The 72089-nt window shown below is 43.0% G+C and overlaps 3 protein-coding genes across 7 annotated transcripts in view; 1 reads left to right on the top strand and 2 right to left on the bottom strand.

Annotated features, from left to right (window-relative positions):
* Window positions 1-1594: 1594 nt before the first annotated feature.
* Window positions 1595-5720, bottom strand: si:ch211-214p13.9 (cell surface glycoprotein CD200 receptor 1-A). 2 transcript variants are annotated; one of them, XM_021597799.2, is made up of 7 exons: window positions 4875-5720; window positions 3637-3717; window positions 2958-3263; window positions 2509-2796; window positions 2014-2122; window positions 1874-1907; window positions 1595-1779 (listed from the first exon to the last, which is right to left on the bottom strand). In XM_021597799.2, exons 1-7 carry the CDS (start codon window positions 4990-4992, stop codon window positions 1687-1689), a joined length of 1029 nt encoding a protein of 342 aa, XP_021453474.1. In that variant the 5' UTR covers window positions 4993-5720; the 3' UTR covers window positions 1595-1686. The 2 variants fall into 2 exon arrangements, with proteins under 2 accessions (XP_021453474.1, XP_021453475.1); XM_021597800.2 differs by lacking the exon at window positions 3637-3717.
* A 25882-nt stretch (window positions 5721-31602) lies between these two features.
* nr1i2 (nuclear receptor subfamily 1, group I, member 2) lies at window positions 31603-53765 on the top strand. 3 transcript variants are annotated; one of them, XM_036963368.1, is made up of 9 exons: window positions 31603-31837; window positions 34598-34770; window positions 39285-39415; window positions 42274-42440; window positions 42567-42952; window positions 43037-43182; window positions 49880-49996; window positions 50642-50747; window positions 50881-53765. In XM_036963368.1, exons 2-9 carry the CDS (start codon window positions 34604-34606, stop codon window positions 51026-51028), a joined length of 1368 nt encoding a protein of 455 aa, XP_036819263.1. In that variant the 5' UTR covers window positions 31603-31837; window positions 34598-34603; the 3' UTR covers window positions 51029-53765.
* Window positions 53766-64690: 10925 nt separating this feature from the next.
* LOC110504531 (glycogen synthase kinase-3 beta) overlaps window positions 64691-72089 on the bottom strand; it is a 56563-nt gene continuing 49164 nt past the window's right edge. For both annotated transcript variants that reach the window (XM_036975017.1, XM_036975018.1), the window contains exons 9-11: window positions 68667-68853; window positions 68345-68443; window positions 64691-68175 (exon numbers count right to left, since the gene is read on the bottom strand). In XM_036975017.1, coding sequence (XP_036830912.1) covers window positions 68105-68175; window positions 68345-68443; window positions 68667-68853 — 357 coding nt within the window. In that variant the 3' untranslated portion in view covers window positions 64691-68104. The remainder of the gene's footprint in view (window positions 68176-68344; window positions 68444-68666; window positions 68854-72089) is intronic.

The raw sequence follows: 72089 nt of genomic DNA, 5'->3' as shown, positions 1-72089 counted from the left end.
AAACACATGCAGTATTAAGCCATGGAATGTGTTGATTGTCCAGTGAGTGTCCAAGCCCTCATCACACTTACAACTTGTTTATTCATCAAAAGTCAGACCTTTTGCACCACCTCCAGCTATTGCGCTCATGATTATGGCTGTGAAAATGGCCCCAAAAAATTTCTGACACATCCCTGGAACTGTAGCACTACCAATAGCACTACAGATGTCTCCTTCCACAAATCAAATGGCGTGAGCACAGTGCACTGTTTGGATTCTGGAATTTTGGAGGATGAACGTGGGCAAGTAGCTTACTTTTGGAAGTGATTTGTTTGACAAACAGACGACAACATGGTTGTTGTGTTCATGCCACATTAAAATGTAATACATTTTTACTATTAGTCTTTTAGTCTATACTATTAGTCTTTTAGTCTATTAGTCTATACGTCTTTACTATTAGGCCCAGGACAATTTTAAATAGAGGCTCCACCGAATGTCACAGTATAATTGGCACTCTGCAACAAGCATACACATTTTCTAAATCGAAAGCAACTGACTCAATTAAAAAGCTTAGTTGTAAAGTTAGTTCTCAGATTCAAACTATTCTCTCCTGAATCAAACCACAGAGAATGTGGTGTGTGCTTCACGTCCTTTTCCCATCAGCTCAGGGTGTAAGTTTCTAATGTAAATAATCTGTTGTTATTATAAAGAAATATAATAAACATGATATTTAAATTCAATCATAAATATTAACTAAACAAAAACAATGTAATCATGCTTCAGTGTAATATACATTTTGATTTTGATTAAACATCTCAAAATTGCACTCTTGCCCACGAGTAGCAGATGATACACAGGCGTGTGGGAACAGTCAAACGTGTGTGTTATGAGAGCTGTGGTATACAGACTGCACACAGACTACACACAGTCATAGTTCTCAGTGTGCAAATTAGGAAACTGGAAAGATCATCTCTGATCTGCCCACATGTCACTTTGGTTGTAGAAATCTCTGTAGAACTGTCTAATCTTTGGCCATCTTCTCACGTCTCCAGGATGTCATTATTATATAGTTATCTGTAAGGAAAGTTTAGGAGTTGTGAGGCAAGTTCTCAAGGTTATCATTGAGACAGAGGCCTGTGGTTCGGTAGAGATGCAGGGGGAGTGGGGGCTGTGTCTGCAGTGGTGCCACACGTCTGCTGGGTGGAATCCCTTTTTCATCTGCCTCCACAGGCCGGCGTGATCTGTGAGGGTTTCCTCTCCTACCTGAAGCTCTGCGTCATGTCCTCCATTATCTACCTGTGTCATTTACTGGCTCATTGTGGCTTTCCTCAGTTTCATCAACCTCCAACTTTGTAAAGAGTGGTGTACAGAGGTTTGTCTGTCTGTCTGTCTGTCTGTCTGTCTGTCTGTCTGTCTGCCTGCCTGCCTGCCTGCCTGCCTGCCTGCCTGCCTGCCTGTCTGTCTGTCTGTCTGTCTGTCTGTCTGTCTGTCTGTCTGTCTGTCTGTCTGTCTGTCTGTCTGTCTGTCTGTCTGCCTGCCTGCCTGCCTGCCTGCCTGCCTGCCTGTCTGTCTGTCTGTCTGTCTGTCTGTCTGTCTGTCTGTCTGTCTGTCTGTCTGTCTGTCTGCCTGTCTGTCTGTCTGTCTGTCTGTCTGTCTGTCTGTCTGTCTGCCTGTCTGTGTGTGTGTGTGTGTGTGTGTGTGTGGGTGTTATGTAAACAGGTCTGCAGAGGAGTTGTAGATGGAGTTGACACGCTGCACGTAGCTGGCATAGGGCTCTACTTCCTCCACATAGTCCTGTGACTGAGAGAGAAACACACACAATCATCACCATTTACAGTAAACTGCCAGCTAAGACATGAAACATAATGCAGGATATGGTGTATACTCTACATACATGAGGAGCCTTGGACTCAGATGGTGTGGCGGGGCTGTGAATACACAGATAAAGCTCTTTATTACACAAGCAATGATATTGAAAAAAACATTTGTATTCATTAATGATGTAAAAAAAAACGGAATAATTTGTATTCATACCTAATTCTGCAGAGGTGTTTTTGTGTGAAGTATAAACCACCCAGAGTAGCCATAATGACACTGATGGTTACCACGGAGATGATGACATGTAGCCAGGGTATTGAGGCCCCTGAAAGGGAGATACAATTATAAATAATAATAGTCATAATAAACCTATTATCATCCCATTGTATTTCATTTACATTCAATCTGATAAACATTGAGATTTCACTTCTAAGTCATGTTCACAGTGAAATTCACAATGCATTAATTTCAAATAATATGCCAATGCAGTAACGTCCTCTAATAGACATTTGAGAATTGGGGTTAATTATCTCTCCCAACTTCCATACTTCATAATGCCTCATAATAATAATCTGATAATTCTGACAAAAAAAAGCTATGATGTTCACTCCTATTCTAAAATACTGATATATTAGTCATACAGTAAGTATCCTTCCGCCCAACCTGCATTTTATAGACCCAAACAATGTGGTTCACAATAGCAGTCTCTACCTTCAGGGATCGGTAGTGTCACAGTATGCACCTCAACCCAGGAGGGATGTCTGACATCACAGGTCAGGTTGCCCATAGGGATGACATCAGGCAGGACCAACCGTCTCTCCACAGAGTAGGAGCCGTCTTGGTTCTGTATGGTCTTTATAGTGCCGGCTGTGGTTGAAGTAGAGTTCCATGTGTTCCTCCAGGAGATGGAGGCAGCTGGTTTCCCCCCTTCAGCTAAACACACAGCCACCCTCTTACTGCCCTCCCACTCCAGCGAGGCAGACAGTGTGGGAGGAGCTACTGTTCACACAGGGGGTAGGAAGGCGGGAAGAATCAGCCCTACTGTATAGTCCAACACTACACAACACAGGCTGCTCTAACTTGGAATAAAAATATGACATACATCACATAATCCTAAAATCTAGGCTACAGATTAATGCATAGAAAAATCAGTTTCTTACCTATAACTGATACCTTAATGTTTGCAGAGTTGCTCCCTCCTCTGTATACTGACTCACAGTAATAGAATCCCTCATCACTGATTGAGAACTCAGGAATGCGTAGGTAAGATTCACCACTGGTTGTGTTTAGCATGACTTTTCCATCATTGCATGAGTCAAGAGGTTGGTCATTAACACCTGATGATATTTGACACACCGTTCCACCTCGGTCTATTTTCCAGATGGTGTAGATCATTTCATTCCAAGTCTTATTGCAGCACGTTAAGATGACCTCATGGCCTAGATGAAAATTTTCACTTCTGGTAACTGGGGAAATATGATGTTAAAAGACTTAATATTGAATACAAAATCAATAAAAATATGACTAAATGCATGAATGCAAATGAATTCTATGGTATCTGAAAATCATATTTTGATACCACTGTAAAAATGTACAAGACTGGTCTACAGTATATTGAGAAGCTTGATTGGGCTATGCCGGTCTAAAAGCCTTATCTCTGAGAGTCATGCAGACTAACCGGTCTCGTCCCAGGAACAGGAAACTAATACAGATCATTTCCTTTTTCTACTCTTCTGAAAATAAAGTTCCATTCTTCTCTTAACATGAATGTGACCCCATGCAAGTTTAGGCTAATAGAGTGGCTCCAGTGAAGGTTTGGTTAGACATAATGGTTTTTACCATGCAGTCGAAGTTCTGTAGATGTAATTGAAGTGGAAGGAGGGGTAGTGTGAGAGGTCACAGAAATGTGGTTGTTATGTCCTGAGAGACGGAACAATGTGCATGTTAGTGGTATACAGTAGCATGTCAGAAAAATGTTGTGGCAGTCATTAGCATACACAGTTAGTGATTTCATCAAGTGCACGAACAATCAACAATCCAGCAATCATTGAAGCATGGGACTGATAGAAGAGTGAATCAAAACAGTTGATTATAAGGCTCAGCATCAGAAAAAGTGTTGAGTAAGGGAAGTAGGTTGACTTAATTATTGACTTTACATAAATGTCCAGTGATATTATTTCAGCCATTATTGAAAAGTTCATTAGTTTGTTAGTAAAAGTATTTTAGATTTTTGTTTTTGTGAGGAAATAAAATATTACATACAGTATCTAGCTTCCAAGACCTATACTGTAGGTATGCTTATAACCATACTTTCCACTTCTTAAACAACCCCCCGTGTCATACCTAAGACATGATATCATGGAAGGTTGACTGTTAGGTTACTGAACTTTCTGAAGTGTTTTTTTTTCTGGGTCACAGCGTGCTCCTTTATTATTGCCTATGTTTACTTTCGACAGGTGCAACCTCTATGGTGGTTACAGAAAGCCACACGACCCCCATACAGTGCCTGACTAGTAATATCACTTCCTCCTCAGAGTCCCCCCATCATGGAGAAAAGCTGTATCATTGTCTCAATCTCCTCTCAAACACAGGAGAAAACATGTGTTCCTTCCTCTGTAAAGCATGCCACCACCCACATATTCTAGTCTTTACTATGTGGCACTCTGCATTTTCCTTCCATTGGTAGAATCAAATGGAACTATTTTTTTAAAGGTTCCATTAGATTTTTTTATAATCATTCAAATCTGTTCCACTGACTTGGTTTTTAGTTTGACCTCAAAATAACAATCAGAGCAGAATTCTCAATTCATGTCACAGTAATCGTCAGCCCTCGGAGATTCAACAAGCAGCCCACACAGTCTACAATTTAAAGCAAGGGTCTCCCTAGTCAGAGCATAGTTTTGAGCTATATAATTCAGTCATTAAATACAGATTTTGACTGTATGATATTTCATCAAATCATATTAAAGCTATAGCAATGCTTTGAATGTTTTATGAATAATTTAACTCTTAACGCGGTAGTCAACAGAAACCAAAACCAGACGGATAAACAAAATGAAGTAATGAGATGCCCAAACCGGTTTCCAAACTCCAGGTAGCAGAAATAGCCAGGAGAGAGATGAATCCTATAATCCATGTGTTCCCCATCTCTGTGGTTGTTCGTTCTATGACTCCTGACAGCAATGCTGTACTCATCAAGAGACTGCTGCTCGTTCCACCTGTCCCCACCCCCCAAAAAACTAAAATAAACCCTAAACTCTCCCCCTGGTCCCTATACCCTTATCCCTGAACCCCAAAGTGGCCTCTAGTAGTGTTCAATTCGGTCTCCTCGTCTCAATGTGTTATAACTGTACGGTTTGTCATGCCTTGCCTCGGTACCCCAAACTCTAAATCTGACTTGATCTCTCTGCTCTCATAAAACCTGTCTGTCTCTGTCCTGATCTACACCTTTCATCCCTTTACTGACGTTACTCTACTGTAACAAGCCCCTAAATCAACTAAATAATCCTTCCCTCTGTCCCCCTTTCTCCTCTGTACATCTCTCTTTCTGACAATCTCCCACACAGGGGTGACGCCTGTTTCCCCTCGTGCCTGTCACATGACCACAGAGTACAACACAGCCTCTAAACTCTATGAAACAGCAATAACTGTTGTGTGGGAGATTCAAATCAAATCCTAGTTCTTACTGTCATTCTGTTCCAAGTCATTGAATTTCATTTGTTCAATGGGCCCTAACATGTAAACTCTTTCTCTAAGTTATTATTACCTTCGTAATGAAATACTATTATGCATGTCATATAAATATCAGATTGGAAACTCAAAAGTGGCAGACCAGCCAATAGGTCATTGAGGTCCTTACATTACTTGACTTGTTACTTTAAGTCAAAGTCATGTCATTTTCCTAATGTCATGTTGGCAGCTCAGAGTGAACACTGTCATTACCAGCTAATAGATGTGAAGCTGGCCTATGCTATATGTGCATAAGTGTTTGTGTTGAACAAACACTCTCCGTACACTGCAAACAATGTAAATGTTACCTAGATTTTTTTTGTATTGTAAAATAATTGCTTTTTTGAGTTGATCCCACTCACCAAGAAAATGCATTTACTTGTTTTGAGTTGACTTAGCTAATCCAGAATATGCATCTAGATTATTTTTATTGTTTTAAAATATTCTGACTTGTTTCGAGCCTTGTTTAGGTTAAAGTAGGAAAAATGAGCTGCCAGTGCACTAAGATCATTTGTCTTGGTAAGATGTCTTATTAAGATCAAATAACTTGAAGATAGTGTATCTTAAACAAAGCAATATTATCTGCCAGAGCACTAAGATAATTTACCTTAGTAAGATAAGTCAATGCATTCTAATGGTAAGAGATATCTAGCTAAAAATCTAACTAAGATTTTTTTTAAATTGCAGTTTACGACTGTTATCTCACTCTGCAGAGATGATGTAACACTTACTGCGGTGTGTTAACAAAAGAGGGAAGATGTTGATGACTATCACATAGAGCTTTTCAGATGGGGAGATTAGCGAACATGAACAAACATTTAGCTTGTGCGGTTTTGTTAGAGACATGCTGTTTTACAGGATGTGGTAACAAATACCCCTAATTAACATTCAACAGATATTAACACCATCAACAGATAGGATATAGTCTAGCAGAACAACAACCCATAACCTTTTACTTGATTGTGTGCAAGCTGGCAAAAAAAAAAAAAGCTGATGATTATGAATCTGATGCCAAGTCTAAAACGTATGCCCTGGCCACAACCAAAATAACTTTTGGCCTTGTCCGTGTCACGCCCTGACCTTAGAGATCCTTTTTTCTCTATGTTTGTAAGGTCAGGGTGTGACTCGGGTGGGAAGTCTATGCTTTCTATTTCTTTGTTTTGGCCGGGAATGATTCTCAATCAGGAACAGCTGTCTATCGTTGTCTCTGATTGGGAATCATACTTAGGCAGTCCTTTTCCCCTCTTTCATTTGTGGGATCTTATTTCTGCATTGGTTGTTATTTTGCCCTGCAGAACGTCACGTTCGTATTTGTTTTGTTGTTGTCGGTGTTCATTAAATAAATAAATAGAATGAACACGTACCACGCTGCGCTTTGGTCCACTTCTTCCCATGACGATTGTGACAGTCCAGTAATATCTTGTATGTGAACTGATGTTCAGTAACTCCTTGTGTTCTAACTAAGGATGGGTATAGGTACGATTAGAGTAGAATATTAAAATATGCCTTGTGGTTCAGTGTTAAGAAATTGTGCGAAACTGTTCTATAAATAAATCCATGTGTACATTATTTACATTTAGTATATTATTACATTTGGATTTGATCTGGTCTCACAGTGTAATATCAAACCCCAGTCAAAGCAATTCACAAAACGTCATGCTTTCTTTCTACCTGGCAGCCACATTTTGAAAGACCTACTGCATTGGTTAATCAGAAAGCCTGGTGGAATTGCCTTAGTGTGCCTTGCTCATAGGCTGAAGTTAATTGTTGAATGACATTCCGCACGCTTTCTAATAGTAAAGGAAGTGGAATGACGTGACGCTAGGCTGATGAGGTACAATTATGACACTACCATATAAATATCTGATATGCCTGAGGTAAAGTTATAATAATTACAATATAATAACTGATATGCTAATGAGGTAACATCATAAACACTACCCTATAAATACTGGCTATACTGATGAGGTAACATTATAGACACTACCTTGTAAATACCTGCTATGCTGATGAGTGAGTTTGATGAGTTTACTAGATGAATGAAAAGTGAAGATCCATTTTGACCAGCCTAACTGATTGATCTTCCGTAACTACATTTAATTGAGTACACGGTTAATGAATGACAAAAGCAGAATACAATACGGAATTGTATTGAATAGTTTGGGGTAGGCCTCATCTCTGAGGAAAGCTCCTCAGAACCAGATGCGGATGACAGGTTGCCCTATGCTGGGCAGCTGGCATCAAATCCCCCTAAAAATAGTTCAGTTACTCACTTAGGAGGAGGGACACAGCAGAGCAAAGGTTGGATATAAAGATTGAAGATAAATAGATGTAAAAGAGATGCATGTGAAGAATAGAACAAAAGCGAAATTATGCTTTAATGGAAAGTATCATATGGAATGTTTATTATTGCAATCGCGCTGAGCGCAGGATGAAAATCGTGTCATGTATTTTGTTGAAATGAGATGTCTGTGTATAAGTCTACCCAGCTATGCATGCTGTAAGAGTGGGGCAAAAAAGTATTTAGTCAGCCACCAATTGTGCATGTTCTCCCACTTAAAAAGACGAGAGAGGCCTGTAATTTTCATCATAGGGAGGTACACTTCAACTATGACAGACAAAATGAGAAGAAAAAAATCCAGAAAATCACATCTGGTATAATAGTATTTTTAATGAATTCATTTGCAAATTATGGTGGAAAAAATGGTGGCTGATTAAGTACTTTTTTGCCCTACTCTATCTATGAATGGGGCGGCAGGGTAGCCTAGTGGTTAGAGCGTTGGACTAGTAACTGAAAGGTTGCAAGTTCGAATCGCCGAGCTGACAAGGTACAAATCTGTCATTCTGCCACTGAACAGGCAGTTCCAGCAGAACAGACTGTTCCTAGGCTGTCATTGAAAATAAGAATTTGTTCTTAACTGACTTGCCTAGTAAAATTAAAATAAATGAATAAGAAGAAATGTTAACCGAGTGTTGATCCCAACAGTGCATGCCATAATGCTAGTGGTCTGGTCTTCCATTTCCTTTTGCTCCCACAGTTGATTTCTTCAAACCAAGCTGCTTACTTACCTATTGCAGATTCAGTCTTCCCAGCCTGGTGCAGGTCTACAATTTTGTTTCTGGTGTCCTTTGACAGCTCTTGGCCATAGTGGAGTTTGGAGTGTGACTGTTTGAGGTTGTGGACAGGTGTCTTTTATACTGATAACAAGTTCAAACAGGTGTCATTAATACAGGTAACGAGTGGAGGACAGAGGAGCCTCTTAAAGAAGAAGTTACAGGTCTGTGAGAGCCAGAAATCTTGCTTGTTTGTAGGTGACCAAATACTTATTTTCCACCATAATTTGCAAATAAATTCATTACAAATCCTACAATGTGATTTTCTGGATTTTCTTTTCTCATTTTGTCTGTCATAGTTGAAGTGTACCTATGATGAAAATTACAGGCCTCTCCCATCTTTTTAAGTGGGAGAACTTGCACAATTGGTGGCTGACTAAATACTTTTTTCCCCCACTGTATATTATTATTTGTTTCCTGGTCCTATAAGAGCTCTTTGTCACTTCCCACGAGCCGGGTTGTGACAAAAACACTCATTCTTATGTTTAATACATGTATCGTATAGTGTTTGTGTGGCAGGCTTACAATGATGGTAAAAAAACAACATGTGAGAATGAGCTGACCCTGGTGCTTGAGGGGGTATGCAGCTGGAGGTTAAATGTTTAATGGGGTACAGGACTATAAAAAGTTTGGGAACCACTGCTCCATAGGAATGAAAGGATTTCTACAGTATTTCAATTCAATGTTTCTAGGACAAAATGACATGTATTTCCGTATTTTTGTTGTTGTTGTTGTAGTGGGGACAGTAACATTAGTCATCTCTAAAAAAAATAGTTTCAAGAAAAAGAATGACACAATATAATTTAAAAGTATGCATAAAGGTCTTTGTAATAGAGTAAATGTGGGAACAACTAATGTAGACATAATAAATGAATTTCTTTAGCGTCCGACATATTTTACAAGGGAGTGCCAAGATGGAGGCGGTGGCTCAAAATGTCTTGCATTCATTTGCATACATGTGTGTGCGGAGACTCTCTGTTTCTCTGATATAGCTTGGCAGTTTCCTGTGCAGAGTCACAGTCTATTCTCAGAACTGACACAATGCCATGAGTCTGCCATGATAATCACAAAAGCCACAGGGACAATACAACTGCATGGACATGAGGAGAGTCCCCAAGGAGCTAACATGGAGGCTTGATATCAGCTATCACAAGCACCTATAACTTCTGAAAATGAAAATAAGATTCAGCAAAACATCAAAAAGATTACTTCCAACCGTGGCCTTGTGTACAGACTTAGACTTAAGACATGTGCAAACTTTACCCTGATGTCCCTGACTTTACCCTGATGTTCCTGACACGATGTGTTGTCATTTATAGTAACTGCATAGCGTTTGTTGGTAGAGTGTGGTTGGAAATAATTTGCGTGTGGGTGGGTGTGTTATTCTTTTCAAAGACATGATCCACATAGGCCCTACTATGTGATGTTGCAGAGATGCGTAACCACTAATTAGTCATGTTTCCATTTGGTTGACACTGTGCCCTCCTTTCCTTTGAACACAGCTTTTCGTTCTTGATTACTTCAGCCAAACTGTAGGAAAGACACAGGCATCCCTGACCCAAATACAACAGGCAAGAGCAGTTTTTCTATGTGAAGGAAAAAAATGCAAGTTAGGATGTTTAATTTGTTTCTTTTAGTCTTCATATGGAATTTTTCATATAATCTCAGCAAAAAAAAAGAAATGTCCCTTTTTCAGGACCCTGTCTTTCAAAGATAATTTGTAAAAATCCAAATAACTTCATAAACCTTTATTGTAAAGGGTTTAAACACTGTTTCCCATGCTTGTTTCCCATGGTTGAACCAAAAACAATTAATGACCATGCACCGGTGGAACGGTCGTTATTACACTAACAGCTTAAAGAGGGTAGGCAATAAAGGTCACAGTTTTGAAAACTTAGAACACTGAAGATGTCTTTCTACTGACTCTGAAAAACACCAAAAGAAAGATACCCAGGGTCCCTGCTCATCTGTGTGAACGTGCCTTAGGCATGCTGCAAGGAGACATGAGGACTGCAGATAAAATGCAATGTACTTTACTGTGAGACGCCTAAGACAGCTCTACAGGGAGATAGGATGGACAGCTGATCGTCCTCGCAGTTGCAGACCACATGCAACAACACCTGCACAGGATCGGTACATCCGAACATCACACCTGCAGGACAGGTACAGGATGGCAACAACTGCCTGAGCTACACCAGGAATGCAGAATCCCTCCATCAGTGCTCAGACTGTCTGCAATAGGCTGAGAGAGGCTGGACTGAGGGTGTGTAGGCCTGTTGTAAGGCAGGGCCTCACCAGACATCTCTGGCAACAACGTCGCTATGGGCACAAACCCACCGTCGCTGGACCAGACAGGACTGGCAAAAAGTGCTCTTCACTGACGAGTCACTGTTTCTTCTCACCAGGGGTGATGGTCGGATTAGCGTTTATCGTTGAAGGAATGAGAGTTACACCGAGGCCTGTACTCTGGAGCGGGATCAATTTGGAGGTGGAGGGGCCTTCATGGTCTGGGGCGGTGTGTCACAGCATCATCGGACTGAGCTTGTTGTCATTGCAGGCAATCACAACATTGTGCGTTACAGGGAAGACATCCTCCTCCCTCATGAGGTACCCTTCCTGCAGGCTCATCCTGACATGACCCTCCAGCATGACAATGCCACCAGCCATACTGCTCGTTCTGTCCGTGATTTCCTGCAAGACGATAATGTCAGTGTTCTGCCATGGCCAGCGAACAGCCCGGATCTCTAGCCCATTGAGCACGTCTGGGACCTGTTGGATATGAGGGTGAGGGCTAGGGCTAGGGCCATTCCCCCCAGAAATGTCCGGGAACTTGCAGGTGCCTTGGTGGAAGAGTGGGGAAAGAGTGGGGTATCTTATAGCAAGAACTGGCAAATCTGGTGCAGTCCATAAGGAGGAGACGCACTGCAGTACTTAATGCAGCTGGTGGCCTCACCAGATACTGACTGTTACTATTGATTTTGACCCCCCCTTGTTCAGGGACACATTATTCAATTTCTGTTAGTCACATGTCTGTGGAACTTGTTCAGTTTCTGTCTCATTTGTTGAATCTTGTTATGTTCATACAAATATTTACATATTTACACAGTACAATAGACCAACATAGCTACTGTAGTGGGTCAACACTGTGTGCTGGAAAGCCTTGGTAGAGCATTGGTGGAGTAGGCATTGTGGTGCTCATGTCAATTTCCTTTCTTTTATGGCTTCAGACCATTGCTTACTTCTCACTTAAAACATTGTTTTTTGTTTTTAATTTGAAATTAAGATTGTGCTCAAAAGTGATACAAATGTGGCCGAAACGTAGTACTTATACTCCAAGTCGATATTCATATAATTCACATAATAATAAGGAATTCCCCTCTACCACCCCAGTTGGGGGAAAAAAGTTACTTCCAACTGACCCCCAATGTAAAAGAGACAACTTCATCTTAGATTTTTTGTTATACAGAAATAACAAAGCATGTTGAAAAGCTGCTATGTTGTTGTAGATGTATGTAGATGTAACCAGGTAAAGAGTCCCCACCCACGGGTTTACAATGGTCCCACATAGGGAAATAGAACCTACGAGAAGAACACTGCTGCTTCAGGCTATTCAGTGTGGGAGAGTGGGAAATGTTGGGACCCGGTGTCCAAGTAGGCAACATGTACAGTGCCTTGCGAAAGTATTCGGCCCCTTTGAACTTTGCGACCTTTTGCCACATTTCAGGCTTCAAACATAAAGATATAAAACTGTATTTTTTTGTGAAGAATCAACAACAAGTGGGACACAATCATTAAGTGGAACGACATTTATTGGATATTTCAAACTTTTTTAACAAATCAAAAACTAAAAAATTGGGCGTGCAAAATTATTCAGCCCCTTTACTTTCAGTGCAGCAAACTCTCTCCAGAAGTTCAGTGAGGATCTCTGAATGATCCAATGTTGACCTAAATGACTAATGATGATAAATACAATCCACCTGTGTGTAATCAAGTCTCCGTATAAATGCACCTGCACTGTGATAGTCTCAGAGGTCCGTTAAAAGCGCAGAGAGCATCATGAAGAACAAGGAACACACCAGGCAGGTTCGAGATACTGTTGTGAAGAAGTTTAAAGCCGGATTTGGATACAAAAAGATTTCCCAAGCTTTAAACATCCCAAGGAGCACTGTGCAAGCGATAATATTGAAATGGAAGGAGTATCAGAGCACTGCAAATCTACCAAGACCTGGCCGTCCATCTAAACTTTCTGCTCATACAAGGAGAAGACTGATCAGAGATGCAGCCAAGAGGCCCATGATCACTCTGGATGAACTGCAGAGATCTACAGCTGAGGTGGGAGACTCTGTCCATAGGACAACAATCAGTCGTATATTGCACAAATCTGGCCTTTATGGAAGAGTGGCAAGAAGAAAGCCATTTCTTAAAGATATCCATAAAAAGTGTCGTTTAAAGTTTGCCACAAGCCACCTGGGAGACACACCAAACATGTGGAAGAAGGTGCTCTGGTCAGATGAAACCAAAATTGAACTTTTTGGCAACAATGCAAAACGTTATGTTTGGTTAAATGGTTAAAATTGATGGGGAGATGGATGGAGCCAAATACAGGACCATTCTGGAAGAAAACCTGATGGAGTCTGCAAAAGACCTGAGACTGGGACGGAAATTTGTCTTCCAACAAGACAATGATCCAAAACATAAAGCAAAATCTACAATGGAATGGTTCAAAAATAAACATATCCAGGTGTTAGAATGGCCAAGTCAAAGTCCAGACCTAAATCCAATCGAGAATCTGTGGAAAGAACTGAAAACTGCTGTTCACAAATGCTCTCCATCCAACCTCACTGAGCTCGAGCTGTTTTGCAAGGAGGAATGGGGAAAAATGTCAGTCTCTCGATGTGCAAAACTGATAGAGACATACCCCAAGCGACTTACAGCTGTAATCGCAGCAAAAGGTGGCGCTACAAAGTATTAACTTAAGGGGGCTGAATAATTTTGCACACCCAATTTTTCAGTTTTTGATTTGTTAAAAAAGTTTGAAATATCCAATAAATGTCGTTCCACTTCATGATTGTGTCCCACTTGTTGTTGATTCTTCACAAAAAAATACAGTTTTATATCTTTATGTTTGAAGCCTGAAATGTGGCAAAAGGTCGCAAAGTTCAAGGGGGCCGAATACTTTCGCAAGGCACTGTAGCTACAGTATGTGTGTGGAAAACATTTCATCACAGGCATGACATTTAACTTGTTTAGTATAGTCCATTTCTAACTCCACTCACTGCTTGTACAGTCCATTCAGAAAGTATTCAGACCCCATTCCTTTTTCCACATTTTGTTCAATTACAGCCTTATTCTAAAATGGATTTTGTTTTCAAATGTTGCCTCATCAATCCACACAATACCCCATGAGCAAAAACAGGTTTTTAGAAATGTTGCAAATGTATTACAAATAAAAAATGGAAATATCACATTTACATAAGTATTCAGACCCTTTACTCAGTACTTTGTTGAAGCACCTTTGGCAGTGACTACAGCCTTGAGTCTTCTTGGGTATGATGCTACAAGCTTGGCACATATGTATAGGGAGTTTTTCCTATTCTTCTCTGCAGATCCTCTCAAGCTCTGTCAGTTTGGATGGGGAGTGTCGCTGCACAGCTATTTTCTTGTATCACCAGAGATGTTCGATCGGGTTCAAGTCCGGGCTCTTGCTGCGACATTCGGACATTTGTCCCGAAGCCACTCCTGTGTTATCTTGGCTGTATGCTTAGAGTCGTTGTCCTGTTGGAAGGTGAACCTTTGTCCCAGTCTGAGGTCCTGAGCACTCTGGAGAAGGTTTTCATCAAGGGTCTCTCTGTACTTTGCTCCGTTCATCTTTCCCTCGATCCTGACTGGTCTCCCAATCTCCCTGCAGCTGAAAAACATCCCCACAGCAATGATGCTGCCACCACCATGTATAACCGTAGGGATGGTGCCAGGTTTCCTCCAGACTTGATGTTTGGCATTCAGGGCAATCTTGGTTTCATCAAACTAGAGAATATTGTTTCTCCTGGTCTGAGAGTCTTTAGGTGCCTTTTGGCCAACTCCAAGCGGGCTGTCATGTGCCTTTTACTAAGGAGTGACTTCTGTCTGACCACTCTACCATAAAGGCCTGATTGGTGGAGTGCTGCAGAGATGGTTCTCCTTCTGGAAGGCTCTCGTATCTCCACAGAGGAACCTTGGAGCTCTGTCACAGTGACCATCGGGTTCTTTGTCACCTCCCTGAACAAGGCCCTTCTCCCCCGATTGCTCAGTTTGGCCAGGCGGCCAGCTCTAGGAAGAGACTTGGTTGTTCCAAACTTCTTCCATTTAAGAAGGATGGAGGCCACTTCAATGCTGCCGACATTTTTTGGTACCCTTCCCCAGATTTGTGCCTCCACACAATCCTGTCTTGGAGCTCTACGAACAATTCCTTCGACCTTATGGCTTGGTTTATGCTCTGACATGCACTGTCAACTGTGGGACCTTATATAGACAGGTGTGTGGCTTTCTAAATCATGTCCAATCAATTAAATTTACCACAGGTGAACTCCAATCAAGTTGTACAAACATCTCAAGGATGATCGATGGAAACATGATGCAACTCATAGCAAAGGGTCTGAATACTTATGTAAATAAGGTATTTCTGTTTTCAATTTGCCATTATGGGATATTGTGTGTAGAATGATGAGGGAAAAATGCATTTAATCCATTTTAGAATAAGGATGTAACGTAACAACATTAGGAAAAAGTCAAGGGGTCTAAATACTTTCCGAATGCACTGTACCTGTATAGTCCATCTGTTTGTGTTGTTGGTCTTGGCTAAACCAGTCGGTAGCTAGCTAACACTCACTCACGTGGCTGCTAGCACCATCATGAAAACGTGCATGGAGAAGCCCTACAATATTACATTTTTCTAAAAAGTGAGAATGCTCGGGAGCAGGCATTGTTGAAAAGTAATCTTTAGACGTTGTAGTTTTCTTAAATGTAGTTTCGTAATTAACTAAAGCAAGCAGACAACAAGAACATTTCATTTGAAAAAGGTGATGTTTTTGCTGTGAGCCAATGGGGTAACAGAGGTAACCATAGGTTGTTGTCCCCAAAGGCGGGCATGGCCACAACATTCTATCTAATAGTGACTGGGACTATGGGGAATACTGCCACCTGGTGATTGGTTACTCACTATTTTCTGTAAGAGGGAAACTTTGTGTTGAGACAATTATTCAAAGGGTTGCAAAGATCTTCAATTTGTTGTACTTATTCTTCTAATATTATCAATGATCAATTCAGAGCAAATTCAGAGCAATAGAGCACATGCAATTGATTTGTTGTACAGCACATCACAAATATGTATACATACACACATCAAATAGGCTACATCACATGCATAAGACCCATATTAATATTAAGGGTTACTTCAGTAGTTGGATGAGCAAAAATGTCCCTTCTGCTCCTTGACTGAATTCATTCTAAATGTATAGTATGTTGTTGCTATCCTTGTGAGTCAATCCAGGTGTGCATTGGTCAGTCTGTTTCTCTGTTTTTGTTTCACAACGTTCATTGTGGAAAATGTTGCTTCAAATGAGTAAGTGCTGACAAAAAATGGATGTCACACACTGCTTCAGAAGTGGATACTCTGTGTCTGACACAAGGCTCTAGAAATGGGTAAAACCTGATCTTAGTTCACCTTGCAATGTGTCATTGGCCTGCAGCTCCACTATCTCACTCTCGATTCCAGCACGGTCAGGACAGAGGGCTGTGATGACTGGGGTCAGAGATGACACTATCTCACTCTCGATTCCAGCACGGTCAGGACAGAGGGCTGTGATGACTGGGGTCAGAGATGACACTATCTCACTCTCTATTCCAGCACGGTCAGGACAGAGGGCTGTGATGACTGGGGTCAGAGATGACACTATCTCACTCTCGATTCCAGCACGGTCAGGACAGAGGGCTGTGATGACTGGGGTCAGAGATGACACTATCTCACTCTCTATTCCAGCACGGTCAGGACAGAGGGCTGTGATGACTGGGGTCAGAGATGACACTATCTCACTCTCGATTCCAGCACGGTCAGGACAGAGGGCTGTGATGACTGGGGTCAGAGATGACACTATCTCACTCTCTATTCCAGCACGGTCAGGACAGAGGGCTGTGATGACTGGGGTCAGAGATGACACTATCTCACTCTCTATTCCAGCACGGTCAGGACAGAGGGCTGTGATGACTGGGGTCAGAGATGACACTATCTCACTCTCTATTCCAGCACGGTCAGGACAGAGGGCTGTGATGACTGGGGTCAGAGATGACACTATCTCACTCTCGATTCCAGCACGGTCAGGACAGAGGGCTGTGATGACTGGGGTCAGAGATGACACTATCTCACTCTCTATTCCAGCACGGTCAGGACAGAGGGCTGTGATGACTGGGGTCAGAGATGACACTATCTCACTCTCGATTCCAGCACGGTCAGGACAGAGGGCTGTGATGACTGGGGTCAGAGATGACACTATCTCACTCTCTATTCCAGCATGGTCAGGACAGAGGGCTGTGATGACTGGGGTCAGAGATGACACTATCTCACTCTCTATTCCAGCACGGTCAGGACAGAGGGCTGTGATGACTGGGGTCAGAGATGACACTATCTCACTCTCTATTCCAGCACGGTCAGGACAGAGGGCTGTGATGACTGGGGTCAGAGATGACACTATCTCACTCTCTATTCCAGCACGGTCAGGACAGAGGGCTGTGATGACTGGGGTCAGAGATGACACTATCTCACTCTCTATTCCAGCAGGGTCAGGACAGAGGGCTGTGATGACTGGGGTCAGAGATGACACTATCTCACTCTCTATTCCAGCACGGTCAGGACAGAGGGCTGTGATGACTGGGGTCAGAGATGACACTATCTCACTCTCTATTCCAGCACGGTCAGGACAGAGGGCTGTGATGACTGGGGTCAGAGATGACACTATCTCACTCTCTATTCCAGCACGGTCAGGACAGAGGGCTGTGATGACTGGGGTCAGAGATGACACTATCTCACTCTCTATTCCAGCACGGTCAGGACAGAGGGCTGTGATGACTGGGGTCAGAGATGACACTATCTCACTCTCTATTCCAGCACGGTCAGGACAGAGGGCTGTGATGACTGGGGTCAGAGATGACACTATCTCACTCTCTATTCCAGCACGGTCAGGACAGAGGGCTGTGATGACTGGGGTCAGAGATGACACTATCTCACTCTCTATTCCAGCACGGTCAGGACAGAGGGCTGTGATGACTGGGGTCAGAGATGACACTATCTCACTCTCTATTCCAGCACGGTCAGGACAGAGGGCTGTGATGACTGGGGTCAGAGATGACACTATCTCACTCTCTATTCCAGCACGGTCAGGACAGAGGGCTGTGATGACTGGGGTCAGAGATGACACTGGCACATGAAAGGGGTTCTCAATGAAGTTATGAAGTCAATGAATGAAGTCAATGATATCCTTGAATCTTGACTCAAAGTCCAACTTCAACTCTTCCAACACACGCACAAATGCATCATAGCTAAAATGTTGCAGTATGTCTGTGTTGGATGTGGTGACTGCTCTGAGTTTTGGGAAATGAGCAAACTGTCTCTCAGGTATGAACAGTGTGGTGATTTTATTTTGAAATGCTGTGGCCACACGTAGCAGTTTTATCTTTCCCTTGGAGCTGGAGATTCACCGTGTTCAGGTGGCAGGTGATGTCAGTTAAAAAAGCCATTTTAAATATCCACTGTGGATCATCCAGCTCTGGCTCCTCTTGCCTGCAACAAATTCATGGATTTGAGGGAGGGGTGAGAGAAATCTTTCCTAAACTCTGCCACGAGACAGCCATCTCACCTCATTGTGAAATATCAAGTCGCAGTATTCTGTCTGGTATTCCTCCAGCAACTTGTGGAATTGCCGATGATTCAGTGACCTCGCAATAATAATTTTCACCACACGCACGAATTGCTGCATCACATTCTGTATGTCTCAGTCATAATCCCTTTCTTACCGATGTCCTCGTCGATGTCTTCTATGTGTCTTGTTATGGTCGAGCCTGACAGTTGCAATCCTTTAATTTGCTATAAAATAGCTTCCTTGTTTGTGAAATCAGCATACAATATTTCGGCTGAGGCCAAAAAACATTATTTGACAATCTACTCATCTGTGAAGGCCTTCATGTTTCTCGCGAGTAGCCAAGCAATCTCATATGTTGCCACTGTCGTTTTCTCTGCAACAGATCTGTCCATCATTTGTTGTTGTCCTTTGAGCTGTCCTTTGAGTTGCACTATGTTGTTGTTTCTGAGGTTGCTTTGTGGCGGATGTGTTTTGTCAAAGTGGTTCACAATATACCTGCAATGAAGCGGCTCAACTACATCATACCAGTCATCCAACAGATTCCCATTCAGAGTGACACTCAGAAGCATCCAGGATCAATGCCCTGCTCAAGCATCAGAGGTCATTTGTGTCATAAGAGTCAAATCACACAACCGTCATTATCCACACTGTAGCACCAGCTACCACTACAACAGAATGTCAGCAGGCCAAAAATGTATCTTTCTGTATAAGAAATAGAACCAGTTATAAACTGTTATTATGATTTTTGTACCAGTGCATGTGGATTTGCCTCTTTTTGAGTGTGTAGTGTCGTAAAACAGTGGCCGTGTCCAAATACCCATTCTAGCTTACTAAATAGTATGCAAGGAAAAAACACTTTTATAGTATGTGAAATTTCCAAAATAGAACTCCAAATGCTTCATCTATTGCGCAATTGCGTTGACTCCAGACATTTGTTCATTTTGGTAGAGTGCATCAAAGGCGCCGCCAAACATCACAACGATAGCTAAAATGCAGAGCAAATGTATATTCAACCCAGCCTGGCAGGATATTGATGTTTATGAATGGTTTTGCCAGACCCAACCACGGAAATAGTTGAAGGTAAATGCACGTAAACTCTGTTTATGCACCTTTCTATTTGTGAAATAACATTTACTCACCTTTTTATTTAGTTAATTATTGTTTAACCACTTATTGCATTCCCAGCGTTGATCAATGCTCAGAAAGCTTCTTGATCTGAGTTCTAAGCTCGCCTAACTCTATGAAGGAGTAGAATAATGAATGATTCAAGTATGCTTGCTATGTCCGACTGCTCCTCCAGATTTGCCTTGTTTGCAGCACATTTATTCCCCACTCTGTCCAACGGGGAACTCCGTCCACAACATAAGCCGAGAGGTGAAACTAACCACCTCATCCCAGACCTGGCGGCAAGTAGCAGCTAGACGCCGCTTATAGAGGGGATTTATTGACCATCTCTCGACTCCTGCCTTGTCAAAAGATATCCCCCTGACTCTGGGAGAATGAGTGTACAACTAGTAAACAGTCGCTTATATTTCAATCAGATGTCTAGCTAACTACGTAGCTGAAGGGCTCTGGCTGTTAGCCGGTAACTAGCTATAACGAGCTGGCTAGGATAAAGTTAGAAGCTAATGTTGAATGGAGCCTGACCTCAGCAGGAGCAGTTGACAAATTAAGCTACCTATAATCAAAAGATGGGCTACTATAAGTTCTCAACAAAATACCTTTTCTTTACAGAGAGTAGTGAGACAGACAATGGCTGCAATGAAGGAGGCAAAGGAGATACCCAGAGAGGAAGCATTGAAGCAAGCAGGGAGAGAGGGTAGTACAGTGGTTCCCAAACATAAATGCAACGCGCAACAATTTTTAAGATTTTACTGAGTTACAGTTCATATGAGGAAATCAGTCAACTTCATCAGTACTGACTTACCACTCATGTATGTAGTAAATAAGTAGTGAAACACGTATTATTGAGTAGAACTTGTAAGGTAATGATAAATAGTAAGTCAGTTAGGTTTTTTCATTAGGTTGTGGAGATATACTGCCATCTGGTGGCTCACCTGGCCCTACTGATGGGCTTACTGAGGCAGAGAGTGGAGGTTCAGTAGGCCATGGTGGACAGGCTGGACCTCAAGTTCTTGCAGTACCAGAGTGACAAGGAGAGCAAGCTGAGGAAGATATGCAACGACTACGTTATCTGTGAGACATGACTTCAGTACATGTACAGGGCAGTAATGCATATGAGAATCTGCTTAGTGATGTTCTCCATGTCATGAATCAATGTGATATGCTCAGATAACTGTTCAAATAGCTCTAACCTTCCCTGACAATGTTTAAGTGTGTAACCCTGGCAAGGCTTCCGGTCCAGACAGTATTCCTAGCCACGTCCTCAGAGCATGCGCAGATCAGCTGGCTGTAATGTTTACAAACATATTCAATCTCTTCCTATCACAGTCTGCCGTTCCCACTTGCAGAAAGCAAAGGTAACTGAACTAAATGACTATCGCCCTGTGACACTCACTTCTGTCATCATTAAGTGCTTTGAGAGGCTAGTCAAGAATCATATCACCTCCACCTTACCAGACACCCTAGACCCACTTCAATTTGCATACCGCCCCAATGGATCCACAAACGATGCAATCGCCATCGCACTGCACACTGACCTATCCCATCTGGACAATAGAAATACCTATGTAAGAATGCTGGTCATTGACTACAGGTCAGCCATCAACACCATAGTACCCTCCAAATTCATCATTAAGCTCGGGGCCCTGGGTCTAAACCCCACCCTGTGCAACTGGGTCCTGGACTTCTTGAAGGGCCACCCACAGGTGCTGAAGGTAGCAAACAACACCTCCACTATGCTGATCCTCAACACAGGAGCCCCACAAGGGTGCATAATCAGCCCCCTTCTGTACTCCCTGTTCACCCATGACTTCGTGGCCAACTCAATCATCAAAGGCCTGTCTCTGCAGAGACAGAGAGAACAACACACACACACGTATGCATGCTGGTGGGCGTCTTCTCTGACATATTCAACCTGTCTCTGTCCCAGGCTGTAGTCCCAACCTGCTTCAAGGAGACCACCATCGTCGCAGTGCCCAAGAAAAACGTGTCATGTCCAAATGACTATAGCCCGGTCACACTCACCTCAGTCATCATGAAGTGCTTGGAGAGGCTGGTCAAGGCCCACATCAAGGCCAGCATGTCAGGCACACTGGATCCACTCCAATTTGCCTACCGCTCCAACAGATCCATGGAGGACACCTTCCTGTGCAACTGGATCCTGGACTTCCTGAACGGCAGACCGGTGAGGATTGGCAACATAACCTCCCCCACACGGACTCTTAACACCAAGGCCCCCCAGGGGTGTGTCCTCAGTCCTCTGCTGTACTCCCTGTTCACCCACTGCGTGGCTTTGCTCAACACCAACTCCATCATCAAGTTTGCTGAAGACACCATGGTTGAAGGCCTGATAACCAAAAATGGTGAGTCAGCCTATAGGGAGGATGTAAGTGAACTGGCATTGTGATATTATGACAACAGCCTCTTCCTCAATGTCAGCAAGACAAAGGAGTTGAGTGTTGACTTCAGGAAGCAGAGGAGGAATCATGCCCCGATCCACATCAATGGGAATGTAGCAGTGAGTCGAGTTTTAAGATGCTCTGCGTCCACATCACAGGGGACTTGTCATGTACCAACAACACTACCACTCTTGTCAAGAAGGCACAACAGCGTCTCTACTTCCTAAGGTGGCTGAAGAAATGTGGCATGCCGCCCCAGGTCCTCACCAGATACTACAGCTGCACCATCGAGAGCGTCCTGACCAGTTGCATGCCACATACCAGGAGCAATTCCCATACCATGAGGTCCGATACCAACAGGCTCAGAGATAGTATCTATCAAGCCATAAGACTGCTGAACACTTGAACTTGCTTCACCCCTTGCTATGATTAACTGCACGTTAGCACACTTTGTTTTAGGTTGAGTTTTTATTTATAAAGGGTTGGTCACCATTGACCTTAGCCGTACCGTTATAGCCTTTAGCCGTACCGTTATCCTAATCCAGGCCCTGTAGCTCCCAGCACCACGCCTATTCCCCAGGCGCTCTCATTTGTTGACTTCTATAACCATAAAAAACCTTGGTTTCATGAATGTTAACATCAGATGCTTCCTCCCTAAGTTTGTTTTATTTACTGCTTTAGCACACTCGGCCAACCCTGTTATCCTAGCCGTGACTGAATCCTGGCTTAGGAAGGCCACCAAAAATTCTGAAATTTCCATCCCCAACGACAACATTTTCCGACAAGATAGAACAGCCAGAGGGGACAGAGTTGCAATCCTAGTGCAGAGATAGCCTGCAGAGTTCTGTCATACTATCCAGGTCTGTGCCCAAACAATTTGAGCTTCTACTTTCAAAAATCCACCTTTCCAGAAATAAGTCTCCACTGTTGCCACTTGGTATAGACACCTCTCAGCCCCCAGCTGTGCCCTGGACACCATATGTGAATTGATTGCCCCCCATCTATCTTCAGAGTTCGTACTACTAGGTGACCTAAACTGGGATATGCTTAACACGCCGGCCGGCCTACAATCTAAGCTAGATGCCCTCAATCTCACACAAATTATCAAGGAGCCTACCAGGTACAACCCTAAATCCGTAACCATGGGCACCCTCATAGATATCATCCTGACTAACTTGCCCTCTAAATACACCTCTGCTGTCTTCAACTAGGATCTCAGTGAGCACTGCCTCATTGCCTGCGTCCGTAATGGGTCCGCGTACAAACGACCACCCCTCATCACTGTCATACTCTCCCTAAAACACTTCAGCGAGCAGGCCTTTCTAATCAACCTGGCCCGGGTATCCTGGAAGGATATTGACCTCAGCCCGTCAGTAGAGGATGCCTGAATGCTCTTTAAAAGTGCTTTCCTCACCATCTTAAATAAGCGTGCCCCGTTCAAAAAATGTAGAACTAAGAACAGATATAGCCCTTGGTTCGCCCCAGACTTGACTGCCCTTGACCAGCACAAAAACATCTTGTGGCGTACTGCAATAGCATGAAATAGCCCCCGCAATATGCAACATTTCAGGGAAGTCAGGAACCAATATACACAGTCAGTTAGTTAGTTAGTTAGGAAAGCAAAGGCTAACTTTTTCAAACTGAAATTTGCATCCTGTAGCACTAATTCCAAAACGTTTTGGGACACTGTGAAGTCCATGGAGGATAAGAGCACCTCCTCCCTGCTGCCCACTGCACTGAGGCTAGGAAACACTGTCACAGACTTAGGAAACACTGTCACAGACTTACACAAATGACTGATGATTGACTGAGAGAGAGATATGTCATCATAGCATGCAACAGAACATTTTTCTGTCTACACTCTGTTGTTTATATTTTTTTTAATTCATTAAATCGATTTTAATCCAAATGAAAGTTTTGTTGCTAAGGATTCCACGACGCGGTTAACCTTTACGGCTGGGATTGCAAGTTTGTGTTCCTTTTTTTGCATGGATTCCGCGAGTGCTAGCTGGCTGTACTACAGACACCTGTCATCGTCGTGGGAACGACTCATTGTCATCTTTTCATAAAACAACTGGTTGAGGTAAAGAGCCAACCTGGATACTAAGAACATCCTGAGGGAAATCGACGAGTACCAAAAGCTTTACGCTATGGAGGAACAACATACTCTATCATGGAAAGATCCGACCACCTCACAAAATAACTTTAACCAGACAAAAAAAGAAAAAGAGATTCATCTACAGACACGGACGATGTACTTACCATTGAGGTAGAGGCTAGTGCTCTGGCTGGAATCCATGCAACACTGGACAAGTTGTGTGAGGAGGTAGCAGGGCTGAGGGGGAGTTTGGAGTTCAGCCAGACTGAAATTCTCATGCTCCAAAGAGAAATCAAGACACTCACACCACGGTAAAAATCCACAATTCCAACATGGATTGTCTACTCAGGGAAAACAGGGTGATGAAGGAGTCTCTACTAGACATACAAGGTCGTAGCATGTGTGAAAATATGTTTTTTTCCCGGGAATCCTGAGGACGCATTCAATAATCCAGAGGGAGAGATCAGAGAATTCATGCAATCCGCCTTGAAACTTCCTACAGAGACTGTAAACAAGGTGGCTTTCCACCCAGTACACAGACTTGGAGCTAGGAGCGACAAGACCAAGGGTCCCCAACCAATCATAGCAAAATGTGAACACTACCAACAAAAGGAGCTGATCAAAAGCAGGGGAAAGGAGCTTAAAGGGAACAAATTAGGTCTCAATGACCAATTTCCAACAGAGGTAAACAAACGTCGTAAGAGACTGTATCTGGTACAAAGACAACAAAGAGGGAATGGTAAGCGTGCCTTTATCATGTGGACAAACTCTTTATAGATGGACAGCTATTCCGAGACAGCTCCATAACACTGTGGCTGTACAAAATTCTACAAGTACTTCAGGTTACAAGCACTAATTATGGTCAATTTAGACTGAGAATAGTATCAAGTTATGGTAAGGGGTGAAATAAGTATAGCCAGTTCTAATTGTAACGGTTTAGCAGATTATAAAAAAGATCAGTCTTTACATGGCTAAAATATACGGTTTACAGGAAACTCACTCTACGTCCTTAGAAGAAGTTGCATGGAAAAAGGAATGGGGTGGTGAAATAGTTTTCTGTCATGGACAAAGGAACTCAAAGGGTGTGATGATATTATTTAACAAATATGTTGATCTGAATGTGCAAATAGTCAGGAATGATCAGCAAGGAAGGTGGATCCTTTTGAATATGAAAGTGGACGAAAAAAAGATTTGGCTCATTAATCTATATGGTCCAAATCAGGATGATCCACACTTCTTCAAAAACAATTATACCAATTCATTGAACTTTCAGGCAACAAATGATCTAATCATTATGGTAAAAGACTACAACACAGTGTTAAGGACCTCAATGGACCGTGAAGGTAATCACTCTACAGACTATCATCACCGTGCCCTTAAGGAAATCACAAATACTATGGACACATTAGAAATAGTGGATATTTGGAGACTAAAAAAAACGACCTAGTGAGATATACAGTACATAGAGGAGATTTAATAGTGGGCTAGTCGTCTTGACTACTTTCTTGTCTCTTTCTCTCTTGCATCAAAGGTTAAAAAAGTTTTAATAGGAGACAGAATGCGATCGGATCCTCATCTAATTGGAATTCACATAATTATTATAGATTTTCCACATGGACAGGGATATTGGAAATTTAATCAAAGTTTATTGGAGGACAACTACTTTTAACTAAGACAAAAAAAAATGATAACTGAATTTTTCCAGTATAATATAGGTTCAGCAAATCCCCTTATTGTTTGGGATACCTTTAAATGTACCTTCAGGGGTCATTCAATTCAATATTCATCAATAATTTGTAAAAAGCAGTTAATGGCAATAGAGACAAGACTAACAAGGGAAATCCATGAACTAATAGTACAGGTAGATAGCAATAAAAACGATACTACAGAGATAGAAAATAAGTTAGAGGAAAAACAAAAAGAACTTAAGGAACTTATTCAAGAACGATCTAATGTAATCTATCTAAAAATAAAGCAAACTGGATGGAATATGCAGAAAGATCAGAAAGATCAGTGCGAAGGCCCAATTACAACTTTTTGAGGCTATTAAATCCTTTCCGTCTGGAAAAACCCCAAGGCTTGATGGCTTACCGGTAGAGGTATATCAAGCCTTTTTTGATATACTAAAAGCTCCATTGTTAGATTGTTTTAACTACTCCTATAGAAATGGTTGTCTGCCAGGTAGTCAGCAGGAAGGTTTGATTTCTCTATTGTTAAAAAAAGACCTAGATGGCAAATATAAAGACCCAGTCTATCTAAAAAACTGGAGGCCCCTTACACGTCAGTGTTGTCAGGCAAAAATACTAGCAAAATCCGTAGCACTCAGAATTAAAAGGGTTTTACCAGGTAATGTTCATCCTGATCAGAGAGTTTTTTTTTACATGGACGATACATTGGAGATAATATATGACAACTACTAGAAAAAGTAGAACATCATGAAACATATAAGAAGCCAGGAATGGTATTTATAGCGGATTTTGAAAAGGCATTTGATAAATTAAGACTGGATTTTATTTATAAATGCCTGGATTTTTTCAATTTCTGTAATTCTCTTGTAAAATGGGTAAAAAATTATGTTTTTACAACTAATGCCGGTTTGCCTGAGGCTGATGCAGTGCAGGTGTTTGTACACATGCGTATACACACACTCTCATTCAAATAAACAAATACAAGAACACACACATACCTATAATAGTGCCAGACATGCACAAAAACATATACAGTTGGCATTGCTGTTATGATTTTAGTTGTCCTTGATGTCCTTTGTTTTAAATGTATTATTTTGTTTTTACAATTTTGATTTTTTTTGTCTGCCTGTTGTGACTGTGTTTGTGCCTGTGGATTACTGAAGAAAACGCGCGAACAAAACGGAGGTTTTCGGATGTAAAGAGAGACTTTATCGAACAAAAGGATAATTTATTGAATAAATGAATGTCTTCTGAGTGCAACCATATGAAGATCATCAAAGGTAAGTGATTAATTGTATCTCTATTTCTGACTTGTGTAACTCTTCTACTTGGCTGGTTACTGTTTGTAATGATTTGTCTGCTGGGCTATGTTCTCAAATAATTGTAAGATATGCTTTCACCGTAAAGCATTTTTTAAATCTGACACCGTGGTTGGATTCACAAGAAGTTCATCTTTAAACCTATGTAAAATAGTTGTATCTTTTCTGAATTTTTATAATGAGTATTTCTGTATTTGAATTTGGCGCTCTGCAATCTCACTGGATGTTGGCCTGGTGGGACGCTAGCGTCCCACATACCCTAGAGGGGTTTTTAACAAGAAATTTGTGGAGGTGTTGAAAAATGAGTTTAATGACTCCAACTTAAGTGTATGTTAACTTCTTACTTCAACTGTATAATGGGAAACTAGCTCATTTTGGGCTCAATGTGCAAATATGCAAGTCATCAGGGTCAATATTACGAGACCCAGAGAACAACATAAACTTGGTTTTATTAGCATTTAGCACTAGTTTAAGATCAGTAAGCAATTGTTTAATTCAGTCAAAACCATGCTGAAAGTCATAAATGGCCTGCTGTACTGAGTGGTCACAGGAGTAAATAACTGTATCATCCACACAGAGATGAATGTTACAGGTTTTAACAGATAGACAAATATTATTTATATAAATAGTGAAGAGAACAGTGCCCAAAATCTACCCCTGTGACACACATTTTGTAATATTGAGGAAACTTGATTTGATATCGTCACATTGTGTTCTGCCCGTTCAGTAGTTATTCAACCAATTGCAAGATGCCTGATCTAGGCCTATTTCAGACAACCTTTGAAGAAGTAAGAAATGGTCAACCATATCAAATGCCTTCGACAGGTCAATAAATAAGGCAGCACAATGATTTGTATTCTCAAAACAATATAACACATCTTCTAAGACAAGTGTAGCTGCTGAAACAGTGCTGTGTCCAGGTCTTAAACCAGACTGACTGGTGCTCATTAAGAATAGAATGAGAAGTAAAAAAAAGTTCTAAACTGAGAGTTAGCCAGGGACTCTAAAACTTTGGCGAGGTAAGATTGCTTGGATATTAGACGGTAGTTGTCAAAGTCAGAAGGATCTTCGCATTTGTTTAGGGGGAGGAATGCTGCCGTTTTACAGATCTTAGGGATAACCCCAGAAACAATTGTCAAGTAAAAAATATGTTTTACTTGACAATCAATGATTCTGCAACTAGTGGGGCAGAAAGCTGCAACAAAAAAAATTGATCAATTGAGTTAGACCCAGTGGATTGTTTTACATCGATCTTCAATAAGGCACTTAGTACATCATAGACATCAAATGCTTGGAATGAAAATGAGGAATGTGTATCTGGGAATGTATAGTTCCCTGCAACCTGGTTTGAGGTGAATAAAGGACTTCCTCTGCTGCAATCAAAGTTTTAAGAAGCTATTTTATCAAATAGGTGGCCCGCTGAGGCAAAGTGGTTATTAAAAGCACCACAAATGTCCATCTTATCTGTTATGAGACCAGAGGTTGTCATAACCTGCTGGGATAATGAACTGGACAGAGATTTGACTACATTCCAGAAGGCAGCTGGAGTCCCACCATTCTCAGATACACAGTTCAAGAAGTATGTCGAATTTGATGAATTGTATCCGACAGTCTTATTTAGCCAAGTTTCAGATATTACCAGAATGTCCATGTTGGTTTGAGAGGTCAGAGTTAAAAAAAACAAAAATTGATTTTCGAGATCAAACTTCTGTCATTGACATGAATCAATGACGCAGTTGCAGGATTTCAGTCTGTAATACAAGCATACTATGCTCCGTTGATAACCCCTTATTTGAAAATACCAAAGGGATAGGTTGAATTGGTTCAGATACAAAATAGTCTAAAACTGTACCATTGGGCCTACGCTTTGAACGAAGATGTAGATTTAAACAAGAGTCAATGAGGGTTACCTGTTGCGGGCTTGCAGTATGATGATAACGCGGATCATTTATGGTTGGGCTTACCTGAGCGGAACCTGTTTCCAAAAGATTAAAGTCAGAGACAGGGGTGGGTTGTCTATCCCCATCACGCAATAATAATACATCATAGCACAGTAACACTGTAATAACATAATATTACCTTCCCTCTCTCTCTTTCCTTCTCTCTCCCCTCCCATTTTCTTCTCTCTCGCCCTCTCCCTCCATCCCTGCTAGAAGTTGACACGGGAGTGAAAATCAAGTCATGTCTTGTCTTGTCCTGTCAGTTTTTCCCCGTATTGTCCTGATCCTGCAACAGTTCTATAACATTCCTGTCCTGTCCCGATAAGAATCACTCCCCTCCCGTGCTCATTTTTATGCGCAGAAATCAGAAATAATGTATTATGTTAGTTGCTCGTCTGTCTGTCCCCCGCTCTGCGTGTGAGTAGTCATAGCAACTGCTGCATTGGGCTGCTGCTCATGGTTCACTAGACAGTAAAAAACAAAGGGATCTTTATATACTTGGTAGAGTGCTTCTGTCCAAGGCAGAGGAACTGTCTCGCTTTGAGTACACCTCGTTATCTTTATTTGTAAATCCCTCTGCCTGTAAAGAGATCAACAAGGCCTTTGACTTCATCTTGAAAAATAAGTCTCACAAACTAAAGAGGTCCGTCCTCTCAAATAAAAGGCTGAAGGAGTTCTGAAGCTGTTGGATTTTGTTGACATAAATAACACTTTCAAGATCAATTGGTTGAAAAGATGTTTGGTCAATACAGAATCAATTTGTATTTCATTCCAAACTTTGTAAGTTGGGAGGTCTTCAGTTTTTACTGCAATGTAATTATATTCCTGAAAGATCACCAGCTAAATTGGCCTGGTTTCACCAACAAGCTTTAATTGTCCAGAAAAATATGTTTCCTGTACAATTGTCCCCCACATAAAGCTCTTTTGTGGAATAATTCAGACATAATTGTAAGGAATCAGTCATTGTTCTACCCCAGCTGGCATGAGAGGAATATTCACTTTGTTCTTGATGTTTTTGACAACAGGAGTAATATTCTTGAATTTGAACATTTTTTTTTACATTGAATGAGTTTCCAATAACTTTAAGAGAGTTTATTTCTGTGATCAAAGCCATTCCCAGTGGTCTAACTACAGCTTTGGTGATGTTCACAGAGCTTATCCAGAACTCAGTTTGGGAGGCGTGGGCTTACTTGAGAAATCTTGTTGTAATAAATACATAACACAAATTTTCCATTCACGGTACCAACTTTAATTAGAGGAAATTTTTTCTGGAACTTGCTTATTCCTAACATTGTTTGGAAAAAAACTGTGTTAATTAGTGCCTTATAAATATTGTATACCTAACAAATTGAAGGAAGTGCACTTTAAAATTCTACATAAGATTTATCCATATAATTCTGTTGTCCAAATTTGTGGCTATTGATGATATCTGCGTTTTTTGTGAAAAATGTGAAAATCTGACTCACTTGATCTATGAAAGTACATTTGTGTTAGAAATTTGGGAAAACCTTGCAGAATACTTATTTACCATTTTGAACACTACCCATGTTTTTGACATGAAGGATATAGTATAATAGTATGTTACTATTGCAATGATAACAAGACCATTGAAATTATTGTAAATGTTTTTATTTCTTGTTGCCAAAAACTTTATACACAAACAACAATTCCATAATTCCATACCAATATTAAAAGTATTTTTGATTGCATTTAATCATCTTGTTGAGACATTATGAATGAATAACACTAAGAATAACATCTTCCTAAATCATTAAGGAGATTTTTTCAGAGTGAATACAATTGCAACCAAATTGTATTTATTTATTATTATTATTAATATAATACATTATTATTATTAATATATATATATATATATATATATATATATATATATATGTATTTAGTATTTTATGTTTATGTTTATACCTGTGTTTAGTTTTGTTAGACGTTTGATGTTGATGATTATTATGAATAATAATAATTAATAAAACATGTTTTTAAATAACCTCCAGGCAGCTCAGCAGATCATTGGGGTTGGCTTGTTTTCCTCGTGCTGTGCTTGAAATTGAAGTGAATTGATTCGAATTCTATACATTCTGAGATTTCATGGGTCTATGGTTGAGTAGGTTTACGATCTTTCTTATATAGGTCGTGTTACTACAATTACTATTACAGGCTACTACAGATGTAGGATCTTAATTCGAGCCAGTTTGCTACAGCAGGGATTTAATCCTGCAAAAAAGGAAATGTGAAATATTATGTGGATTATAATTAATGGACTTGTTTGTAGGGGTGAATGAAAATCAAGACTGAAATTTCAAAGTGGAAATTACAATCTTCAGAAGACTATTAAACTTTAAATACACTACAGGTTTTAAAATGTCCTGTTTTGCAGGAAATTTCTCCTGCAACAGGGTGATCCTACATATGTACAACACGTCATCCTCCTATCACGAGTATAATGTGTGGGAAAGCCTGCATGTGGATAGGCCATTGGCTGAGAAATCAGTCCGTCTCATGTTGAGAGAGCTCGGCATTTAGCCTTGATACTGTAGACAGCGTAACTAATAAACCTGAATTACTAATACAGTGCTTTTGTTGTATTCAACTTTTGAGGCGTTAATGTCAATTAAACTTAGGTTTAAAAAATATTATTATTGTCATCTTCAACCTAGAGCGTAACCAGGAAGTGAGTGGGAGCGTGGAGACGAGGGGATCTTTGGTGTGGAGGAGTGCGCTTCTCAGTGAGTGATTCTTGATAAACACTTTCACTTGAAAGTCGCAGCTACAATGTTTTCTTCAAAGTAGTCATGGCCCACGGGAAGTCGCCTTCCAAGACCCGGGGATTATGATATTAGTGCTGTAATGTCTTTGTAAGTAAATCAGTCGTTCATGCTTTATGTTGCCTCTAAAAAGAAAAACCGTAGGATAGGCTCGTGCTCTACTCCGTGTATACACAGGATACTTTGTAGTGAAATTCACAGCTTGGATCGCTCACGGCTGCAGTAATAATTGTCATATTTTTTGCAACATTCATTCACTGGTAAAATGCAATTTTTGGCTATTGCTACGTTTGTGAAGTGGACCATTTTGTGTCACTGCAATCAGTGTTCATGCCAAAGTACCGTAGGCTGCTAAACCACCTGCTTGTCTCTGTTCAGAGAACTGTTTCAAAAGTTTACACAGAACTTTGGACCCGAGCGTTTGCATAGAAGTGTGTGTGTACGCACATGTGTTTTGTCTGTGTTTTTGTATCTGTGTGTGTGGCAATTGTGTCATAGTTATACCATTGTTATTCTCACAATGGTAGGACCTGGATTACGAGTCCAGATTCCAGTTGCTGTTCTCTCTCTCTCCCTCTGTGTGTGCTGTTATTCAGAACACTAATTTATTTCCTGTCTACATGTAATTTGAATCATATCACAAGGTGGCACACTGACATTTTTCAACATGAATGAAGTCCTAGATAGGGAGAGCACTGAAGGCCAAGTAGAGAACCAGTGAAAGTTAAATTACACTCTTTGAGTGACATGTCCCCATAATGTGTTGGTAATGGTACTATGTAATTAAAGTACATTAAACAAAGGCACTAAAAGGGTTGTGATTGGCAGCAGGTCTTGAGCAGACCACCCCCACCAGCCTGGTCTCATAGACTAGACGTAACATAGTACATTTAAATCCTCAATACCCAAATTAGTATGATATGTTACGTTTGGCATGGTTACGTAAGACAGATGGTTACTTAATGTAAAATGTATGGTTGTTCAAGGTGGGTGGTTGTTCGAGGTGGATTGCTAGGCATAATGAAACATTATACATTACCCTCTCTCCCTCAGTGACATATCCTGACATAATGAAACATTATACATTACCCTCTCTCCCTCAGTGACATATCCTGACATAATGAAACGTTATACATTACCCTCTCTCCCTCAGTGACATATCCTGACATAATTAAACGTTATACATTACCCTCTCTCCCTCAGTGACATATCCTGACATAATGAAACGTTATACATTACCCTCTCTCCCTCAGTGACATATCCTGACATAATGAAACATTATACATTACCCTCTCTCCCTCAGTGACATATCCTGACATAATGAAACGTTATACATTACCCTCTCTCCCTCAGTGACATATCCTGACATAATTAAACGTTATACATTACCCTCTCTCCCTCAGTGACATATCCTGACATAATGAAACGTTATACATTACCCTCTCTCCCTCAGTGACATATCCTGACATAATGAAACGTTATACATTACCCTCTCTCCCTCAGTGACATATCCTGACATAATGAAACGTTATACATTACCCTCTCTCCCTCAGTGACATATCCTGACATAATGAAACATTATACATTACCCTCTCTCCCTCAGTGACATATCCTGACATAATGAAACATTATACATTACCCTCTCTCCCTCAGTGACATATCCGGACATAATGAAACATTATACATTACCCTCTCTCCCTCAGTGACATATCCTGACATAATGAAACATTATACATTACCCTCTCTCCCTCAGTGACATATCCTGACATAATGAAACATTATACATTACCCTCTCTCCCTCAGTGACATATCCTGACATAATGAAACATTATACATTACCCTCTCTCCCTCAGTGACATATCCTGACATAATGAAACGTTATACATTACCCTCTCTCCCTCAGTGACATATCCTGACATAATGAAACGTTATACATTACCCTCTCTCCCTCAGTGACATATCCTGACATAATGAAATGTTATACATTACCCTCTCTCCCTCAGTGACATGAATAAGTATATTTCCTATTCTAAGAACCCAACGATACCATACAAAATGTAACACATTGGATTTACATACTGAATAATACAAAATACTCTGAAACCAGGTGTACCCCACTTCAAGCTCTGTTTCTCTCACTCACTCACTCACTCACTCACTCACTCACTCACTCACTCACTCACTCACTCACTCACAAACATAATGTCATCAACCTCAGGTTATTACACAATATCAATTAAATGTCATTACATTCCCTAATATATTGCTATTACAGTTTTGTTACAAAGCAATAAAATAATTCTGTGTCAGAGAGTCATCCGTGGTGCAACATATAGGTACTCTCATGCAAAGAGTGAGAGTTCTTCTCCATCTCTCCAGCTCTTAATTTTGCCTGGCATTGGAGCTCTCTGTCCTTCGGACAACAACTATGAGAGAGATTGAGAAGGAAGAGAACTGGGTCAGAAGTGGGTCAGAAGTCTACATACACAATTAGTATTTGGTAGCATTGCCTTTACATTGTTTAACTTGGGTTAAACATTTCGGGTAGCCTTCCACAAGCTTCCCACAATAAGTTGGGTGAATTTTGGCCCATGTTTACCTGAAATTGAATATTGGTCTAATTGGAATAGATTGGATAGGATTTATTAGCAGTAGTGTATCAAATCTATTCCATTGTCATTAGTACCATTGCTGCGGGCTCTGTTATAACACCTCCCTCAGGTCAGAATGAGTAAGGAGAACCTCAGCGACTGGCCCGCTTCCCAGACCTCTGCAGAGGAGGAAGAGGAGGAGGAAGATGATGGGGAGCCCAAGGTGTGTCAGGTGTGTGGAGATCGGGCTACAGGCTATCACTTCAACGCCATGACATGTGAGGGCTGCAAGGGATTCTTCAGGTAAGTGAAACACACACACTCAATAATTCATTACTGTGTTAGCATAAACAAGGAACTGAGTGTTTGAGAACATTTGTGTTTTACAAATCAAGTGGTTAATACATTGTGGCCAATAGGTTTTCACAGGTGAGAGCAGTAGATACATCTCCTGAATTATGTGGAATATAATTAATGGTTGATATAGTTTTCATTTGGGCAAATCTAGTCTGACATTTTAAAGTGGAAATTACAAACTTTTAGAGCTCTGCAAAACAGTGCCTTGCGAAAGTATTCGGCCCCCTTGAACTTTGCAACCTTTTGCCACATTTCAGGCTTCAAACATAAAGATATAAAACTGTATTTTTTTGTGAAGAATCAACAACAAGTGGGACACAATCATGAAGTGGAACGACATTTATTGGATATTTCAAACTTTTTTAACAAATCAAAAACTGAAAAATTGGGCGTGCAAAATTATTCAGCCCCCTTAACCTTTCTGATCTCCCCATCCCGGATCCGGGTTCGTGAATACAGACTCAAGCTCATTACCATAACGCAACGTTAACTATTCATGAAAATCGCAAATCAAATGAAATAAATATGCTAGCTCTCAAGCTTAGCCTTTTGTTAACAACACTGTCATCTCAGATTTTCAAAATATGCTTCTCAACCATTGCAAAACAATCATTTGTGTAACAGTATTGATGGCTAACGTAGCATTTAGCATTAGCATTCAGCTGGCAACATTTACACAAAAAAACAGAAAAGCATTCAAAAAAATCATTTACCTTTGAAGAACTTCAGATGTTTTCATTGAGGAGACTCTCAGATAGCAAATGTTCAGTTTTTCCTGAAAGATTATTTGTTTAGGACAAATCGCTCCGTTTTCTGCGTCACGTTTAGCTATGAAAAAACCCCTGTATCCAGGATTGTGTAAATCTATCAGCAAGCTCATTAGCATAACACAACGTTAACTATTTATGAAAATCGCAAATGAAATGAAATAAATATGCCATCTCTCAAGCTTAGCCTTTTGTAAACAACACTGTCATCTCAGATTTTCAAAATATGCTTCTCAACCATAGGAAAACAATCATTTGTGTAAAAGTAGCTAGCTAGAGTTAGCATTTCGCGTTAGCATTTAGCGTTAGCATTAGCGTTAGCATCCAGCACGCAACATTAACAAAAACATAAAAGCCTTCAAATAAAATCATTTACCTTTGAAGAACTTCTGATGTTTTCAATGAGGATACTCTCAGTTAGATAGCAGATGCTCAGTTTTTCCAAAAAGATTCCTTGTGTATTAGAAATAGCTCCGTTTTATACATCACATTTGGCTACCAAAAAAAATCCATAAATTCAGTCCTCAAAACGCAAACTTTTTTCCAAATTAACTCCATAATATCGACTGAAAACATGGCAGACGTTGTTTAGAATCAATCCTCAAGGTGTTTTTCACATATCTCTTCATTGATACATCGTTCTTGGAAACATGGTTTCTCTCCTGAATCCCAGGAGAAAATGCCTGCACCTGAAGATTACGCACAAATTTAGACAAAGGACACCGGGCGGACCTCTGGAAAATGTAGTCTCTTATGGCCAATCTTCCAATGATATGCCTACAAATACGTCACAATGCTGCTAAGACCTTGGGCGAACGACAGAAAGTGTAGGCTCATTCGTTGCGCAATCACAGCCATATAAGGAGAGAATGGAAAACAGAGCTTCAGAAATTCTGCTAATTCCTGGGTGATGCATCATCTTGGTTTCGCCTGTAGAATGAGTTCTGGGGCACTTACAGACAAAATCTTTGCAGATTCTGAAACTTCAGAGTGTTTTCTTTCCAAAACTGTCAAGAATATGCATAGTCGAGCATCTTTTCGTGACAAAATATCGCGCTTAAAACGGGAACGTTTTTTATCCAAAAATGAAATAGCGCCCCTAGAGCTCTAAGAGGTTAAGTTAATACTTTGTAGCGCCACCTTTTGCTGCGATTACAGCTGTAAGTCGCTTGGGGTATGTCTCTATCAGTTTTGCACATCGAGAGACTGAAATTTTTTCCCATTCCTCCTTGCAAAACAGCTCGAGCTCAGTGAGGTTGGATGGAGAGCATTTGTGAACAGCAGTTTTCAGTTCTTTCCACAGATTCTCGATTGGATTCAGGTCTGGACTTTGACTTGGCCATTCTAACACCTGGATATGTTTATTTTTGAACCATTCCATTGTAGATTTTGCTTTATGTTTTGGATCATTGTCTTGTTAGAAGACAAATCTCCGTCCCAGTCTCAGGTCTTTTGCAGACTCCATCAGGTTTTCTTCCAGAATGGTCCTGTATTTGGCTCCATCCATCTTCCCATCAATTTTAACCATCTTCCCTGTCCCTGCTGAAGAAAAGCAGGCCCAAACCATGATGCTGCCACCACCATGTTTGACAGTGGGGATGGTGTGTTCAGCTGTGTTGCTTTTACGCCAAACATAACGTTTTGTATTGTTGCCAAAAAGTTCAATTTTGGTTTCATCTGACCAGAGCACCTTCTTCCACATGTTTGGTGTGTCTCTCAGGTGGCTTGTGGCAAACTTTAACCGACACTTTTTATGGATATCTTTAAGAAATGGCTTTCTTCTTGCCACTCTTCCATAAAGGCCAGATTTGTGCAATATACGACTGATTGTTGTCCTATGGACAGAGTCTCCCACCTCAGGTGTAGATCTCTGCAGTTCATCCAGAGTGATCATGGGCCTCTTGGCTGCATCTCTGATCAGTCTTCTCCTTGTATGAGCTGAAAGTTTAGAGGGACGGCCAGGTCTTGGTAGATTTGCAGTGCTCTGATACTCCTTCCATTTCAATATTATCGCTTGCACAGTGCTCCTTGGGATGTTTAAAGCTTGGGAAATCTTTTTGTATCCAAATCCGGCTTTAAACTTCTTCACAACAGTATCTCGGACCTGCCTGGTGTGTTCCTTGTTCTTCATGATGCTCTCTGCGCTTTTAACGGACCTCTGAGACTATCACAGTGCAGGTGCATTTATACAGAGACCTGATTACACACAGGTGGATTGTATTTATCATCATTAGTCATTTAGGTCAACATTGGATCATTCAGAGATCCTCACTGAACTTCTGGAGAGAGTTTGCTGCACTGAAAGTAAAGGGGCTGAATAATTTTGCACGCCCAATTTTTCAGTTTTTGATTTGTTAAAAAAGTTTGAAATATCCAATAAATGTCGTTCCACTTCATGATTGTGTCCCACTTGTTGTTGATTCTTCACAAAAAAAATACAGTTTAATATTTTTATGTTTGAAGCCTGAAATGAGGCAAAAGGTCGCAAAGTTCAAGGGGGCCGAATACTTTCGCAAGGCACTGTATGTAACTTTTTGGGCGACCTGACAAAATTCACATAGAAATTTGAGTTATAGATCTGTCATTCTCATCGAAAGCAAGTCTAAGATGTTGTTAAAATGTTTGGTTTTTGCACCTTTACTTTTGGTTTTGTACAACAACTTCAAATAGCTCAAAATACAATATTTTGGGTTATGTAAAATATATTTCACAGCGGTTTAGATGGTACAGTGATTCTCTACACTATACTTGCTTGTTTTGTCACATAAACTGAAATTAGGCATACTACTAGAATTCTAACAACCGAGAAATGGCGGAGCGATTTCTGCATAGTGCACCTTTAAACCTTCTCTGTGCCTTTGCATTTCCTTGCATTTTCCACATTTGGATCTGTATACTACTCTGACTCACTCCATATATACTCTCTTTGTTGCTGGTTGACTTGATTGCTTTTTGTTGCTGGGCAGTGTTGCTTGTTTGAGACTCTCTATGGGCTGGCTATCTGAGCTCTGTATTCTGTATGCTCCAAGTACTCCAAGTACTCCCCTTTAGCGGTACATAGGCATGTCTATCAGTGGTATCCATTGGCGTTGAAGATAAGCAGACGTCAAATTAGCTCATTAAAACACACACACACACGATCTCTCTCTTATAAACACGCACGCACATGTATTTTCTTAAAAAGCATAGTTAAGATAATAACTGAATCCATGTAATTGTCACACCCTGATCTGTTTCAGCTGTCTTTGTGCTTGTCTCCACCCTCCTCCAGGTGTCGCTCATCTTCCCCATTATCCCCTGTGTATTTACACCTGTGTTCTCTGTTTGTCAGTTGCCAGTTCATTTTGTAAAACCTACCAGAGTTTGTTCCCCTGCGCCTGTTTTCTAGTCCTTCCCGGTTTTGACTGTTCTGCCTGTCCTGACCTTGAGACTGCCTGCCTTTCTGGACCTTTTGCACCTTCTCTGGATTACTGACCTCTGCCTGCCTTTGACCTGTCGTTTGCCTGACCCTGTACTAGAAATAAACGGTTGTTTCTTCAACACTGTCTGCATCTGGGTCATACCTGAAACCTGATAGCAATTATGTTTAAATCTGTGGCTGAAACTCACCTCTTCCACATACAGTATAGTATATTTAGTATATTTACAGTATATTTATAGTATGTGTATCATGTGCCTCTGATGTTGTGCCAGGCGTGCCATGAAGCACCCCACTAAGTTCTGCTGCCCGCGGCAGGGTGTCTGTGTCATCACCAAGAACAACCGCCGCCAGTGCCAGGCCTGTCGACTCCACAAATGCCAGTCCATAGGCATGCTGAAAGAGTGTGAGTTCACACACTAACACGAACACACTTACGCCCATACACTGGGTTACCGTTGGCTTTTTAATCTTTCTGTAGTGACATGCAGACCTGGGTTCAAATACGTGTTATTTAAATACTCGTATTCTTTGTATTTGAGTATTTTCAAATAATGCGATGCTGAATCAACTACTTCTACTACAAGTATTTGAACGTATTTTCTAATAATTTCCTATAAATAGGCTGCTATTTGAAAATATTTTCTAAGACCTAAGACCAATCAGACCAGGGTTCAAATGGATGGAGTATTTCAATATTTGTGTTCAAATACATTCCAAGTGTATTTCCATATATACTGTGTGTACACAACTTTAGGAACACCTTCCTAATATTTTGTCCTCAGAACAGCGTCAATTTGTCGGGCGTGGACTCTACAAGGTGTCGAAAGCGTTCCATAGGGATCCTGGCCCATGTTGACTCCAATGATTCCCACAGTTGTGGCAAGTTGGCTCTATGTCCATTTGAGGTGGTGGACCAATCTTTATACACACGGGAAACTGTTGAGCTTGAAAAACCCAGCAGCCTTGAAGTTCTTGACAGAAACCGGTGTGCCTGGCATCTACTACCATACCCTGTTCAATGGCTTTTACATTTTGTGTCTTGCCCAATCACTCTCTGTATGGCATACATACACAATCCATGTCGCAATTGTCAATCCTTTTATAACCTGTCTCCTCCCCTTCTACACTGATTTGAAGCGGATTTAACAAGTGACATCAATAAGAGATCTGTAACGATCGTCGTAGTTGGAAGAAGGAGAGGACGAAGGTGCAGCGTGGTACTTGTTCATGATCTTTTAATACACTGAACACTAGAACAAAAATAACAAACGATACAGTCCTGTCCGGTACAGAGATAGAGACAGAAAACAATCACCCACAGCCAAAATGGGAAAACAGGCTACCTAAGTATGGCTCTCAATCAGAGACAATGATAGACAGCTGCCTCTGATTGAGAACCATACCAGGCCAAACACATAGAAAAAGAAAACCTAGACCTACAACATAGAATACCCACCCACATCACACCTTGACCAAACTAAAAATAGAAACATACAAAGCAATCTACAGTCAGGGCGTGACAGTACCCCCCCTCCCCCCAAAGGTGCAGACACCGGCCGCAAAACCTAAACCCATAGGGGAGGGTCTGGGTGGGCATCTGTCCGCGGTGGCGGCTCTGGCGCTGGACGTGGACCCCACTCCACCATAGTCTTGGCCCACTTAAGTGGCGCCTTTGGAGCGGCGACCCTCGCCGCTGACCTAGGACTGGGGACCCTTGCAGCATTCCCCGAATAGACGGGAGACTCTGGCGGCACCGGACAGGCGGGCGACTCTGGCGGCGCCGGACAGGCGGGAGACTATGGCGGCTCCCGACAGGCGGGAGACTATGGCGGCGCCCGACAGGCGGGAGACTATGGCGGCGCCCGACAGGCGGGAGACTCTGGAGGCGCCCGACAGGCGGGAGACTCTGGAAGCGCCCGACAGGCGGGAGACTCTGGAGGGAGGAGACGGAGAGATTGACTGGTGTGTGGGGCTGCCACAGGAGGCCTGATGCGTGGAGGAGGCACCGGATGGACCGGCCTGTGGAGGCGCACTGGAGGTCTTGAGCACCGAGCCTGCACAACCTGTCTTGGCTGGATACCCCCTGTAGCCCGGCAAGTGCGGCGGGGAGGAACAGACCGCACTGGGCTGTGCTGGCGAACCGGGGACACCGTGCGTAGGGCTGGTGCCATATAACCCGGGCAGAGGAGACGCACTGGAGACCAGATGCGCTGAGCCGGCTTCATTCCTCCTGGCTCGATGCCCACTCTAGCCCGGCTGATACGAGGAGCTATGTAGCGCACCGGTGTAGCGTACGATGTAGCGCACCGGGCTATGCATGCGCACTGGGGATACCGTGCGCCTCACCGCATAACATGGTGCCTGCCCGGTCAACCTCTCTCCACGGTAAGCACGGGGAGTTGGCTCAGGTCTCCTACCTGACTTAGCCACACTTCCTGTGTGCCTCCCCCAATACATTTTTGGGGCTGCCTCTCGGGCTTCCTTGCCAGCCGTGTTTCCCTGTACCGCTGGTTCACCTCTCCTGCTGCCTCCGCTCTCCTGGCTGCCTCCACCTGTTCCCATGGGAGGCGATCCCTTCCAGCCAGGATCTCCTCCCATGTGTAGCAACCCTTGCCGTCCAGAATGTCCTCCCATGTCCATCCCACCTTATAGCGCTTCTCCTCCTTACCACGCTGCTTGGTCCTTTGGTGGTGGGTAGTTCTGTAACGATCGTCGTAGGTGGAAGACGGAGAGGACCAAGGTGCAGCGTGGTACGTGTTCATGATCTTTTAATACACTGAACACTAGAACAAAAATAACAAACGGAACAAATGAAACAGTCCTGTCTGGTACAGAGACAGAGACAGAAAACAATCACCCACAACCAAAATGGGAAAACAGGCTACCTAAGTATGGCTCTCAATCAGAGACAACGATAGAGAGCTGCCTCTGATTGAGAACCATACCAGGCCAAACACATAGAAAAAGAAAACCTAGACCTACAACATAGAATACCCACCCACATCACACCATAACAAAACTAAAAATAGAAACATACAAAGCAATCAGGGCGTGACAAGATCATAGCTTTCACCTGGATTCACCTGGTCTATTCACTCAGTCTATGTCATGGAAAGAGCAGGTGTTCTTAATGTTTTTTATATACTCAGTATAACAATATATTACACTTCTTCGAACTTAAAAATGTAGGTAAAAGTAATTGAAATAGTATTTGAACCCAGGTCTGCCGTGGTGGCAAAGCGTTTGTCTCTGTTGCCATAGTGATCATGTCAAAGGAGGCTGTGGAGAAGAGGAGGAGTCAGATCAGGAGGAACAGGATGGTTGAAGAGCCCCCGGTCCTCTCGCCACAACAGGAAGCTGTCATACAGGAACTGTTCAACGCCCATGAAAAGACCTTCGACATCACCTTTTCCCACTTCCAGTTCAGGGTGTGTGTGTGTGTGTGTGTGTGTGTGTTTGTGTGTGTGTGTGTGTGTGTGTCCGTGCATTTGTGTTTTGTGTCCTGTGTTGCATATTGGGTGGATGATATCTGATTTAGTTTGTGTCTGTTTCAGCCCATCGACAGAGACCTCAACCCCATGTCTGTGTGGAACCAGACTGCCAGTGAGCAAAGTGTAAAACAGACTAGAAGAATGGATAACTTGTCATCATCTTACTCCACATCCACCTCCACCAGCTTCTCCTCTTCCTCCTGTTCTTTGGAGGATGAGGAGAAGGAAGACAGGAGTGGAGGGAAGAATACGGTTTTCACCACTCTGCCCGATGTAGCTGACCTTACCACCAACATGGAGGAGAAGAAGGAGGAGGAGAAGGAGAAGAAGGAGGACAGGAGTGATGGGGGGAAGAATACGGTTTTCACCACTCTGCCCCACATAGCTGACCTCACCACCTACATGATCCAAAACATCATCAACTTTGCCAAAGGACTCCCCTCCTTCAGGTGTGTGTGTTTGCATATTTGTGTATGTCCCCCCTTCTCTCTATCGCTCTCTTACCTGTGAGTGTGTGTGGGTGTGTCTGACAGGGCCCTGGCCATAGACGACCAGATCTCTCTGTTGAAGGGGGCCATGTTTGAGATGATGCAGATCCGCTTCAACATGATGTTCAATGTCAAGACGGGCATCTGGGAGTGTGGTCCCCTGACATACTGCATGGACGACGCTGTCCGGGGTGAGTGAACCTTCATACTACATAGCCAAACCTACATACATAGCCATGCTGAATACGGAGCCCCAAGTGGTAGAATGTCCTGCATTGAAGGCCCATTATAAACTAGTCACACAGTTCATGGCTGAGAGGGGAACCTCTCTAACTAGAAGGAGGAGGAGAGGTGGATATGGTGGATATGCAGGTACGAGGAGAATAGAGGAGGTGGAGGAGAGGGAGGTGTGTCAGCAGGTTTAGTTATCTCTGGTGGGAGTTGGAGGAGAGGGAGAGGGAGGTGTGTCAGCAGGTTTAGTTATCTCTGGTAGAGGTCGACCGATTATGATTTTTCAACGCCAATACCGATTATTGGAGGACCAAAAAAGCCGATTATTTGTAATAATGACAATTACAACAATACTGAATGAACACTTATTTTAACTTAATACAGTATAATGCATCAATAAAATCAATTTAGCCTCAAATAAATAATGAAACATGTTCAATTTGGTTTAAATAATGCAAAAACAAAGTGTTGGAGGAGAACGTAAAAGTGCAATATGTGCCATGTAAGAAAGCTAACGTTTAGGTTCCTTGCTCAGAACATGAGAACATATGAAAGCTGGTGGTTCCTTTTAACACGAGTCTTCAATATTCAGGTAAGAAGTTTTAGGTTGTAGTTATTATAGGAATTATAGGACTATTTCTCTCTATACGATTTGTATTTCATATACCTTTGACTATTGAATGTTCTTATAGGCACTTTAGTATTGCCAGTGTAACAGTATAGCCTCCGTCCCTCTCCTCGCCCCTCCCTGGGAGCAGCCAGGTAGCCACCATCGAAGCAGCGTTATCCATGCAGAGCAAGGGGAACAACTACTCCAAGTCTTAGAGCGAGTGACGTTTGAAACGCTATTAGCGCGCATCCCGCTAACTAGCCAGCCATTTCACATTGGTTACACCAGCCTCATCTCGGGAGTTGATAGACTTGAAGTCATAAACAGCGCAATGCTTGAAGCACAACGAAGAGCTGCTGGCAAAACGCACAAAAGTGCTGTTTGAATGAATGCTTACGAGTCTGCTGGTGCCTACCACCGCTCAGTCAGACTGCTCTATCAAATCATAGACTTAGTTATAACATAATAACACACAGAAATACGAGCCTTAGGTCATTAATATGGTCGAATCCAGAAACTATCATCTCGAAAACAAAACGTTTATTCTTTCAGTGAAATATGGAACTGTTCCGTATTTTATCTAACGGGTGGCATCCATAAGTCTAAATAGTCTTGTTACATTGCACAACCTTCAATGTTATGTCATAATTACGTAAAATTCTGGCAAATTAGTTCGCAACGAGCCAGGCGGCCCAAACTGTTGCATATACCTTGACTCTGCGTGCAATGAACGCAAGAGAAGTGACACAATTTCACCTGGTTAATATTGCCTGTTAACCTGAATTTCTTTTAACTAAATATGCAGGTTTAAAAATATATACTTCTGTGTATTGATTTTAAGAAAGGCATTGATGTTTATGGTTAGGTACATTTGTGCAACGATTATGCTTTTTTCGCAAATGCGCTTTTGTTAAATCATCCCCCGTTTGGCGAAGTTGGCTGTCTTTGTTAGGAAGAAATGGTCTTCACACAGTTCGCAACGAGCCAGGCGGCCCAAACTGCTGCATATACCCTGACTCTGCTGCAAGAGAAGTGACACAATTTACCAGTTCAACTAAAATCATGTTAGCAGGCAATATTAACTAAATATGCAGGTTTAAAAATATATACTTGTGTATTGATTTTAAGAAAAGCATTGATGTTTATGGTTAGGTGCATGTTGGAGCAACGACAGTCCTTTTTCGCAAATGTGCACCACATCGCTTATATGCAGCGCAGGACACGCTAGATAAACTAGTAATATAATCAACCATGTGTAGTTAACTAGTGATTATTAGTGATTGATTGTTATTTATAAGATAAGTTTAATGCTAGCTAGCAACTTACCTTGGCTTCTTACTGCATTAGCGTAACAGGCAGGCTCCTCGTGGAGTGCAAAGTAAGGCAGGTGGCTAGAGCGTTGGACTAGTTAACCGTAAGGTTGCAAGATTGAATCCCAGAGCTGACAAGGTAAAGATCTGTCGTTCTGCCCCTGAACAAGGCAGTTAACCCACCATTCCTAGGTCGTCATTGAAAATAAGAATGTGTTATTAACTGACTTGCCTAATTAAATAAAGGTGAAATAGTTGTTTCTTTAAAGACCAAGCACCTGTGGTTGGATCGTTGTCTGTGCACCTCGTGTCTGCACCTGGCAGTAAAATGCATCAAATGTATATCCTACGTATGCATTGTGATTGGATTACATTGCCATGTTACAACCACAAGTTCATATCACATGCCACGTGCAGTAAGGCAGAATGCTGTGGGGTAGAATGATTGGGTCTCACCAGATATAGGCACAAAACTGATCACAAGATGCATATTATTTATTTTTTCAAATAGATTATTATACTTTTATTCTAATAATTCAACACCCTCTAATACAATGCCAGCCATACAACATATTCTACGATGGAGGTAAAATAGTGACTTAAGTTTACAACCATGTAAAGTGTGATTTGTAAATGTCAAATATGAGTTGCACCTGAATAATGAGTTTTGTCATTTATTTTGAGAATAAATGCAACATCACTTGCAAGCGCATAACTTGATGTGTTAATAAATACAACACTTGAAAACATGTAAGTTGATATGTGAATAAATTCAATAAGATTTGCAAGCATGCAACATAATTTGAGAATGAATGCAATTAATTTACTAAATTTGCGATTGTTTAATATTTTTCTGCGAATCAAAACTATATTTGCCGATGTCAAATCTGTGTGCTCAGAGTTTTGCCACTAATTTAGCGACTAACCTCTGCCAATAGTTTTGTAGTTGTAAAAAACAATTCTGTGAGCAAGCAGCAGAGAAAAACACAAGCTCTGGTGGACAGGGATTATTCTGACCAATCAGGTGAAACAAATCTATTTTGTTTATGGAAGTAATAGCTATCATAGTCCTGTTTTATATGCAGCTACAGAAAAACTATTTTATATATATATATATATATATACTGCATTTTTTTGTGAAGAATCAACAACAAGTGGGACACAATCATGAAGTGGAACGACATTTATTGGATATTTCAAACTTTTTTAACAAATCAAAAACTGAAAAATTGGGCGTGCAAAATTATTCAGCCCCTTTACTTTCAGTGCAGCAAACTCTCTCCAGAAGTTCAGTGAGGATCTCTGAATGATCCAATGTTGACCTAAATGACTAATGATGATAAATACAATCCACCTGTGTGTAATCAAGTCTCCGTATAAATGCACCTGCACTGTGATAGTCTCAGAGGTCCGTTAAAAGCGCAGAGAGCATCATGAAGAACAAGGAACACACCAGGCAGGTCCGAGATACTGTTGTGAAGAAGTTTAAAGCCGGATTTGGATACAAAAAGATTTCCCAAGCTTTAAACATCCCAAGGAGCACCGTGCAAGCGATAATATTGAAATGGAAGGAGTATCAGACCACTGCAAATCTACCAAGACCTGGCCGTCCCTCTAAACTTTCAGCTCATACAAGGAGAAGACTGATCAGAGATGCAGCCAAGAGGCCCATGATCACTCTGGATGAACTGCAGAGATCTACACCTGAGGTGGGAGACTCTGTCCATAGGACAACAATCAGTCGTATATTGCACAAATCTGGCCTTTATGGAAGAGTGGCAAGAAGAAAGCCATTTCTTAAAGATATCCATAAAAAGTGCTGTTTAAAGTTTGCCACAAGCCACCTGGGAGACACACCAAACATGTGGAAGAAGGTGCTCTGGTCAGATGAAACCAAAATTGAACTATTTGGCAACAATGCAAAACGTTATGTTTGGCGTAAAAGCAACACAGCTGAACACACCATCCCCACTGTCAAACATGGTGGTGGCAGCATCATGGTTTGGGCCTGCTTTTCTTCAGCAGGGACAGGGAAGATGGTTAAAATTGATGGGAAGATGGATGGAGCCAAATACAGGACCATTCTGGAAGAAAACCTGATGGAGTCTGCAAAAGACCTGAGACTGGGACGGAGATTTGTCTTCTAACAAGACAATGATCCAAAACATAAAGCAAAATCTACAATGGAATGGTTCAAAAATAAACATATCCAGGTGTTAGAATGGCCAAGTCAAAGTCCAGACCTGAATCCAATTGAGAATCTGTGGAAAGAACTGAAAACTGCTGTTCACAAATGCTCTCCATCCAACCTCACTGAGCTCGAGCTGTTTTGCAAGGAGGAATGGGAAAAAAATTCAGTCTCTCGATGTGCAAAACTGATAGAGACATACCCCAAGCGACTTACAGCTGTAATCGCAGCAAAAGGTGGCGCTACAAAGTATTAACTTAAGGGGGCTGAATAATTTTGCAGCCCAATTTTTCAGTTTTTGATTTGTTAAAAAAGTTTGAAATATCCAATAAATGTCGTTCCACTTCATGATTGTGTCCCACTTGTTGTTGATTCTTCACAAAAAAATTACAGTTTTATATCTTTATGTTTGAGGCCTGAAATGTGGCAAAAGGGCGCAAAGTTCAAGGGGGCCGAATACTTTCGCAAGGCACTGTATATATATATCATATATCATTATTCCTCCTCCACCAAACTTTACAGTTTGCACCATGCATTCAGGCAGGTAGCGTTCTCCCGGCATACAGTTTGTACCTGTACAGAGTCAATGTACGGGGGCACCAGTTAGTCGGGGTAATTGAGGTAATATGTACATGAATGTATAGTTAAAGTGACTATGCATATTATAAACAGAGAGTAGCAGCAGCGTAAAAGAGGTTGGCGGGGGGAGGGACACAATTCAAACAGTCCAGGATGCCAATGTGCGGGGGCACCGGTTAATCGGGCTGATATATCACACACACACACAAAGTAGTAATGCTCTTCACACATTGTAATCTACATCGTGAGGATATAGTAACTGTAGAAGGAAAATCAAATCACACTTTTGCCTATAAAGTGAACTACTGTTGGCTAAGCCACATTGTGCACTATATCCAGAATATGAATATGTTCATATGGATCCCAGGATGAACTGTATGTTAATACCAGATGTAATTCTAATGGGGTCAGAGAGACAGACAGTTGCATGACAGAGTTGACATACTTTCTATGAATGCTGCTGTTCGAATCAGAATGTGCCCAAACCCGTTCTTATTACCAACCAGTGTTGTAACTAGATGAAGCTCAAATTGGACTCAGGCATTCACAGCTTCTGCTGTGTCTGCTTTCCGTTGAAGTGGATTCAATCCCAATGTCTTGTACTTGAATCAAATTTTTGTCTGTCTACAGTTGTATATCATTAGGCTGACTGGCCCACCCAAGCCACAGTTTACCAGCACTGGTAGTCATTGTTCAATAGAGACTAGTCTCTGAGCTCTACAACTGACGAAGCTACATGGAGCCAGATCGTTACTCACCTGACTAGCAGCCGTCGCTAATAAAAGCTGGTAATAAGAATATAAGAGCTTTATGTTTTCTTTTCACTAAGCCCTGGGGGACCTTAATGAGCCCCTCCCATTTCAACAGGTGTTGCCCATCTGTTTGTTTATGTCTCTGTGGCTGTGTACACAGGCAGCTAAATTCTGATATATTGCCCAATTATTTGCAAAATATCTGATCTGATTGGTCAAAAGAACCATTGTTACATTATAGATAGAATGCTGTGATTAGGGCACCAGCCTTCCTATTACCGTTGCCATTGACAACCAGCTGGAGGAGCAGCTGTATGATATCTTATGTTTTCCAATCTGGAAAGTGGTGTCCACTTGAAAGGAAATAATTGGCCAATCAGTGACCCCTTGTAACTGTCAGAGTAAGGATACTGTCAGGATAATGTGATGAAGGTTTCTCATGTAATCAAATAAGTAGTGTCAAGTTAGATATAATCAAGGTAGATGAACAGCCTGGTGAGGTTACACAATGGTCAACTTTCATTCCAGTGTGTTGTGCTGTTATTACTGGATGTTTCTATGGTTCGGTGTAGACTCGTCCTTGACCTAGCTGTTAAAGGATGTTGGTATAAAACAGTGTTCCCTGTTGTTTTCCCTGTAGGTGAGGGTTATTAGATTTATTTAGTTCCTTTATCACATCACATGACTGTAGACGATCATCATCACCCTGTCTCTCTCTCGTCATCACCCTGTCTCTCTCTAGTCATCACCCTGTCTCTCTCGTCCTCACCCTGTCTCTCTCTCGTCATCACCCTGTCTCTCTCTAGTCATCACCCTGTCTCTCTCTCGTCATCACCCTGTCTCTCTCTAGTCATCACCCTGTCTCTCTCTCGTCATCACCCTGTCTCTCTCGTCATCACCCTGTCTCCACCCTGTCTCTCTCTCGTCATCACCCTGTCTCTCTCTCGTCATCACCCTGTCTCTCTCTCGTCATCACCCTGTCTCTCTCTAGTCATCACCCTGTCTCTCTCTCGTCTCTTCCTTTTACCCCATCCCCCACACTTTTCTCTATCTCCTTAGACACAACACCCTCTCAATTCTCTATACTGCATCTCTCTTCCCTCTCCCCTCTCTCACCCTCCTCACTCCCACCCATTCCCATATCTTCCTCTCTTTTTTTCCCTCCCTCCCTCCCTCTCTCTCTCTTACTCCCTCCCCTCATCCCCCTCTCTGTTGTAGCTGGGTTTCAGCGCCACCTGTTGGACCCTCTGATGCGGTTCCACTACACCCTGAGGAACCTACAGCTACAGGAGGTGGAGTATGTTCTCATGCAGGCCATCTCCCTCTTCTCTCCAGGTAACATTATGCCACACACACACAGACTCCATACCACGCTCTGACTTTGCTTCATTTTTACTGCTTTCAATACATTTAAAGGCCCAGTGCTGTCAAAACGTGATATTCCTGTGTTTTATATTTCCACACTATGAGATTGGAATAATACTGTGAAATTGTGAAAATGATGATAATGCCCTTATAGTGTAAGAGCTGTTTGAAGATAGCCTGAAATGTTCAGCTGGTTTTGGTGGGATGGAGTTTTGGCCTGCCTGGTGACATCACCAGGCAATAAATTAGTTAATAGACCAATAAGAAAGAATTCCAAACCTTTCTGCCAATAACAGTTAGTTTTCAGTTTTCCCCTCCCCACTCAGACCACTCCCAGACAGTCCTAGCAAAAGTACTGCTTGATAAATGTCTCTTTACCCAGAAGCTATTTGTGTTTCTTTTTGACCATTCATTTCAAAACAATTACAGTATGGTCCTTAATTGTTACCAATAAATTATTTGATATTGAGATAAAAACAGCTACATTAGACCTTTAAATACATCTGCACTTCTGAAGAAAGACTGTTGAAATTAGTGTTAAATGACTTCGTGAGACAGTGGTAGTTGGCTCCCCAAATGCTTATGTGGTTGAAAATGTTGAGTCCTGATTGGCAGATCGTCCGGGTGTGATCAATCATGGTGTGATTGATAGTCTGCAGGAGAAGCTGGCTATTGCGCTGAAGGTCCACATCGACTCCAAGAGGGCCAAGCCTGAGAAACAGTGAGTCTGTCTAAATATTGAATTTCATTGTCGTTGGATAATGTGCCTAGGAATACTGTCTTCATAGTGACCTCTTGGGCCCTATATCCCTGTCTCTCTTGTCCCCCTGTCCCTGTCCTCCCTGTCCCCCCAGCCTGCTGTACCCTAAGATTCTGGCGTGTCTGACGGAGATGAGGACTATGAATGAGGAGTATACCAAACAGGTTCTGCAGATACAGGACATCCAGCCAGGCAACTCATTTGACCCACTCATCCTAGAGGTGGTCAGCAAGGACCCCTGAGACAGACACACCCAGACAGGCAGCAGCAGGGATGCCTAAATCACTTTCTGTCAGGTTTCAACAAGGACATCTAGGGAGAATCTCAATTACATGCTCCTTGTGTCCTCTCTCCTCGACTCCTTCTCAAAACCCATTGGATGAAAGAGCCAGAGGTCCCTCCCTTCCGACCTTGTCTTCCTATGGGTTTTGAGAAGGAGGCGAGAAGGAGTATGTAATTGAGAAAAGGACCTAAATCACTTTCAGACAGGTTAATCCACTTTCCTCAGCCCGATATACAGAACGGATGCCTAAATAATTGTGACAGGCTTCAACAGAGACATGTAAAACTGCCTATGGGGTGATTGAATCATTTTCCCTCTCAAGAATGTCGCTTTTATTTTATTTTATTCAAAATATATCAAAAGAGCTATACGTAGTTTTTTAATGTGTGCTTGCTTGTATGTTTTTTTCTTTCATCATTCAATGATGCATATTGCCAACGCAAAAAGATTGTCAGAGACTCAGACAATTGTGTTTAAAGCACTAATGCAAAATCATCTTATACAGGACTGAACGAGGGGATGTCCCCTATGGTTCTACAGAGGTTTAAGGAGTGATTTTGTTTTCTGGGAAAAACACTCTTTGGCTGCTGTATTTCCTAAAGCTGGTCAAGTGCCTCCTTAAGTGTGAGACAAAATAAATCTTGTACATATCAATTTATCCTCATCACAGACATGTCACAGGTGAAAAGAACAGTACAATCAGAATCTACATGTGATATACATCATCTTATATGTATTGTTAACGTTACAAATGGTGCAGGTACCTGTATTCTGTGTTTTAGTGTATTTGTGTTTTTGCCTTGTTACGTGAATGTTTGGTTGTTTTTTTCTAGACATGTACAGACGTGCGTTTGGCTGTGTGAGCGTTGGGTCATGGTTGTCGTTGGTGTTTTCTGCCTTAAATATGTATATTTCTGTGTGCTGTAACACTAGTAGACACACAGGACCTCCATGGCTAGAACGTTATGACCTTTGAACTTTGTTTTGACCTACTAGTCCTACCTTCCATGAGCTCAGGTCTACAATTCCTTAGGCTTTCCTCCTTCTATTAGTGTACGGCCACACAAAGATTTGGTGTCTGAAATGTATGGATTGAGACAATAGTTTTTCAATGGACGTCATCAGATAATGCAGCCTGGTCTCGTAGACTAGATGTAACATATTAAAATGAAATACGGGACACTCAAATGAGTATGATAGGTTACATTTGGTATGGTTACATAAGACAGATGGATACTTCAGGCAAAAACAAAAGTAGGGTGATTGGTGTATATCGCAAAAGTCTAGTAACCCAAAGGTTGCGAGTTCGAATCTCATCACGGACTATTTTAGCTAATTATCAACCTTTCAACTACTTACTACTTTTTAGCTACTATGCAACTACTTAGCATGTTAGCTAACCCTTCCCCTATCCCTAATCTTAACCCTTCCCCTAACCCTTTAACCTAACTCATAAACTTAACCCTAACACCTAGCCTAGCTAATATTAGCCAGCTAGCTAACGTTAGCCATCTACCTAGAATTCGTAACATATTGTACAGCATGCAAATTCGCAGCTAAAGTTTTTCTAATTTGTAACATATTATACGAAAATGGTGATGGACAACCACAAATGAATACATATCATACTAAATGGAGTGTCTCAGATTTACGTACAGAATAATAGGAAATGCTTTGCGACCAGGTTGGATAATGGATGATAATCTGTAAAAAAAAAAAAAAAAACACACAAGATTGTGCATGTGTATGTAACTCATCCAGAAAACAGTTGAGTAGAATGGTGAATGCATTTGCATGTCTCAACTGAAAATCTCACTTTTTAAAAGTTCATATTCTGTTAACTCATGCGTCATACCCAAATAATGTTGTTGACTCATCCTATACAAAGCATAAATTGGAGAAAAACACTTCAAACACCCCACCTCAAACTTGTATCTCAAACAGTGTTTGTTTGAGGTGGTCCTATGTGTCTCAGTCAATAGTATGGGTGTTTACAAGGGTTGTGGGTTTGATTCCCGCTGGGGCCACCCATATGGAAAATGTATGCACGCATGACTGACTGTAAGTCGCTTTGGATTAAAATGTCTGCTGAAATGTTATATTATCAGCAGTCTACTCACATGCACTTTCTGAATGACCGGTATACGCCCACTCCATTCCAACACAGAAAATATGCTTTTTAACGTAAGTAATTACCATTTTTGGGAAAGAAAACTATTTCACTCATTGTAATTAATTATAGGTCATATTTCATAGAAATCTGGAAACACTGGACAGTTATTTTAAGCTCTTTTGTATGTTAAAATAAAAGTTATACATTTAAATGATGTTAGGCTGAAGTGCTCTCTTCTATCAAACCCTCAGATAAAGAGGAATCTAAGTTTGACTATAACAGAACCATGTAGAACAGGGCCAGGCAACAATGGGCCGGAGACCATTCAGTCTGTCCCACGGGAGGTTTGAGTCATTTGGAATATTAGTATTTTGGGTTAAAAAAACACTCCAGGCTACTCTTGAACACCTGTTGAAATTATAATGGACCTATACGTTTTTAAATAACTGCCTTTTTCCTGACCCGCAAATGGCTTTTGACGAACAAATCGATCCGAAAGCAATCGTCTGAATTTTGAAATCCCTTAATTGCTCACCACTGGTGTAGATTGTGTGGCTGGATGAAGTGGACGGGCTGTGGCCTCATGTGGCTAGTCATCTACTGTAGTGTGTTGTTAGTCACAGCCTGCTGTTCTACTGTACATACTGGTGTAGATTGTGTGGCTGGATGAAGTGGACGGGCTGTGGCCTCATGTGGCTAGTCATCTACTGTAGTGTGTTGTTAGTCACAGCCTGCTGTTCTACTGTACATACTGGTGTAGATTGTGTGGCTGGATGAAGTGGACGGGCTGTGGCCTCATGTGGCTAGTCATCTACTGTAGTGTGTTGTTAGTCACAGCCTGCTGTTCTACTGTACATACTGGTGTAGATTGTGTGGCTGGATGAAGTGGACGGGCTGTGGCCTCATGTGGCTAGTCATCTACTGTAGTGTGTTGTTAGTCACAGCCTGCTGTTCTACTGTACATACTGGTGTAGATTGTGTGGCTGGATGAAGTGGACGGGCTGTGGCCTCATGTGGCTAGTCATCTACTGTAGTGTGTTGTTAGTCACAGCCTGCTGTTCTACTGTACATACTGGTGTAGATTGTGTGGCTGGATGAAGTGGACGGGCTGTGGCCTCATGTGGCTAGTCATCTACTGTAGTGTGTTGTTAGTCACAGCCTGCTGTTCTACTGTACATACTGGTGTAGATTGTGTGGCTGGATGAAGTGGACGGGCTGTGGCCTCATGTGGCTAGTCATCTACTGTAGTGTATTGTTAGTCACAGCCTGCTGTTCTACTGTACATACTGGTGTAGATTGTGTGGCTGGATGAAGTGGACGGGCTGTGGCCTCATGTGGCTAGTCATCTACTGTAGTGTGTTGTTAGTCACAGCCTGCTGTTCTACTGTACATACTGGTGTAGATTGTGTGGCTGGATGAAGTGGACGGGCTGTGGCCTCATGTGGCTAGTCATCTACTGTAGTGTGTTGTTAGTCACAGCCTGCTGTTCTACTGTACATACTGGTGTAGATTGTGTGGCTGGATGAAGTGGACGGGCTGTGGCCTCATGTGGCTAGTCATCTACTGTAGTGTGTTGTTAGTCACAGCCTGCTGTTCTACTGTACATACTGGTGTAGATTGTGTGGCTGGATGACGTGGACGGGCTGTGGCCTCATGTGGCTAGTCATCTACTGTAGTGTGTTGTTAGTCACAGCCTGCTGTTCTACTGTACATACTGGTGTAGATTGTGTGGCTGGATGAAGTGGACGGGCTGTGGCCTCATGTGGCTAGTCATCTACTGTAGTGTGTTGTTAGTCACAGCCTGCTGTTCTACTGTACATACTGGTGTAGATTGTGTGGCTGGATGAAGTGGACGGGCTGTGGCCTCATGTGGCTAGTCATCTACTGTAGTGTGTTGTTAGTCACAGCCTGCTGTTCTACTGTACATACTGGTGTAGATTGTGTGGCTGGATGAAGTGGACGGGCTGTGGCCTCATGTGGCTAGTCATCTACTGTAGTGTGTTGTTAGTCACAGCCTGCTGTTCTACTGTACATACTGGTGTAGATTGTGTGGCTGGATGAAGTGGACGGGCTGTGGCCTCATGTGGCTAGTCATCTACTGTAGTGTGTTGTTAGTCACAGCCTGCTGTTCTACTGTACATACTGGTGTAGATTGTGTGGCTGGATGAAGTGGACGGGCTGTGGCCTCATGTGGCTAGTCATCTACTGTAGTGTGTTGTTAGTCACAGCCTGCTGTTCTACTGTACATACTGGTGTAGATTGTGTGGCTGGATGAAGTGGACGGGCTGTGGCCTCATGTGGCTAGTCATCTACTGTAGTGTGTTGTTAGTCACAGCCTGCTGTTCTACTGTACATACTGGTGTAGATTGTGTGGCTGGATGAAGTGGACGGGCTGTGGCCTCATGTGGCTAGTCATCTACTGTAGTGTGTTGTTAGTCACAGCCTGCTGTTCTACTGTACATACTGGTGTAGATTGTGTGGCTGGATGAAGTGGACGGGCTGTGGCCTCATGTGGCTAGTCATCTACTGTAGTGTGTTGTTAGTCACAGCCTGCTGTTCTACTGTACATACTGGTGTAGATTGTGTGGCTGGATGAAGTGGACGGGCTGTGGCCTCATGTGGCTAGTCATCTACTGTAGTGTGTTGTTAGTCACAGCCTGCTGTTCTACTGTACATACTGGTGTAGATTGTGTGGCTGGATGAAGTGGACGGGCTGTGGCCTCATGTGGCTAGTCATCTACTGTAGTGTGTTGTTAGTCACAGCCTGCTGTTCTACTGTACATACTGGTGTAGATTGTGTGGCTGGATGAAGTGGACGGGCTGTGGCCTCATGTGGCTAGTCATCTACTGTAGTGTGTTGTTAGTCACAGCCTGCTGTTCTACTGTACATACTGGTGTAGATTGTGTGGCTGGATGAAGTGGACGGGCTGTGGCCTCATGTGGCTAGTCATCTACTGTAGTGTGTTGTTAGTCACAGCCTGCTGTTCTACTGTACATACTGGTGTAGATTGTGTGGCTGGATGAAGTGGACGGGCTGTGGCCTCATGTGGCTAGTCATCTACTGTAGTGTGTTGTTAGTCACAGCCTGCTGTTCTACTGTACATACTGGTGTAGATTGTGTGGCTGGATGAAGTGGACGGGCTGTGGCCTCATGTGGCTAGTCATCTACTGTAGTGTGTTGTTAGTCACAGCCTGCTGTTCTACTGTACATACTGGTGTAGATTGTGTGGCTGGATGAAGTGGACGGGCTGTGGCCTCATGTGGCTAGTCATCTACTGTAGTGTGTTGTTAGTCACAGCCTGCTGTTCTACTGTACATACTGGTGTAGATTGTGTGGCTGGATGAAGTGGACGGGCTGTGGCCTCATGTGGCTAGTCATCTACTGTAGTGTGTTGTTAGTCACAGCCTGCTGTTCTACTGTACATACTGGTGTAGATTGTGTGGCTGGATGAAGTGGACGGGCTGTGGCCTCATGTGGCTAGTCATCTACTGTAGTGTGTTGTTAGTCACAGCCTGCTGTTCTACTGTACATACTGGTGTAGATTGTGTGGCTGGATGAAGTGGACGGGCTGTGGCCTCATGTGGCTAGTCATCTACTGTAGTGTGTTGTTAGTCACAGCCTGCTGTTCTACTGTACATACTGGTGTAGATTGTGTGGCTGGATGAAGTGGACGGGCTGTGGCCTCATGTGGCTAGTCATCTACTGTAGTGTGTTGTTAGTCACAGCCTGCTGTTCTACTGTACATACTGGTGTAGATTGTGTGGCTGGATGAAGTGGACGGGCTGTGGCCTCATGTGGCTAGTCATCTACTGTAGTGTGTTGTTAGTCACAGCCTGCTGTTCTACTGTACATACTGGTGTAGATTGTGTGGCTGGATGAAGTGGACGGGCTGTGGCCTCATGTGGCTAGTCATCTACTGTAGTGTGTTGTTAGTCACAGCCTGCTGTTCTACTGTACATACTGGTGTAGATTGTGTGGCTGGATGAAGTGGACGGGCTGTGGCCTCATGTGGCTAGTCATCTACTGTAGTGTGTTGTTAGTCACAGCCTGCTGTTCTACTGTACATACTGGTGTAGATTGTGTGGCTGGATGAAGTGGACGGGCTGTGGCCTCATGTGGCTAGTCATCTACTGTAGTGTGTTGTTAGTCACAGCCTGCTGTTCTACTGTACATACTGGTGTAGATTGTGTGGCTGGATGAAGTGGACGGGCTGTGGCCTCATGTGGCTAGTCATCTACTGTAGTGTGTTGTTAGTCACAGCCTGCTGTTCTACTGTACATACTGGTGTAGATTGTGTGGCTGGATGAAGTGGACGGGCTGTGGCCTCATGTGGCTAGTCATCTACTGTAGTGTGTTGTTAGTCACAGCCTGCTGTTCTACTGTACATACTGGTGTAGATTGTGTGGCTGGATGAAGTGGACGGGCTGTGGCCTCATGTGGCTAGTCATCTACTGTAGTGTGTTGTTAGTCACAGCCTGCTGTTCTACTGTACATACTGGTGTAGATTGTGTGGCTGGATGAAGTGGACGGGCTGTGGCCTCATGTGGCTAGTCATCTACTGTAGTGTGTTGTTAGTCACAGCCTGCTGTTCTACTGTACATACTGGTGTAGATTGTGTGGCTGGATGAAGTGGACGGGCTGTGGCCTCATGTGGCTAGTCATCTACTGTAGTGTGTTGTTAGTCACAGCCTGCTGTTCTACTGTACATACTGGTGTAGATTGTGTGGCTGGATGAAGTGGACGGGCTGTGGCCTCATGTGGCTAGTCATCTACTGTAGTGTGTTGTTAGTCACAGCCTGCTGTTCTACTGTACATACTGGTGTAGATTGTGTGGCTGGATGAAGTGGACGGGCTGTGGCCTCATGTGGCTAGTCATCTACTGTAGTGTGTTGTTAGTCACAGCCTGCTGTTCTACTGTACATACTGGTGTAGATTGTGTGGCTGGATGAAGTGGACGGGCTGTGGCCTCATGTGGCTAGTCATCTACTGTAGTGTGTTGTTAGTCACAGCCTGCTGTTCTACTGTACATACTGGTGTAGATTGTGTGGCTGGATGAAGTGGACGGGCTGTGGCCTCATGTGGCTAGTCATCTACTGTAGTGTGTTGTTAGTCACAGCCTGCTGTTCTACTGTACATACTGGTGTAGATTGTGTGGCTGGATGAAGTGGACGGGCTGTGGCCTCATGTGGCTAGTCATCTACTGTAGTGTGTTGTTAGTCACAGCCTGCTGTTCTACTGTACATACTGGTGTAGATTGTGTGGCTGGATGAAGTGGACGGGCTGTGGCCTCATGTGGCTAGTCATCTACTGTAGTGTGTTGTTAGTCACAGCCTGCTGTTCTACTGTACATACTGGTGTAGATTGTGTGGCTGGATGAAGTGGACGGGCTGTGGCCTCATGTGGCTAGTCATCTACTGTAGTGTGTTGTTAGTCACAGCCTGCTGTTCTACTGTACATACTGGTGTAGATTGTGTGGCTGGATGAAGTGGACGGGCTGTGGCCTCATGTGGCTAGTCATCTACTGTAGTGTGTTGTTAGTCACAGCCTGCTGTTCTACTGTACATACTGGTGTAGATTGTGTGGCTGGATGAAGTGGACGGGCTGTGGCCTCATGTGGCTAGTCATCTACTGTAGTGTGTTGTTAGTCACAGCCTGCTGTTCTACTGTACATACTGGTGTAGATTGTGTGGCTGGATGAAGTGGACGGGCTGTGGCCTCATGTGGCTAGTCATCTACTGTAGTGTGTTGTTAGTCACAGCCTGCTGTTCTACTGTACATACTGGTGTAGATTGTGTGGCTGGATGAAGTGGACGGGCTGTGGCCTCATGTGGCTAGTCATCTACTGTAGTGTGTTGTTAGTCACAGCCTGCTGTTCTACTGTACATACTGGTGTAGATTGTGTGGCTGGATGAAGTGGACGGGCTGTGGCCTCATGTGGCTAGTCATCTACTGTAGTGTGTTGTTAGTCACAGCCTGCTGTTCTACTGTACATACTGGTGTAGATTGTGTGGCTGGATGAAGTGGACGGGCTGTGGCCTCATGTGGCTAGTCATCTACTGTAGTGTGTTGTTAGTCACAGCCTGCTGTTCTACTGTACATACTGGTGTAGATTGTGTGGCTGGATGAAGTGGACGGGCTGTGGCCTCATGTGGCTAGTCATCTACTGTAGTGTGTTGTTAGTCACAGCCTGCTGTTCTACTGTACATACTGGTGTAGATTGTGTGGCTGGATGAAGTGGACGGGCTGTGGCCTCATGTGGCTAGTCATCTACTGTAGTGTGTTGTTAGTCACAGCCTGCTGTTCTACTGTACATACTGGTGTAGATTGTGTGGCTGGATGAAGTGGACGGGCTGTGGCCTCATGTGGCTAGTCATCTACTGTAGTGTGTTGTTAGTCACAGCCTGCTGTTCTACTGTACATACTGGTGTAGATTGTGTGGCTGGATGAAGTGGACGGGCTGTGGCCTCATGTGGCTAGTCATCTACTGTAGTGTGTTGTTAGTCACAGCCTGCTGTTCTACTGTACATACTGGTGTAGATTGTGTGGCTGGATGAAGTGGACGGGCTGTGGCCTCATGTGGCTAGTCATCTACTGTAGTGTGTTGTTAGTCACAGCCTGCTGTTCTACTGTACATACTGGTGTAGATTGTGTGGCTGGATGAAGTGGACGGGCTGTGGCCTCATGTGGCTAGTCATCTACTGTAGTGTGTTGTTAGTCACAGCCTGCTGTTCTACTGTACATACTGGTGTAGATTGTGTGGCTGGATGAAGTGGACGGGCTGTGGCCTCATGTGGCTAGTCATCTACTGTAGTGTGTTGTTAGTCACAGCCTGCTGTTCTACTGTACATACTGGTGTAGATTGTGTGGCTGGATGAAGTGGACGGGCTGTGGCCTCATGTGGCTAGTCATCTACTGTAGTGTGTTGTTAGTCACAGCCTGCTGTTCTACTGTACATACTGGTGTAGATTGTGTGGCTGGATGAAGTGGACGGGCTGTGGCCTCATGTGGCTAGTCATCTACTGTAGTGTGTTGTTAGTCACAGCCTGCTGTTCTACTGTACATACTGGTGTAGATTGTGTGGCTGGATGAAGTGGACGGGCTGTGGCCTCATGTGGCTAGTCATCTACTGTAGTGTGTTGTTAGTCACAGCCTGCTGTTCTACTGTACATACTGGTGTAGATTGTGTGGCTGGATGAAGTGGACGGGCTGTGGCCTCATGTGGCTAGTCATCTACTGTAGTGTGTTGTTAGTCACAGCCTGCTGTTCTACTGTACATACTGGTGTAGATTGTGTGGCTGGATGAAGTGGACGGGCTGTGGCCTCATGTGGCTAGTCATCTACTGTAGTGTGTTGTTAGTCACAGCCTGCTGTTCTACTGTACATACTGGTGTAGATTGTGTGGCTGGATGAAGTGGACGGGCTGTGGCCTCATGTGGCTAGTCATCTACTGTAGTGTGTTGTTAGTCACAGCCTGCTGTTCTACTGTACATACTGGTGTAGATTGTGTGGCTGGATGAAGTGGACGGGCTGTGGCCTCATGTGGCTAGTCATCTACTGTAGTGTGTTGTTAGTCACAGCCTGCTGTTCTACTGTACATACTGGTGTAGATTGTGTGGCTGGATGAAGTGGACGGGCTGTGGCCTCATGTGGCTAGTCATCTACTGTAGTGTGTTGTTAGTCACAGCCTGCTGTTCTACTGTACATACTGGTGTAGATTGTGTGGCTGGATGAAGTGGACGGGCTGTGGCCTCATGTGGCTAGTCATCTACTGTAGTGTGTTGTTAGTCACAGCCTGCTGTTCTACTGTACATACTGGTGTAGATTGTGTGGCTGGATGAAGTGGACGGGCTGTGGCCTCATGTGGCTAGTCATCTACTGTAGTGTGTTGTTAGTCACAGCCTGCTGTTCTACTGTACATACTGGTGTAGATTGTGTGGCTGGATGAAGTGGACGGGCTGTGGCCTCATGTGGCTAGTCATCTACTGTAGTGTGTTGTTAGTCACAGCCTGCTGTTCTACTGTACATACTGGTGTAGATTGTGTGGCTGGATGAAGTGGACGGGCTGTGGCCTCATGTGGCTAGTCATCTACTGTAGTGTGTTGTTAGTCACAGCCTGCTGTTCTACTGTACATACTGGTGTAGATTGTGTGGCTGGATGAAGTGGACGGGCTGTGGCCTCATGTGGCTAGTCATCTACTGTAGTGTGTTGTTAGTCACAGCCTGCTGTTCTACTGTACATACTGGTGTAGATTGTGTGGCTGGATGAAGTGGACGGGCTGTGGCCTCATGTGGCTAGTCATCTACTGTAGTGTGTTGTTAGTCACAGCCTGCTGTTCTACTGTACATACTGGTGTAGATTGTGTGGCTGGATGAAGTGGACGGGCTGTGGCCTCATGTGGCTAGTCATCTACTGTAGTGTGTTGTTAGTCACAGCCTGCTGTTCTACTGTACATACTGGTGTAGATTGTGTGGCTGGATGAAGTGGACGGGCTGTGGCCTCATGTGGCTAGTCATCTACTGTAGTGTGTTGTTAGTCACAGCCTGCTGTTCTACTGTACATACTGGTGTAGATTGTGTGGCTGGATGAAGTGGACGGGCTGTGGCCTCATGTGGCTAGTCATCTACTGTAGTGTGTTGTTAGTCACAGCCTGCTGTTCTACTGTACATACTGGTGTAGATTGTGTGGCTGGATGAAGTGGACGGGCTGTGGCCTCATGTGGCTAGTCATCTACTGTAGTGTGTTGTTAGTCACAGCCTGCTGTTCTACTGTACATACTGGTGTAGATTGTGTGGCTGGATGAAGTGGACGGGCTGTGGCCTCATGTGGCTAGTCATCTACTGTAGTGTGTTGTTAGTCACAGCCTGCTGTTCTACTGTACATACTGGTGTAGATTGTGTGGCTGGATGAAGTGGACGGGCTGTGGCCTCATGTGGCTAGTCATCTACTGTAGTGTGTTGTTAGTCACAGCCTGCTGTTCTACTGTACATACTGGTGTAGATTGTGTGGCTGGATGAAGTGGACGGGCTGTGGCCTCATGTGGCTAGTCATCTACTGTAGTGTGTTGTTAGTCACAGCCTGCTGTTCTACTGTACATACTGGTGTAGATTGTGTGGCTGGATGAAGTGGACGGGCTGTGGCCTCATGTGGCTAGTCATCATCTGTAGTGTGTTGTTAGTCACAGCCTGCTGTTCTACTGTACATACTGGTGTAGATTGTGTGGCTGGATGAAGTGGACGGGCTGTGGCCTCATGTGGCTAGTCATCTACTGTAGTGTGTTGTTAGTCACAGCCTGCTGTTCTACTGTACATACTGGTGTAGATTGTGTGGCTGGATGAAGTGGACGGGCTGTGGCCTCATGTGGCTAGTCATCTACTGTAGTGTGTTGTTAGTCACAGCCTGCTGTTCTACTGTACATACTGGTGTAGATTGTGTGGCTGGATGAAGTGGACGGGCTGTGGCCTCATGTGGCTAGTCATCTACTGTAGTGTGTTGTTAGTCACAGCCTGCTGTTCTACTGTACATACTGGTGTAGATTGTGTGGCTGGATGAAGTGGACGGGCTGTGGCCTCATGTGGCTAGTCATCTACTGTAGTGTGTTGTTAGTCACAGCCTGCTGTTCTACTGTACATACTGGTGTAGATTGTGTGGCTGGATGAAGTGGACGGGCTGTGGCCTCATGTGGCTAGTCATCTACTGTAGTGTGTTGTTAGTCACAGCCTGCTGTTCTACTGTACATACTGGTGTAGATTGTGTGGCTGGATGAAGTGGACGGGCTGTGGCCTCATGTGGCTAGTCATCTACTGTAGTGTGTTGTTAGTCACAGCCTGCTGTTCTACTGTACATACTGGTGTAGATTGTGTGGCTGGATGAAGTGGACGGGCTGTGGCCTCATGTGGCTAGTCATCTACTGTAGTGTGTTGTTAGTCACAGCCTGCTGTTCTACTGTACATACTGGTGTAGATTGTGTGGCTGGATGAAGTGGACGGGCTGTGGCCTCATGTGGCTAGTCATCTACTGTAGTGTGTTGTTAGTCACAGCCTGCTGTTCTACTGTACATACTGGTGTAGATTGTGTGGCTGGATGAAGTGGATGGGCTGTGGCCTCATGTGGCTAGTCATCTACTGTAGTGTGTTGTTAGTCACAGCCTGCTGTTCTACTGTACATACTGGTGTAGATTGTGTGGCTGGATGAAGTGGACGGGCTGTGGCCTCATGTGGCTAGTCATCTACTGTAGTGTGTTGTTAGTCACAGCCTGCTGTTCTACTGTACATACTGGTGTAGATTGTGTGGCTGGATGAAGTGGACGGGCTGTGGCCTCATGTGGCTAGTCATCTACTGTAGTGTGTTGTTAGTCACAGCCTGCTGTTCTACTGTACATACTGGTGTAGATTGTGTGGCTGGATGAAGTGGACGGGCTGTGGCCTCATGTGGCTAGTCATCTACTGTAGTGTGTTGTTAGTCACAGCCTGCTGTTCTACTGTACATACTGGTGTAGATTGTGTGGCTGGATGAAGTGGACGGGCTGTGGCCTCATGTGGCTAGTCATCTACTGTAGTGTGTTGTTAGTCACAGCCTGCTGTTCGACTGTACATACTGGTGTAGATTGTGTGGCTGGATGAAGTGGACGGGCTGTGGCCTCATGTGGCTAGTCATCTACTGTAGTGTGTTGTTAGTCACAGCCTGCTGTTCTACTGTACATACTGGTGTAGATTGTGTGGCTGGATGAAGTGGACGGGCTGTGGCCTCATGTGGCTAGTCATCTACTGTAGTGTGTTGTTAGTCACAGCCTGCTGTTCTACTGTACATACTGGTGTAGATTGTGTGGCTGGATGAAGTGGATGGGCTGTGGCCTCATGTGGCTAGTCATCTACTGTAGTGTGTTGTTAGTCACAGCCTGCTGTTCTACTGTACATACTGGTGTAGATTGTGTGGCTGGATGAAGTGGATGGGCTGTGGCCTCATGTGGCTAGTCATCTACTGTAGTGTGTTGTTAGTCACAGCCTGCTGTTCTACTGTACATACTGGTGTAGATTGTGTGGCTGGATGAAGTGGATGGGCTGTGGCCTCATGTGGCTAGTCATCTACTGTAGTGTGTTGTTAGTCACAGCCTGCTGTTCTACTGTACATACTGGTGTAGATTGTGTGGCTGGATGAAGTGGACGGGCTGTGGCCTCATGTGGCTAGTCATCTACTGTAGTGTGTTGTTAGTCACAGCCTGCTGTTCTACTGTACATACTGGTGTAGATTGTGTGGCTGGATGAAGTGGATGGGCTGTGGCCTCATGTGGCTAGTCATCTACTGTAGTGTGTTGTTAGTCACAGCCTGCTGTTCTACTGTACATACTGGTGTAGATTGTGTGGCTGGATGAAGTGGACGGGCTGTGGCCTCATGTGGCTAGTCATCTACTGTAGTGTGTTAGTCACAGCCTGCTGTTCTACTGTACATACTTACTTAGCTCTACGACAGACGTCATAACAGGGCAAGAACACACACACACACACAGAGGTCAAGGCTTGTTCATTTCCAGGCTATCCTACTCTTTATTTAATGCAAATGACAGTACCAGGAAACCAGGGAACTATTCCTCAGGGCACGCAGGGGGAAGTATTTACAGGGGCGAACATTTAGGATACCTTCACAGAACAAAAAAACAACCATTTAAAAATTAAATAAAATGTCACAAACCGAGGCATTCAAGTAGTAGTGGTATTGTTTTACAGTTAGTTTTCTGTGGTCTTTTCTTTTTTCTTTAAACTCAGTTAGCATCTTCTCCTGCCACGAGTGACACGATGCCACAGTCGGTATATTATAGTCCACTATCCTTGCTTGTCTTTGTTTTGGTAACTGAAACGGTTGTGGTGTGGATTGACATGGTTCACTCTGGTTGAACTGGAGTCAGGGGAGAAAGGTGACGTGGTCACACTGGTGGGATAGACGGCAACATGTTGATGAACGCAAGTGTTACAGCAAACAGGACGGGATGGCACGGCGGGGGACATGATAAACCCCTCAGACCACAGAGGGATGGAGGTGGAAAAGAGAAGGGGTGTGTAGACAATGAGATACAATGTACTGCATTACCTCTGAGGCACAACATCAATATCATCAATTGGCGTAATGGCTTTGATACCAGAAGCATCATTTTGACTGAATACATAATGTACTCTAATGTATGTCTATGCTATGTTTACTCTGTTGTCTGTGGTGTGTGTGTGGAAGATATTTCTGCACCCTAGTGAAACCATAACAGCTTTCTTCAAATCGGGACAACAATCTTGAACTATATATAGATAATGTTTTAAAAACAGATTTCTAACAAAAATCTTTAAACGTGGGGAAAAGGAGGTTGAAGATGACTTATACATACAGAGAAAGAGATAAATTCTAACGTTAAACTAACATTGGCACAACTCTTGGCTGAAACTGAGATCTGAGAGGAGCGGGGAGGGGGCAGAAAGTAATGCAACAGCACCTAAGGAGGATGTAAGGTTATGTGATGGGAGGGGGGGGGTGGGGGGGGGGGGGGGGGGGGGATAACGGGGCCAAGGCGAAGGTGTATGAAAGAAAAGGCACTCCAAACTATAGATACACTATACATGACCAGGTATTGTTCCAATAATACAGCTGTCATCTACTGTAATGTACAGGTACAGATTGAACTATATGGCTGGATAAAGCATCATCATCATCTACAATATCCAACAAAGAAGTCTGGTTTTTTCTTCTTTTCTCCCCCTTTGTTTTTGCTCATAAACAGTACAGAAGTCTACATATATATACTGTACATACCATGATCACAACATAACAACAGAAGAAACTAACAAACATAAAAAACTAAAACATGAGTCAGGATTTGGTGAGGAGCATATGAACTGTGTACATATACACAGTGTGGTTGTGTTGTCGTATTGAACCTGTGTGAATATGTATGGGTAAGTAAGACGCTCTACTCTTGAGAGTCTGGAGCAGAGAGGTGCTTGTGTGGTTCAGGTGGAGAGAGATAGAGGAAAGAGAAGAATGCTAGACTAATGTTCAATTAACGTTGGACCAACATTTGATGAACATTGTACTAACACTGAGTCAGTGGTCACAATCGGAGAGCCAGCAGTGGCAGAGAACTCCTCGCAATCTAGCCAGAAACAACAGAGACCTCTCCATGGCTGAATTCCAAATCAAATGCTGAGGGGGTAGAAGCTAGGGGTTGGTTTGGAAGAAAAAGTCTTCATCTAAAGAGACAGAAAGAAGGTGTGGGGGAGACATCCCCTCCAAAACTGACTGCATTACAACACAGTCATCTGATAGAGATAAATAAAAAAATAGTTGAGGAACAGAGCGTTTTTCTAGTCCTGTCTACAGCATTAACATAATAATTACATACAGGAAAACAGGGAAGTGACTGCTGAAAAAAAGTATTTTCTAGCCAAAGTAATCACACCACCTTGCCTCTTCATGTCTTTAGGCAGTAGCAAATATTGCCCCTGCTCTGTGAGTCAACAACTAACCGTTATGGATTCTGAACCATTGAAGTTAAATATACATATATCTATATCTATATATATATATATATTTGTACATAATGCAAAGTAATATATAAACGGTGTATGCATAAATACACTGAGTGTACAAACATTAGAAACACCAGCTCTTTCCATGACAGACTGTCCAGGTGAATCCAGGTGAAAGCTATGATCCCTTATTGATGTCTCTTGTTAAATCTACTTCTCAGTATAGAGATAAAGGTGAGGAGACAGGTTAAAGAAAGATGTTTAAGCCTTGAGACAGTAGAGACATGGATTGTGTACCGTATGTGTGACATTCAGACGTAATGGGAAAGACAAAAGATTTGAGTGCCTTTGAATGGGGTATGGTAGTAGGTGCCAGGCGCACCGGAGTCTCAAGAACTACAACGCTGCTGGGTTTTTCACATGCAACAGTTTCCCGTGTGTATCATTTATGGTCTACCACCCAAAGGACATCCAGCCAACTTGACACAACTGTGGGAAGCATTGGAGTCATCATGGGCCAGCATCCCTGTAGAACAGGGGTGTTCCTAATGATTTGTACAGTCAGTGTAAATGTAATACAAGCACACAGAACCATAGACATCTGACATGTCAATCTAAATGATCCCACCCACCCTAAGCCAAGGGAATATAAAATAAAAACAGAATAAAACTGTTCGCTAACCGTTTAAAAACAACCCCGAGCAAACCTCTGACAACATCAAAACCTCCCTTCTGATTGGACTGTCCACATATATCAGGACCTTCATGCATCGGCGTGTGTTGGTAAGAATGTATGTGTGTGTGTGTGTGTGTGTGTGTGTGTGTATCTCATGCCTAATTAGCAGAAGTGTGGACGTCAATGCAGGGGGGAAAGGTCACTCTGGGTGCTCCTAACTATACTCAGGCCATGCACTACAGGAGGAGGAGCCTGGGTGGCCATCCAAACCAGGGGGTGTCAGAGGGGAAGTGAGGATATGAAGGGGTGTGGTGTAGAGAGAGGGCGAGAGGGAGGGACTGATCTTAATGTGGGGGGGGGGGCTTCATTGTGGACAAGGAAGAGGAGGAGGGTGAGGGGACAGATAATTACTTTGATACATAGATTGTCCTCTTGGAAACATTAGCAGGCTAGTATTGTGTATATATGGTACGTTTATATATGAATACTCTTATATTTCATCATCCTCCCCTGCCCCCACCACCCCCTCCCTCTAACAGACCATAAAGATGTCCTCAGTGGAGTAGGTTGTAGAAATCAAACACTTAGATGGGTGACGTGGAGGGCTCAGTTAGTTGCGTTGTTGTTGTCATCTGTTTTAAACCCTGCCATGTCATCATTCTTACAGCTGGCACCCAGGTGCACCCCTGAATGGGGCGATGTGGGGGGGGGGGGGGGGGGGGGGTCAGAGAGGGAGGGTTCAGGAGGTGGAGTTGGAGGCAGAGGCTGAGGCGGTAGTGGTGCTGGGGCCACGATCTGTGCTGTTACCATCTAGAAAGGAGGTCAGGAGAGTAGGGGGAGGAAAATGATTCACTCATTTACACAATGAGTAAACAGGTGTTTTTTATAAGACATTTTCCTGAGAGAGAGAGACAGAGAGAGAAAAGAGAGAGAGAGAACATAGACAGAGTTGGAGAGGGATGGAGAGGTGTGGATTAACCTGTGGTGACGGTGGCGTTGGTTGGGGTGGAGGTGGTGACCTGAGAGCGGGCGTGGGCGGGGATTAGGATGTTGGCCAGCGAGGGATTACTGGACAGCTCTATGAGAGAGACACGGTACACCAGATTACAGCAGATCACATCCACCACAGATAAACACATCCAAACACAACTCACACATAGGTCACACACACATATTACAGCAGGTAGCATTAGTACAGAGACTGACAGAGAGAGACCACATCATTATACATGTAGGAGAAGAAACTCTCCGTACCGCAGATAAAACAGACAGGCAGACAGTGTATTGACAAGGTGCTGTACCCTGGGTGGTGAAGTTGAAGAGAGAGGGTTTTTCTCGCCCGTTGGGCAGCTTGACATTGGGGTCCCTCAGCTCGTCGAAGAAGGAGTGTGCACACGCCTCCAGGGGAGTGAGGCGCGAGGTGGGCGTGTACTCCAGCAGCCGAGAGCACAGGGCAATGGCCTCCGGGGGCGTGCGCGGCCGGAACACCTAGCAGCCAATCCAACGCAATGACGGGTCAGGGGGCCAATCACAAAGGCGAGACTAGAATCAGTAAACCAATCAATTTCAAACTAGTATCATGAATACAATGATGTATGCGGTCATGATAGCAGGTGTGAGAGAGGAGGATTTCAGTTTCTGCTTATAGATATGAAATGGAGAGAGAATGTAATTATTATTATTATTATTATGAATGTTACAGATATTACCTAACTTAACTGACAAGGGTCGACACAAAGGTGAGGGTGATATACATAGAAAAATACATGACCATTCAAAATGTTGGTGTCACTTAGAAATGTCCTTGTTTTTGAAAGAAAATACATTTTCTTGTCCATTAAAATAACATAACATTGTTGTAAATGACTATTGTAGCTGGAAACAGCTGATTTTTTTATGGAATATCTGTAGGTGTACAGAGGCCCATTGTCAGCAACCATCACTCCTGTGTTCCAATGACACGTTGTGTTAGCTTATCCAAGTTTAACATTTTAAAAGGCTAATTGATCATTAGAAAACAATTTTGCAATTATGTTAGCGCAGATGAAAACTGTTATCCTGATTAAAGAAGCAATACAACTGGCCTTCTTTAGACTAGTTGAGTATCTGGAGCATCAGCATTTGTGGGTTCGATTACAGGCTCAAAATGGCCAGAAACAAAGACCTTTCTTCGGAAACTCATCAATCTATTCTTGTTCTGAGAAATGAAGGCAATTCCATGCGAGAAATTGCCAAGAAACTGAAGATCTCGTACAACACTGTGTACTATTCCCTTCACAAAACAGCGCAAACTGGCTCTAACCTGAATAGAAAGAGGAGTGGGAGGCCCCGGTGCACAACTGAGCAAGATGACAAGTATATTAGAGTTTCTAGTTTGAGAAACAGACGCCACACAAGTCCTCAACTGGCAGTTTCATTAAATCGTACCCAGAAAATACCAGTCTCAACGCCAACAGTGAAGAGGCGACTCCGGGATGCTGGCCTTCTAGGCAGTTCTCTGTTCTTTTGCCCATCTTAATATTTTATTGGCCAGTCTGAGATATAGTTTTTCTTTGCAAGGCCAGCATCCCGGAGTCGCCTCTTCACTGTTGACGTTGAGACTGGTGTTTTGCGGGTACGATTTAATGAAGCTGCCAACTACTTTTTTTCTTTCAAAAACAAATAAATTTCTAAGTGACTCCAAACTTTTGAACGGTAATGTACAGTCGTGGCCAAAAGGTTTGAGAATGACGCAAATATTAATTTTCACAAAGTTTGCTGCTTCAGTGTCTTCAGATATTTTTGTCAGATGTTACTATGGAATACTGAAGTGTAATTACAAGCATTTAATAAGTGTCAAAAGCTTTTATTGACAATTACATGAAGTTGATGCAAAGAGTCAATATTTGCAGCGTTGACCCTTCTTTTTCAAGACCTCTGCAATCCGCCCTGGCATGCTGTCATTTAACTTCTGGGCCACATCCTGACTGGTGTCAGTCCATTCTTGCATAATTAATGCTTGGAGTTTGTGGGTTTTTGTTTGTCCACCTGCCTCTTGAGGATTGACCACAAGTTCTCAATGGGATTAAGGTCTGGGGAGTTTCCTGGCCATGGACCCAAATTATCGATGTTTTGTTCCCCGAGCCACTTAGTTATCACTTTTGCCTCATGGCAAGGTGCTCCATCATGCTGGAAAATGCCTTGTTCGTCACCAAACTGTTCCTGGATGGTTGGGAGAAGTTGCTCTTGGAGGATGTGTTGGTACCATTCTTTATTCATGGCTGTGTTCTTGTGCAAAATTGCGAGTGAGCCCACTCCCTTGGCTGAGAAGCAACCCCACACATGAATGGTCTCAGGATGCTTTACTGTTGGCATGACACAGGACTGATGGTAGCGCTCACCTTGTCTTCTCCGGACAAGCTTTTTTCCGGATGCCCCAAACAATCGGAAAGGGGTTTCATCAGAGAAAATGACTTTACCCCAGTCCTCAGCAGTCCAATCCCTGTACCTTTTGCAGAATATCAGTCTGTCCCTGATGTTTTTCCTGGAGAGAAGTAGCTCTTTCCTGCCCTTCTTGACACCAGACCATCCTCCAAAAGTCTTCACCTCACTGTGCATGCAGATGCACTCACACCTGCCTGCTGCCATTCCCAAGCAAGCTCTGTACTGGTGGTGCCCCGATCCCGCAGCTGAATCAACTTTAGGAGACGGTCCTGACGCTTGCTGGACTTTCTCGGGCGCCCTGAAGCCTTCTTCACAACAATTGAACCGCTCTTCTTGAAGTTCTTTATGATCGATAAATGGTTGATTTAGGTGCAATCTTACTGGCAGCAATATCCTTGCATGTGAAGCCCTTTTTGCGCAAAGCAATGATGGCGGCACATGTTTCCTTGCAGGTAACCATGGATGACAGAGGAACAACAATGATTCCAAGCACCACCCTCCTTTTGCAGCTTCCAGTCGGCAATTCATCTGCTCACTCTTCATACCATTCTGGAGTATATGCAAATTGCCATCATACAAACTGAGGCAGCAGACTTTGTGAAAATTAATATTTGTGTCATTCTCAAAACTTTTGGCCACGACTGTATATTTGAACTTTGTGCGTCTGTTAAAACCACGAGGAAGTCTCATTGTCCATAGATTGTCCTCTGTATTTGTCCAGTTCAAGTGTAAAGAGCGCAGCCCTACAGAAGCAGGGTAGGAGACTCTAGGCCAGTAATGGGCAACTCCAGTCCTTGGGGCTGGAGTGTGGTGTCACATTTCCCCCCCCATCCCTAGCAAACACAGCTGGTTGAACTATTTGCATTTTAAACTGAAGATAAGGATTAGTTGATTATTGGGAGTCAGGCAAAAGTATGACAATAATCAGAACCCGAGGACTGAAGTTGTCCATCCCTGGTCTAGACAGGCAGCACAGAGACTGGGCGGCTAGAAGATGCAGTACTAGAGAACAAGCACAAGGTGGAGTCTAGGGAGACACCAGGAGGACCTGCTCTACAACACTGCTCATTTGCCATTTGACTTGGGCCCTGTTCAAATACTGTGACAATGTCCTCTTTGCTAACTCCCTTTCTTGAGGTTATCACCGACCTGACCTGAGGACTTCTTCATGTGCCCTTGCAAATTAGAAAGAATCTGATGGTTGTAAGAAATATGGTAGAAACCCCAGCTAGCCTACCAGGAAGCTAGTGGGGCTAGACGCAACTGTTACCATATAGCTTACACCTATCCAATCCTTACAA

Source organism: Oncorhynchus mykiss, chromosome 3, assembly GCF_013265735.2.
Source record: "Oncorhynchus mykiss isolate Arlee chromosome 3, USDA_OmykA_1.1, whole genome shotgun sequence".
Classification (NCBI taxonomy): domain Eukaryota; kingdom Metazoa; phylum Chordata; class Actinopteri; order Salmoniformes; family Salmonidae; genus Oncorhynchus; species Oncorhynchus mykiss.
This window is presented reverse-complemented; position numbering and strand designations above follow the sequence as displayed.

Excerpts from the sequence above, each read along its gene's own strand:
- si:ch211-214p13.9 (XM_021597799.2), bottom strand. The coding sequence starts at position 4,992 with ATGAGTACAGCATTGCTGTCAGGAGTCATAGAACGAACAACCACAGAG. Across the intron at positions 1,908-2,013 it reads AAACACCTCTGCAGAATTAG|CCCCGCCACACCATCTGAGT; the intron begins GTATGAATACAA and ends GTGTATTCACAG. Across the intron at positions 1,780-1,873 it reads CTGAGTCCAAGGCTCCTCAT|TCACAGGACTATGTGGAGGA; the intron begins GTATGTAGAGTA and ends TTTCTCTCTCAG.
- nr1i2 (XM_036963368.1), top strand. The coding sequence starts at position 34,604 with ATGAGTAAGGAGAACCTCAGCGACTGGCCCGCTTCCCAGACCTCTGCA. Across the intron at positions 39,416-42,273 it reads CATAGGCATGCTGAAAGAGT|TGATCATGTCAAAGGAGGCT; the intron begins GTGAGTTCACAC and ends CTGTTGCCATAG. Across the intron at positions 50,748-50,880 it reads AGGGCCAAGCCTGAGAAACA|CCTGCTGTACCCTAAGATTC; the intron begins GTGAGTCTGTCT and ends CTGTCCCCCCAG.